The 72,089-nt window shown below is 33.2% G+C and overlaps 1 protein-coding gene across 1 annotated transcript; it reads right to left on the minus strand.

Annotated features, from left to right (window-relative positions):
• Positions 1-54,248: 54,248 nt before the first annotated feature.
• Positions 54,249-57,235, minus strand: LOC132308810 (protein CLMP1). Its single transcript, XM_059807048.1, has one exon. The coding sequence runs from the start codon at positions 56,906-56,908 to the stop codon at positions 54,563-54,565; it is 2,346 nt and encodes a 781-aa protein (XP_059663031.1). The 5' UTR covers positions 56,909-57,235; the 3' UTR covers positions 54,249-54,562.
• Between the last annotated feature and the right edge of the window lie 14,854 nt (positions 57,236-72,089).

The following is a 72,089-nucleotide window of genomic DNA, read 5'->3' on the forward strand; positions in this document are numbered from 1 at the left end:
TGACTATATGACTCTACTTTGATCATCTGACCAACAATAATATAATGAACTCTTGTAGTACACTAGAGGCCTTGCAGTAGATAGGGTCATTTCGTGACAACTTTGATTTCGAAACTAAATTTGAGGCACGTATCAACGCTTTATCTGAAAGTCTTTTGTTTGATCACCCATTACTTTGATTAGTCGGAAACAAGCTATTTTAAGTAGATCGTGAGCTTGTATTGTTACTAGGTCTTTCTTTTGATGTTTTAATTTAACTGTTCCAACTTTTTTGTTTTACACTAGTATTGCACAAATTTCCTTTAAATTGGTAGGATTGTCAGTGTAAGTCATTTTCTAGTTTCCATGCATAAATTAATTTGCAAATGGGAATTGCTAACCAAATACGAAAGTTGAGAATTTTACACTTGAGCATACTTGTAGTAGGAGTCTTCACTTGGTAAAAACTTGAACTGACAAGCATAAGAATGTTAGTTTGAGCAGTCACTTCTTGAAAAATAATGCCAAATGCTAGTTTTTGGATCCAATCTTCCCTCCTAGTTAGCAACCTGTGTAGACGGGGACAACATAGGTTAATGGCCTTTAGAGCATGTGCAGCGGGCTCGTGGAAGCCCAATTTCCGCGAGCCAAAGGCCTTTTGGGCGTACAGCGCCCTAGCTAAAAAAGTGGGGCCCAATTTCCCTCGCGGGCCGGCTCGCAGTATTCAGCAAGTCGGCCCGCGATCGCTAAATAATTTTTTTTTTTTTTTTTTGTTTTCTTTTGTTACAAAACGGCGCCGTTTTCAGTTGCCTATTTTGTTTTATTCTATTGCTTCTGGAACAGTGGCTGAACAGTGCCTTAAGGCACTGTTTGGCATATTAAAAATAGGTTATTTTGAGCTCTTTTTTTTTTAAAATAAAATTTATTAAATAAAAAATATATTGTTTAGGCACCGTTTGTCGGAAAAAAAATTTATTTGGGCCAAAAAAAAAATTCAAAAAGCTTTTTTTTTTTTTTTTTTTTTTTTTTGCTTTAAATTTTAAATGTGTACCACAAACAATGCACTTGGCCATTAAGGCACTGTTTGGCAGACACAAATAGTGCCTTAGCGGCTATAATTATTTTTAAAAAAATATATACTTTTTTTTTTTTTTTTTTAACTTTTGTAAAAAAAAAAATAATTAAAATTACAAATTCATCTACTTAATCCAATAGGATTTTGTAATCCTTATTTTCATATTTTTAATCTTAAAAAATCATTACATAATAAAAATTCTAATACACGAAATGTCATAACATCTTAAAAGTAAATAAAATGCAACATAAATTAAATATCTTCATCACCATAGCGGTTCCACAAATTTTTCATCAAATCATTCCAGCCTCAATCGCGTATTTGTCTCTCTGTTGCGAATTTGAAGTTGGCGAGAGAATATGTGTGCCACTAAAACCGATGGGCATCGACTTAAAATGGGAATCGGGATTGCATCCTCCGGTGGCGGAGTCCATCTTCCAACATATGCGTGACTCTCATCTTCAATGATCATATTGTGAAACATGATGCACTTTTTCATTATGAGGCGCAAATTATCTTTCTCCCAGTAACGCATTGGTCCTTGCGTTATTGCCCACTTGATTTGCAATACCCCAAAAGCCCGTTTCACATCTTTCTTGCATGCCTCTTGTCGCTGAACAAACAAATTTTTTTTTTTTTTCCAGTGGTTAGGTGAGGGATGGTCTGCATCAAAGTTGCCCACTTAAGGTATATACCATCAGATATGTAAAACCCCATTCTATAGTGATGTCCATTTACTACATAATTAACCGGAGGTAATTGGCCATTGATGATACCGTTGAATACTGGGGAATGATCCAACACATTTATATCATTGTGTGAACCCGGCATTCCAAAGAATGCATGTTAGATCCACAAATCTTGTAAGACAACTGCTTCCAATATGAGAGTATTCTTATCAGATCGTCCCCTATGTGTCCCGTGCCACTTCACTGGGCAATTCTTCTACTCTCAGTGCATATAGTCGATAGGACCAAGCATACCCGAAAATCCTCTCTGTTCCCCTTCTTCAAGCAGCCGTGCTATGTCAGCTTCGTTGGGTAGGCGCATTTACTCCTCTGCATACATAGCAACAATAGCATTACAAAATACCTTCAAGCATTTAATGGCAATGCTCTCGCCGATTTTAATATACTCATTATAGTGATCAGCTGTACAACCATATGCGATTATACGAATAGCAGTTGTCATCTTCTATATAGAAGACAACCCCAGACGACCAGTCGCATTATTTTTTTTTAACAAAGTAGTCATCATAAGCTTTGACATCATTAAGGATACGAAGAAAAAGTTCTCGTCGCATCCTGAATCGCCTGTGAAAGTACTCCGATGGATACGTGCAATTCTCGTCGAAGTAGTCTTTCATTAGCGGATAGTGACTTCCCTCTCGGTCACGATCGCTTCTTTTAACGGACTTGAAATACTTGCTTAACTGTCTCTGGCCTAACCGAATTCATAATCTCATAGAATTCGTCTTGATCCTGTTGAATCAACGCCCCAAAAGGATCATCTTCCGAAGAGGATGATGAAGAATTATAGTCTGCCAAAGGAAAAGCTTGTGATGACGAAGCCTTTGGAATTTTTAAATTGAAAAAAATGGATGATGATATTTTGCTACAATGGAGAGAGATGAATGTAGTGATGATTTTCAGATGAATAAATGAGTATTCATTATATAAGATGAAAAACATAGCCATTAAAAATATAGTCGTTAAGAATATAGCCGTTTAGGAAAAGTTAAAAAAAAAAAAATAAAAAATAATTAATTAATTTTAAAATTTTATTATTATTATTTTTTGGAGAGCGAAAATTCGGAGAGCCTGATAGAGTGCATGTTTATGGAGAGCAAAAGTTGCTGACGTGGCTCTTGAAATTTTTGACGTAACTCTTAGAAAAGTTGATGTGACATTTTTAGAGAGTCAAAATTCAGAGAGGCTGATACAGATGGCCTTACATGTGTCAGTACAACCTGCACAAATTGGGAGTAAGGACTCCATAAAGGGACATTACCCAGTTCTACCTCGGGAGTGAGAACTCAAGCGACCTAACCTTGGTATTTAACAAAGCGGTTGCTCTGAAGCTTGCACTCACAATAATCACACTAATGTTCAAGCGTTAAACTGCTAAACTAGGCAACAAACCTAGTGGTTTCAACTTTCAACTGCAGATTGAAGGAAGCAATTGAGCAGGGTAAGAAAGTGGTGGTTTTTTATCCTGCTTTGTAATTAACTTTTAGTATATGCTAGTGAGTAATGCTATCATACAAGTGTAATTAACTTTTAGTATTTAATTATTAGATTGAAAGATGTGTTAAATGATTCATTTGATTTTTTACAAAGCTCCTAAGCTTTCATTAATAACCACAGGATTTACCATTTAAATTCGTCAAGGTAGGTAATCTAACATGTAATAACAGCTTACAGACTACTGAAGTAAGATCAGTTTCTTCAGTAGGCAAATTATTTTCTTTCCTCGTAAGCTTTCATTAACAACCACAGGATTTACCATTTAAATTCTTCAAGGTAGGTAATCTAACATGTAATAACAGCTTACAGACTACTGAAGTAAGATCAGTTTCTTCAGTAGGCAAAGTATTTTCTTTCCTCGTGGTTGTGGAATGAATGGATAAAACCGAGAGGGTCATTGACTCATTGGTGTCCCAAACACTAAACCTCCTTTAGATGAAAGTCATCTACAAATTAGGCAAGTAAACAGATTGGATTTGGCTTGATCCGAATCCGATAAGAGTGGTTTTTGATCCGATCAGATGTCTCGACGGATTGTTTAGGATTAAATTCACATCTAATGAAGTAAAAATTTTAATAACAGCTTACAGACTATAGTCCCTCTTGAAACTCAATGTCTTTGTCATTGGTGTCCCAAACACTAACCCTCCTTTAGATGAAAGTCATCTACAAATTAGGCATGTAAACAGATTGGATTCGGACCAGATGAGGCTTGATCCGAATCTCGACGGATTGTTTAGGATTAAATTCATATCTGATTAAAGTAAAATATTTGAATGACCCGATCACAAAAGATATAAGGCTATCTCGCTACTCGTTAGGTTGGGTGGGCAAATCAGCAACTGGTAAACAAGGAGAATGGTATTATGGGCCCAGGTTGGGTGGGGTAAATCAGCCTGGCCCACCATGTGTGTGAGGTCTATTCTATTCATTTCTCCTGATCAGGCCCAAGCCTGTTAAGACCAAGACGGACTGAAAAATCAGCCCAAGGCCTGGCCTTGCAAATATAATAAAAGCTCGTTTGAGATTGTTTTTCAACCCCTCAAAAGTGTTTTTATTTGAAAAAAAAAAAAAAAAAAAATACTTGTTAGTACTATTTTTACACTCTTTAAATAAGTCCTAAAAAAGTTTCACTATGAAGTCCTACTTTTCATGAAAAATTTCAACAAAGTTTTATAACTTATACTATTCCTCTTTCACTCTTTTCATATATTATGTATGTTGTTTAACTAATTTTTTCCAAACAATTTTCTTAAAATTTTGATTGAAAATAAATCATTTAAGAAATAATATTTGTCTTAATTCACATTATATATGATATACAGAGTGTTAAGATAATTACCATGTCGCATAACTTTGCTAGCCACCAATCATAACCACAATCATGGTAATTAATTCTTAGCCTATTCCATCGACACACACACACACATATATAATTATTAGTAAAACACACATGTGATGCAGCTGAGTGAGTGGAAATGTGTGTATATGAAGTAAAATAATTGTAAATAATAAAAAACATATATATAAGAATAATTTTCTGTTATTATTTATTATATATAAATATATTATTTATTGAAATAAATAACATGGTAAAATTTTAAAATAATTTTTTTTAAAAAATAAATATAAAAATAATTTTGTATAGAATTCTTAGTTTAGGATTTATTAATATATTTTGATATAAAATTGTTTATTATGTATTCATTGAAATTAATTTTTTATTTTCATCTCTTATTAGATTTTCTTTTATTGAATTTCAGTATTTCCTACTATTATATTATTATTGGTATTTCTACTCTAATTAGATTTTATTTTACTGAATTAAATAAATAAGTTTTTTAATATTGTATATTTACTTCTCTAATTAAATTTCCAATTACTATATTATGTTATGGTCATCAAATTTCCAATTACATAAGGCAACATTAAACCATTTCTAATGCGCATAAGTGGCTTAGTGGCTAAGGGGACTCATAGAACGAGCCCAGTTCAGTTCTCACAGGCTAAGGGGACTCTTAGAACGAGCCCGGATGCCATTCCAGTTCAGTTCTCACAGAGTGCAAACACCCGACTTTAAATGATATGTGTAGTTTACGACATATTCAGAGTTTGCAAATCATTTAAAAGTCTAAAGTGGCAATGATTAAGAATTGACTCCCAACAAGTAAATAAAGTCTTTGAATACTGTTAGGTCTGAACTTATATCATAAAAAGCAGCTTAGCTTTACTTGACACATGCAACAGAGAAAAGCACTATGCCTTGCCAAACAACAATAAAAAGAAGTAATTTCACCAAAAATTAAACACATGGAGAATAAAAGAAATGAAAGCTCCTTATTGAAATACCCAACAAAACGAGAGCGATTTCTAAGAGAAGTCCGTAATTTAAAATTTAAACTGATTCAAACAAGGACATTAACATGCAAATGTTCCAAAAGACCCTTTGTTCCTTATACATGTGTGTTTTGTTTTCTCGGGTTAATGTTCTGAAAATAGCATTTGCTACAACCATTTGGCGCCAAAACAAGTCAATATGCCCACAAACTCCTTCATCTAGAAGTTTGACAAGGGACTTAGTATCACATGGACCGGGATTTGTTTCTTTTTATTTGTTTTACCTAACGAAGCACCAATTCAACGGTTGCAGGTAATCTTGTTTTTAGCTGCCCGGCGCATTCTCGAGCAGCTTCTGTCTTCTCCACTCGAAGTGGATTTTGACGGGGATCAATAATTATCTTCTCCACTGATGTGGCAATCTCAAGTATATGCAAAAGAAGATCAATTTCGCTGTTGCTACTCCCATCAAACCCAACCAATTCCACCACCTTAAGGCATTTATGATGACATTTAGTAGCCTCTTTTTCAGCATCTACTTGTGCACTTTGATCACTCCTTATTACCTGCAAGCACCACAAGAGAAGGCATTATTTGCAGATAAGGTTAAGAATATAACAAACTCTTAGACCCACAGATTTGTAGTTTTCAGTACCTGACCCTCTTTGGATCGAGATAAATCCATCTGCCATAGAGGAAGATAGTCACATAAAAATTTGTTTACATGCATAAAGAAGATTGCATAAAATAAATAAGAACAAACTACAAGATGAATTAGAAGCTAGAACAACAGTTATTTTTCACAAGAAGATTTGGTTGAAAACTAAATTGCATATTGTTCTGCACTATATACCAAAGGAGCTAGTTGTATTGAATAACAATATGAAAAATTCATTTTCTAGATAACGCTTTAAATGTTTTTCAAGGAATTCAACAAATAACCTTGATTTTACATTCCCACGGTGATTCAAATGCTTAACCGTCCCCCGCAATGACGTAGGTTTGAGTCATGAAATTAGCCTATCTAAGAAATTGGAGCAAGGCTGTCTACCATTCACCTCTCTCAAACCCTGTTAAATGCAGGAGGCTTTGGTACTGGGTACGCCCCTCCAACCTCTCCCACCTCCCTCAATTTTTTTTTTTTTTTTCTCTTTCAATTGTAATTCAAGTAATGCCACCGGGTTATGCAACAAACTATTGTCATCAAAGCCACTGTCAAACAAATCAACTGAATTACATAATGGTCATCAATATTCGTTCTAACATTAGGAACCATCCATAAAAGAAATCCATCGGAGTGTTAGACTTGGGATTGAAAAAAGGATTCAACACCACCACAATTTGGTTATTTTCAATATGCCTGCAGAAACTGTCCCCAGTTGTTTTGACTGGCATTGGAAGCTACAAAACACTTTAATGATAGCCACGCCCAGAACATAATTGTAGATTAGTAGCTGATGTTGCTTATAAAATAAAATTCCTTGATATACCAGAAGTTTGACTCTGTTATCAAATCTCAGTCACATTTTAATTCAATCTCTATTCAATTTCTATTATGAAAACAAAATTCAATTCAAGATGGGGGGATGATTCAAGTGCAAAATTCTCCATACAAACCTACTTTAAGCAGTCCAAGGAGATCAAGCATCCTTAAGACCATCACAAAATTTAAGTGTTCGAGTTAATTCATTAGGGAATGACCAAGGGAAGCGCGCCCAAGGAAACACCTACAAACAATAAGCTCCAAGCCATAAGAATCCCCTATACCCTCAAACTATCCACGAAGGCTACAAAATCTTCTACAATCCATCCCATTAACCCAACAAAAAAGAGAACGAAAAAATGGATGATTTTAACACCCAAATAGAAGATTCCTTCCGGATCTCCTATCTCGCTTACACCACAAGCCCCACCAAATACAAAGTAGAATGCTCTCACCCTATCCCCAACACCATCTTACTTCCTGTCTACTTTATCAATCCAGCATGCTAATTAGGAGGCACCATCCATCCTGGACTAGCGACCAGACTATACACCTGTTGCAAGCCTCAATTCAACGTGGAAGCTTGTGAGACCCAGCTAACTAAAAAAGGAAAGGAGCATGTCCCACACATCCCTAGCCACTGCACAAATGTAAGAGAAGATTATCAATCGACCCCTCATCCCTGTTACACATGCAATACCAATTTACCAAGATATGACGTCTCTTTCTCATGTTGTCAAACGTCAAAACCTTCCCCAAAACAACCGTCCATCCAAAAAAAAAAAAAAAAAAAAAAGCAACTTTGAAAGGATCTTTGGTATTCCAAAATGCCCTCCAAAGAATGGTAGACCCCAGAGTATTCAGAAGCCTCCTTTAAAAAGAGCACACCTCAAACCAACGTTACCAACCTTGCCTGGAATCTGCCCAAACCCATAAATCTGCTCCCTCTCCTACCACCCTCTGATGGTAAAATGCCACCAAAAGCTCAACAATGTCTTCCATCCTTTAATCTTGTAGATCTCACAAATTGCACATCGCAAGTCGCCCTTCCACTATCAAAGCAATAACAAACACCTACTGAAACATGACCATTAAGAGATATCCTGAACAAAACCAGATCCCCGCTCCCAAAACTCACATTAACCCAACTACGTTTGGAAATTTCCTTCCCCCAACCCAATAACACCACACCACAAATCAACTTCCAAACCCCCTACCATATTCCACCTAGGCTGTTGACCTCTTTAGAACTCTAACTTCCCCAATCCTTCCCAAATTTGCTCTAAAACCTTAATCCAAAGCCTATCCATCTCCACCCCCAAAATGCCACCGCCATTTGCCTAAGAGAGCCTTATTGAACTGATCAAGTCCTTAGGTTAAAATCTTCCTTTGATCCATGTAAGATTTTATAGGTTAGACATTAAAATTGGTCAGCAGGAAATTGAAGAGAAGATTATCAATCGACCCGTCATCCGTGTTACATTCAAGAGGTATTTTCATTCAAGGATTGGGGAGGTTGGAGTGAATGGTAGGCCTTAGTGATTTCTTTGAACAATGCATAACAAACAACCTATAGAGTATTCAAGTCCTTACGTTAAAATCAATCTTTTATGCATAAACCCTGTTACATGGGACTCATTGTGAGGTTAGATATTATTGTATGTTATGAGAAGAGTATGAAATTTTGGTATGAAGTTAAAGTTTTGCCACTAATTAGATAGGCAAGACAGCTAACATAAGTCCCTTGTGATCTTAACCTTTTTCTTGGATAATGATAAAAGACCTTTAGGAAGTATGTGCATGAATCCCTTGCTATTACAACCTTTTTCTTATATGGATCAAAGGAAGATTTTAACATGAGGACTTGATTAGTTCAATAAGGCTCTCTTAGGCAAATGGCGCTGGCGTTTTGGGGGTGGAGATGGATAGGCTTTGGATGAAGGTTTTAGAGCAAATTTGGGAAGGATTGGGGAGGTTGGAGTTCTAAGGAGGTCAACAGCCTAGGTGGAGTAGGGTAAGGGGGTTGGAAGTTGATTTGTGGTGAGGTGGTGTTCGGTTGGGGGAAGGAAATTGCCAAACATAGTTAAGTCCGGGTGAGTTCTGGGAGACGGGATCTGGTTTTGTTCAGGATATCTATTAATGGTCATGTTTCAGTAGGTGTTTGTTATTGCTTTGATAGTGGAAGGGCAACTTGGGATGCCACCGGGTTATGCAACAAACTATTGTCATCAAAACCACTGTCATGTTTTCAATAAGGCTCAATCAAGGTACCTTTTAAGTCACTAGACCAAAGGAAGATTTTAACCTAAGAACTTGAATACTCTATAGGTTGTTTGTTATACATTGTTCAGAGAAAAAGGTTGCAAAGCATAAGCGGTTGCTGAATAAGGCCTAACTAAATTTGTTTACAATTTTTCAAAGATCTTGAATCACATGCAAATGCACGTGCTCTTTGCTAGTATAAACAAACACACGACACTCTTGGAAATAACATTATGAACATATATCTTAGTGTCCAACCTATAAAGGAACAAAACATGCTATAATGACAAGATAGGATAGTAATATCATATATAATATAACATATTCTTTTTATATTTGAACCGACTTGTCTTCACTTATGTAACTTTAGTATAGAATTTTTAAATTAACTAAAGTTTTATGATTGTCTCACTCAATAGTCAATAGATATATAAATCAAAATATATATTTATATTAGCTGTGTTCACACCATTTCAGTGTCCTACTTTGTAGAATTTGGCATGTTGTTGTATCCATGTTGTATTGTGTTCATGTTTCTGTCCTGTGTCCATGCTTCTTAGTTTGAAATGTTAGATTTGTATCCAATCTGCCTTTCAAATCGTATAAGCACAAAACCACAAAGTTTTCAAAATTAAGGATGTATTTGGAATGACATTTTTTAGGAATGCATTACTTTCAATTGTTATCTTTTCATCTTCAACTTGTTCTTTAAATTCTTTACCACAAAATAATAATAATAATAAAAATCTTGCTCTTTAAATCATTTGGATCAAAAAAATATTTTTTAGTAAGAAAGCAAGTTCAATTTGTTCTTCTTTTAAGTTGTAGATGTGAATTTACTTATAGAGGCGAGGGTGGCAGGGTGATGGTCCCTTTCACCTCCTCAGCCTCTTCAACAAATATTGTATCATGCTTCTCTTCGCTTTCATCTCTCCCTCTCTTCTTCTTATCTCTTTACATTCAAAGTCTATTTATATTCATACACATGATATATAAAAGAAACAAATAAATAGAACTTCCATCAGCAAACACACCTTAAACTACAAAGGAAGGATACTTACGTGCAGAGAAAACAAAGACAAATTAGGAGCTGCCTTAATCACAGAAGTGAAACTAAGAAGGCTGTCACTAGGATATGCTGAGATAACCAATTCCACTTGTTTGAGATTACATAGCTCGTGGAAATGCATGGGGTACGCATGAAAGTCCTAACCAAAAGCAAGCACAAGTTGATAATATTTACAACACCTATAACCACAAACACACACACACTAAAAAAACAAGGAAAAAAAAAAGAAAAAGAAAAAGAAAAAAGAAGAAGATAAAATAAAATAAAAACATACCGTTATAACTCTATTGTGCATTCTAAGCTAATGAGGCAATTTTAACTTCAGCTTTTTTATTTGAGGGATATAGCTGGAATGCTTGCAAGATCCAGAAAGAAAGGACAAACAGAATTGTCCCCCAATAAATAGCTTAGAGAGAAGAGGGACGTTTTTAATAGGCACACTTATATCCTGTCCCATGTAGGTGAATGAAACAAGATTTATTGCAGAAATTTCCAGATTTTCCAAAGAGTGGCAGTGAGCTATCTCTAAGCACTTCAATTTGAGTGATGGGCCACCAATTTTTACATTACCTAGACATGTTGTACCCACAATGCATAATTGTTCAAGAAACGCACAGTTGGATAGGAAATTCTCAAGCACCTCCTCCATGATATTAACACCAACCAAACGAAGGGCTTTTAAGGAAGAAAAACCAGCTGCAGAACCAATAGTCCGTGATACATGATGACCGTGTGAAGTTATAAAAGATAATTTGAAGTTTTCCATGCTTGGAAAATCGTAAAATTGATATTGATGCCGGCTATCGAGGGAAATGCCAGCCAACACGTCCAATTCAAACCTTTGAACACCTTTTTCCATTGCAAACTTAATCGAATCATTGATATCGCGAGGGTAGTCATGATGGAAATCAAAAGAAATCCTCATTTCGTCTATAAAGGTGCCAAGATGCAATTTCTAGACTCCATTCACCCAACTTACATACTTAGTATGTATTTCTTCAATAATAGATAATAAAGTTCTATAATCTGCAGGAACTCTTAGTAATATCTTTGACCGAAAGTTCAAACTACCAGTTATATATCTCCATAGATATCTCCATCTGCGTGAGAGAATACTAGTACATGCTGCTTCCTTAAGCGTCAAAGGAGACATGATGGCAATGAGGATCCCGTCTGGCAATCCACTAATTACATCCTTCTTCATATGCTGCTCTTTTCTCTAATCAAGATCCAAATAATCATAAACAAAAGAAAATGAAACCATCATCCTCAAAAATAAAATAATGGAAACCACTACTCTTCTAAAAATTCAAAGGACCACCGCCATCACGATTGGGAAAAAACAAACAAATTAACAAAACTAACAAAAGTTCCAATGAGTATTTATTCATAAAAAAAATAAAAAATACTACTTTGTCAAATTTAATAACCACCACACTACAATAACCAAAAGAAGATGATAAGAGTTTTGGGTTGTGTAGGTGAGCAATGAATTTTCTTTTGGTATGTAACACAAACGCCCATTGTTAGGGCTCAAATCTCAATTTCCCATGTGGGAGGAGGAGCTTATACCAGTGGAGTTAAAAGTTTGATATTTACAAATGAAATTTGAAATATCAAAACAATAAAAAATTTTGAGAATAGTTGATTTACAGCGGGATTTTGCAATAGAACTTGTGTTGCTTGAAAGGAGAGGTGCACGGTGCCAACTCAATCATTAAAGAGGAAAACATTAAACCATGTTCACACGAACAAACTCAAACTATTAATTGACTTAAATTTCACTATGCCAAGAAGAAATGGGGATTATAAGTTCTCAAAACTCACCTTTCTGTTTGACAAATGGGGATTACAAGTTCTCAACATCCCAATCCCAGCTCCTGTCTTTCTCTGGCTTTTTGTTCGGCTTCAAGAGACAAACCCTAACCCCTTTATATACATACCTGTTCGGCATTTAGTTTGCACCAATCCCTGAATAGTTACAGGGTGCTGTCCCAAGAAATAAAATTACTAGTCAGAAAATTTGTTTCGACAGTGCTGCCCTGGACTCTTGGCATATCCAGCAGCTCCTCTCCCTTTAATTTGTATGGATAAATAAAATAAAATAAGAGAGCAATTATTAGACGCTCCAACTCTATACCTTTTAAATTGAATGACAAAAATAATCTTGAATTATTTTATTACCTTATACTAACTCCGTTCCATTTGACTTGTTATGAGTCATAGTTTCTGAAACCGACATCTAAAATGAGACAGAGGGAATATATGTTTGGTATAGTAGAAAAGAATAATTAGTTAGGTGGAAAAAGAAAAGAAAGGAAAAGAGAGGAGATCATAGTGTTAATTGTTTGTCCATATCCTTTTTCACAGAGTTTCTCTTTTATAAAAATAAGGACAAATTTGATATTAACAAAATTTCATTAAAAATATTAATTTTTTCTTCTCTTTCCTTTCATTTGCCCCCATTTTTGGAAGGATTACAAAAGCTACCATTCATGCCTCATTCTATCCCTCCAAATCCTTCATTTTCCTTTCATTTTCATTCAACATTTCTTATCCAACACATTTTTTTCTTTTTTTCTTCTATTACCATTCTTTTCTTTTCCTTTCCTTTCCATTCTACCAAACAAACTTTTTCACTTTCTTCTCTCTACGACTCTCTCAACTCACTCTTCATCTAATCTCTCTCTTGTTTCTCTTTCGTTCCTTTATCTTCTCTCTCGCTGCCTTCTATCCTCTTCTGCTGGCATATGAATTGTCCTCTACTTATTAAAGACAAATGTCAACTTAAAATGAAAAAAGAGAGATTAATTCAAACAGTATAAAAGAAAATGTGAAAAAGAATCATTGATGATAAAGATGAGGGCAACAAGACAAACATGGCCTAATAAAAATTTCAAATGTTACAATTATAAACTGTGTAGTGTTTGTATTATCTCTAAAGTAATTTTTTTCTTTGATAGCTTCTTTGTGTGGGGGGGTTGGGTTTTCCCAACTTGGATAATTTCTTTTCTTGATAGAAATGGACACTAATGTTCTTTTCTCTCCTCTTTGCTTTTTTCTTTTTCTTCTTCTTCTTTTTTTTTTTTTTTTTTTTTAATTTGTTTATCTTAAATTAATAATTAGTTTTACTTAAAAAAATATTATGAAGCCTTATTCTAAATATAAAAATAGAAATGAATATAAACAATTATATATTTGAATTTAATAATCCATCATTTTACTTCATAAGGGTAGTTTTAATATGCATAATTACTTTCTTTTCACTTTCTTGCTATTCAAACTAACAACTAATATTTTTTTACAATTTTTTTGGATAAATTTTCATCCTAACCAGAATGTATGTTAGAAAATCTCTTTTCTTTTCATTCACTTTCACTTTTCATTCACTTTTATATTTCTTTTCTTTTCTTACTTACTTCCATCTAACCAAACGGAGCCTTAAGGATAAATTGCAGAAAAATACTCTGCTAAAAATTCCAAAATACCCTTAAGGAAATTTTAGGTATTTTTTATTTTTAATAAATAAAACCAAAAAATTAAAATAATTTGTTTTTGAAGTTTATATATATATATATATACATGTCATTATTATTTATTTATTATTTATTTATTTTTTAATTTTTTTTTTGTTTAAAGGACATTTTAGATATTTTAGTCTTCAAATGGAATAATTATCCTTATTTGCTTAATATAAAAAATAAAGGGATTTTTTATTAATTATTATAAGGGAGAATTTTCACATTATGTATATAGTAAGTTTTTTTTTTTTTTTTTCGCACTTTAGCCATTTAATTTTTTAAATAATTTGAATTTCACAGCTCAATTTTGACCCATACTTTAAAATCATAAGTCAAAATTCATTAAAAAAATTTTGACGAAAATACTCAATACGAGAAACTGAAATTTTCAAACTTTAAGAAAATTTTAAAAAAATTTCTTTCCTTTCTTTTCTAACTCTTTACACTTAACCAACCAGAGCCTAAACCACGCATCATTTGATAATCAACGACAATATATAATTATGGTACATAAGGAATTGTAATTGCACAAGGACATATTTGTAAATGTAATGCTATAAAATCATGACACGGAGTCCTAGAGAGAGATTTAGATGGAGGGTATTCGAGGGTCGGGTTGGCTCACCGTGCCATAATTCGGGGTAGAAAAAACATGAATATTATTATTTTATTAGTAAGTTTATGTTGAAAGAATATAGAAAATATGTCTGAGATATATGACCTTAATTTTTGGTGTGATGTACGCATATTGTTAACAAAATTTATCAACTAATTAAATGAAAGCAAATAAACATGTATAAGTATTAAAGTTCAATTTAGATTAGCTTGATTTTTATGAAATTTAAACCATGACTTCAACTAATCGGAATGTATAAGTTCAAATTAGAATTCACGATTTTAACAAATTTATGTGTATAAATTCAAAAGTGACTAATGCTATGTCTGATTGGAAGAAATGATCGAGGAAAGATAAGGATAAAAGAAACTTCCCGTTGAAAAAAAGAGAGAGGCAGAAGGAAGTAGTACGCAAAGATGAAGAATTGGGTGGAATAATGCATGAAAAAAATAGAAAAACTAATCTATAAATATAAGATATCACTTTTAACCTTCAATTATTTACAAAATTATAAAAATTTTGAACTTTTTTTCCCTTCCTTTCAACCAAACAAAGTGAGGTGTCTTGATCATCCTTTCAATTATCGATTCCTTCCAACCACCCTATTCCTTCAAACAGCATTTCCATTCTAAACAAACAATGTATCCATTGATTAAGAATTGACTTTTATGACATGTAACTTAAGATCTTGTTAGGTCTCGGACTTCAACCACAAAACACAAAGCTTACCTTAAAAAAAAGCTTCAACCATACAAAGAAGTTTAGCTTTACTTTCGGTTGTAATCCCTGCAGATACATTTCCAAGCCTTTGAAATGATGAATAACGTGACAAGAATAAGTAAATAATCACTAGAAATTGTTATTCTACCTGCTAGTAGACACGGGACTGGGATTAATAGTTTTTTTTCTTTTTCAATAACTAAAGAATCTCTAATTTAACGGCTGCAGGTAATCTTGTTTCTATTTGCCCGGCACGATTTCTAGCAGTTTCCATATCCTTGGATGGATCTAATGCAGTAAAGGGATCAATAATTATCTTCTCTAGCGACGTGGCAATCTCAAGTACGTGAAAAACAAGATCAATTTCACTGCTACTCCCAACAAACCCAAGCAATTCCACCACCTTAAGGTATTGATGATGACATTTAGTTGCCTATTTTTCAGCATCTATTTGTGCACTTTGATCATCCCTTCTTACCTGCCAAGCACCACAAGAGAAGGCATTCATTTACAAACAAGAATGAGAATATATAACAAACTTTTAGACAAGTACAGATTTGTAATTTTCAGTACCTCCCCAAATTCCAGATATTTGTTGGATAGATGTGCCGGAAGATGCTGCCATAGAGGAAGATAGTAGGATAAAAACTTGTTTACACAAAGAAGATTTGTAAAGCAACTGTTCTTCTAAAAACAGTTGCCATAGTCTGATAAAAAACTTGTTTACACAAGATTTTACACAAAATAAATAAGAAAAAAACAACAAATGAATTAGAAGCTAGAACAACGGTTGGTTAACAGGAGAAGATTTGGTTGAAAACTAAATTGCACATTGTTCTGCACTAGATGTAAAAGGAGACAGTTGTATCTACTAGCAATAAGAAGTTTTCTTTTTCTCAATAATTTTGTAAAAGTTTTCTAAGGAATTTTACAAATGACCTTGTTCTTAAATTCCCATATTGATTCAAGTGCTTACCGTTCCACTTAATGACGTGGGTTTGAGTCCCAAATAGGAGCAAGGCTGCCTACCATCCACCTCTCTCAAACCCTGCTAAATGCAGGAGCCTTGTGTACTAGTTACGGTCTCCCCCCACCCCAGTTCAACGGTGATTACCGGATTATGCAACAAACTATTGTCATCAAAAGATATGTCACAAACAGATCAACTAAATTACATAATGTTCATCAATATTGGTTACAACATCAGTCAGGAATCATCCATAAAAAAAATTCCATCAGGAAACACCATCGCAGTATGGTTATTTTCAGTATGCCGACAGAAAATGTCCCCGGTTGCTTGAACTATCATTAGAAGCTACCGAACACTCTAATAATAGTCATTTCCATAACATAATTGTAGATTAGTAGCTGAGGTTGCTTAATTCCTCAGGAAATGACCAAGGGGAGCGCAACCAAGGACCACAAAACAATAAGCTCCATGCCAAAAGAATCCCCTATATCCTCAAACTATCCACAAAGGCAACAAAATCCTGTACAATCTATCCCATTAACCAACAAAAAAAAAGAACAGTTAATGTATGATTTTAATACCCAAAAATAAGATTCATTCCTGTCAAAGGATCTCTTATCTCTTTTACACCACAAGACCCACCAAATACAAAGTGGAATCACTCTCAATGCATCAAGGGCTAGCGACCAGACTATACACCCGTTCCAAGCCTCAATTTAACGTGGAATTTGGCGAGACAAAGCTAACCAAAGAAGGAAAGGAACATATCCCACACATCCCTAGCCACCACACAGTGTAAGAATATTATCAATCTGACTCCTCATCCCTCTTGCACATGTAATACCAATTTACCAAGATTTGATGCCTCTTTCTCAGGTGTCGACTGTCAAAATCCTCCCCAAAACAACTGTCCATCCAAAAAAAACAACTTTGAGGGGAGCTTTGGTACGTCAAACTGCCATCCAAGGAATGGTAGACCCCAGAGTATTCAAAAGCCTTCGGTAAAAAGAGCACACCTTGAACCTACCTTGACTGGAATATGGCCAAACCCATCCATCTACCCCGTCCCTTACCACCGTCTGATGGTACAATGCCACCATGAACTTAACAATGTCTTCCATCCTTCAATCCTGAAGAGATCTCACAAATTGCACATTCCAAGTCGCCCTTCCACTATCAAAGCGATAACAAAAAGCTAGCGAGACATGGCCATTAAGAGATATCCCGAACAACCTCGGGAAAACACTTGCTATTGGCCTATGTCCACACACCATGGACCAGACCGAAGCCTAATCTGCCTACCAAACCACCCTGAACCGGATATGTTCAGAAAAGTCATCCCCTATTCCGAATCAACTTCCAAACCCCTACTCCACCTGGGCTGTTCACCTCCTTAGAACTCCAACCTTCCCAGTCCTTCCCAACTTTGCTCTGAATAACCTCCCTTCAAAGCCTATCCCTCTCCACCCCAAACCACCACAGTCATTCACCTAAGAGAACCTTATTCAACCGACCAAGTCCTTGGGTTAAATCTTCCTTTGATCCATATAACAAAAAAGTTGCAACAGGAAGGGATTCTTGCACACACTTCCAAAAGGTTGTTTATCATCACCCCAGAAAAAGGATAAAAACACAAGGGGCTACGTTAGCCGTTTTACCTATGCAATTAGTGGCCAAACGTCAACCTTCAATGAGTCCACCTTCAGTGATATCCAACCCCACAATGAGTCCCAATGACAGGATTTATCTTAGTAATAACGCTACAGTGCTCCTTACCAAAAATATATATATAGAACTTTTCAAACCCAACACTAAAATTAATAAAACTGCAATAAGGTAGCTCGGAGCCATCATCCATGGTGCAATCGTAAAAGAGCTGTTAGCTTGGGACCACTGTTTTAAGGCTAAGAATAACCACTTTGACACTTTATTTTATTAATGTGAAAGGTTAGATTTGCATCCAATCTGCATTTCAAACAGCATAAGCATAAAACCACAAAGTTCTCAAAATTAAGGGTGTATTTAGAAATGGCATTTTTTAGGAATGCATTACTTTCAATTGTTATCTTCTTCATCTTCAATTTGTTCTTTAAATTTAATTTGGGTCAAAAACAAAAATCAGTAAGAAATCAAGTCCGATTTGTTTCCTCTTTTAAGTTGTAGATGGGAATTTACTTGCAGAGGCGAGAGTGGCAGGGTCCTGGTCCCTTTTACCTCCTCAGCATCTTCAACAAATATCTTATATTTTATTATGTCTCTCTCTGCTTTCACCTTTCCCTCTCTTCTTTTTATCTCTCAACATATATCTAAAGTTATTTAAATATAAAAATAAATAAATATAAAACTACAAAGTAAGGATACTTACCCGCACAGAAAACTTAGACAAATTGGGAGCCACCTTAATCACAGAAGTGAAACTAAGAAGGTTGTCATCAGCATGTTCCATGACTATGAATTCCACTTGCTTGAGATTACGGAACTCACGACAGTAATTGGGGAACGAATGAAAGTCCTAACAAAAAGAATGCACGAGTTGATAATGAAGTTTCAACCACCACAACCGGAAAATAAAAAAATAAAAAGAAAGAACGAAAGAAAAGCATACAATTATGCAATGGTTATGTATTCTAACCTGAAAAAGCAATAAGCTGAGATTTTCTATTTGAGGAATATAGCTGGAATGCTTGCGAGATCCAGAAACAAAGGATTTACAGTATTCCCCCCCCCCCCTCCCCCCCCCCAATACATAGCTTAGGGAGAAGAGGAACATTTTTAAAATTCAAACTTATATCATCTCCGAGGTAGGTGAATGAAACAAGATTTTTTGCAGAAATTTCAAGATTTTCCAAATGCTGGCAGTTGGATATCCCTTAGCATTTCAATTTGAGTGATGAGCCAGAAATTTTTAGACTCTTCGTTAGAGATGTTGACTTCACAATGTCTAAATCTTTAAGAAACAGACAGTTGGATAGGAAATTCTCAAGCAACTCCTGCGTGATACTAACACCACCCAAACGAAGGGTTGTTAGGGAACAAAAGCCAGCAGAACCAACAGTCCGTGACACATGATCACCTTGTTTAGTCCTAAATAAGAATTTGAACTTTTCCATGTTTGGAAAATTGTAAGATTGACTATGAAAGCCAATTGGTATCACATTCAATTCAAACCTTTGAACACCATTATCCATTGCAAACTTAATCCAATTATCAATATCACGAGGGTAACGCCCATTGAAATCAAAAGAAATGATCATTTGGTCTATACAGGTGCCAAGATGCAATTTCAATACATCATTCACCCAATTTACATACTTGGTAGGCTCAAGTTTACGAGCTTGTAATGTATATGAACGAAAGTCGAAACTAGTAGTTCTATATCTCCATAAATATCTCCATCTGCGTGAGAGAATACAAGTACATGCTGCTTCCTTAAGTCTCAAATGAGACAGGATGGAAATGAGGATGTCGTCTGGCAATCCACTAGTTCTATCATTCTTCATATGCTGCTCTTTTCTCTGAAATGAACATCCAAATAATCATATAAACACAAATCATCAACAAAAATAATGGAAACCACCATGCATGCATCACAATTGGAAAAAACCAAACAACGAAAGTTCAATGAGTATTTATTCATAAATAATAAATAAATAAATAAAAACATTTTTTTTATAAAAGTTATAATTACTCAAAAATTAAATAACCGCCACACTAATAATAATCAAAACAACATCATAAGAGTTTTGGGTTGTGCATGTAAGCAATGAATTTTGTTTTGGTATGTAAGAAAATTTCCCATTGTTAGGACCCAAACCCTCAACTTCCCGTATGGGAGTAGGAGTTCATACCTAGTGGAGTTAAAAAGCTTGATAGTTACTAATGAAATTTGAACTACAAAAAGTAAGAAAAAATATAATTCTTGAAACAATGAACGAAAATTACAAATTATGAAGCCCCAACCTCAGCCTCTTTCTCTCTGTTCGGCTTTCAGTGTTCTCTCTCACTCAAACCACAAACCCTAATAGTACCGTAAGATAAAAACGAGTCAAAAAATTTCCAACTTGCTCTGTTCCATGAGTCTCACAAGCCACTAAACAGATATTAAAATAAAAAAAGAACCAATAGTTCAAAAGTAATAAAATCAGCAAATTGTAACAGAAACGTATATATATATATATCACGCAGAGATTAAGTAGTAAGTACTAACTACTACCTCAAAAGCGTTGTGATTGAGATCCATCGGCAACGGCAATACAAGGAGAATCTAGGGCTTGGTTTAGTGTTGGGTTGGAGAGAATGATTGAAGGATTGGATGAGAAGGGAATAAAAGAAGGTTTTTTAGTTTAATTTAATTTATATTTATTATTTATATATTTAAGGGAGGGGAATGAAAAAATAATAATAATAATAAGGAAGCCATAAGGATGCCATCTACTATCTTTTTTAATTTTTTATCCGTTTAAAATTGAGAAAAGGTGAGAGAGAAAGCAAAATAATAATTAACAAGTTTATATTTTTTATTTTTATTTTAAAAGATAGAAGAAATACAATTGAATCACAAGACTCTTGATTATTTTTAATTTACCTTGATTGCCTTAAATAAATAAACATTATTGTGAATCCATTAATTCAAAACAAATGATAAATTTAAAAATTCATTCATTATAATGTAATTAAAAATATTAAAAATCAAATGATAGGCTTAAGTCACGTAGGTAAAACAGTCTACAGTGACCCACACTTACACCGATATTGCAACTCTAGCTTGTTATAGTTAGTGACGGACCCACAAATTTAGACCAGACAACAACTTTGGACAATAATAATATATTTATAGTTAGATATCATAAGACATTGAGTAAAGACATTTTTTTATACTTTTATAAGAAAAAATAAAGACATTTTTAAATTTTCACAAATTTTATAAATAAAAGTTTTCAAGAGAGCTTTTAATGAGCCCGTGCCTGGTTATAGCAACTCTTGTACACTATAAAAGTATAAAAGATTCCCAATTAAATTCTCTCTAATTCAAGAGTTATTTGGATAATGAACTTGGTTGTTATTCGAAGGATGTTAGTGCAACCTCAAAACATAGAACTCAAGTATCCAAAGCTCAATCACAAGTCAATCTTGGTTTAATTTTGCTACTTTACATAACTTTGCTTACTTCATACATATATATATATATATATATTGCAATTCACTTTGATAAACTTTCCAATCAAACATATAAACATTATTAAAATAAACTTCAATAAAGCACCATAATCCACAAAGGACCTAATCTTTGATTCCCAAAAGTAGATGGTGTCTCCACGAATCAAAATGGGGTGTGAGTGAGTACAAATCTTACGAACATAAAAATAATAATAATAAGTAAAAAATTATGAGAAACTTTGATTTCTTCTGTGACTATAAGAAACGTTAAATTTATTTAAAATCATGATAATACGTTAAATTTATTTCTTCTGTGACTATAAGAACCGTTATATATATATATATATATATATATATATATATATAGATATATATATATATATTTGCATATTTGATGGAGCTAAGGTAATGAAGATTAATAACAAGGGTCTTGGATTGCATAAGTAGTGAAGCTGGGTTCACTCTAAAAGTTAATAGCATTTTGTATCTAGGTTATATATTATTATGTTATGGCCATCAAATTACCAATTACATTATTGAATGTTCAGCCATTTCTTTCTTAATAACTTTTTAATCTCGTAAATTTCGATAGTCCTTTCTGAATAATTCTTCAATCTTATAAATTTCGAGCAACGTCTCTTGGTCAAAACAAATGAAAAAAGTCTGGTTGCGTTTGGATTTAGAAGTATATTAGTTGTAAGAAAAATGATCTTTAGACCTACTAATTAAGCCTATTTATTAAAGTGAAACAATTATGGCATTGATGCTCTGAAGTGAGACCCGTTTTAGGCCATCAACGACCTAATTATTTCAATTTAACAAATAGACCTAACTAGTATCATGACTCTAGTGGTAACTATATTTATTAGCCTCCCAATCTATAATGATTAAGAATATTTATTAGCCTCCCAATCTATAGAATAAACCACGTATCCAATGATGAAGAATTGACTATAACATATAAATAAAGTCTCGAATCCTGTGAGGTCTCGAACTTCAATCATAAACATGAAGCCTACGTTAAAAAGAAGCGTCAACCCTTAAACAATAAAAAGCAGTTTAGTTTTAAGGGCTAGAAATGAACCAAGGTCGAATAGCTCGAGCTCAGCACGACAAGAGCTCGGTTCTTATTCGTTTTCCAAGGTTGTAATCCCTGTCGATACATTTCCAAGCCTTTTAGATGATGAATAACATGAGTAGAATAAGTAAATAATCACTAGAAATTAGTACTACATAATCACTAATTCAATTGTTGTAGGGAATCTTGTTTTTAACTGTCTGGCACGGTCTCTTGCAGCTTCCATCTTTTTGAAATTTGCCAGTGGACGGGGATCAATAATTATCTTCCCCAGTGATGTACCAATCTCAACTAAGTGCAAAAGAAGACCAATTTCATTGTTGTAACTCCCATCAAACCCAACGAATTCCACCACCTTAAGGCATTGATGATGACATTTAGTCGCCTTTTTTTCAGCATCTATTTGGTTATCCCCTGTTACCTACAAGCACCAAAAGAGAAGGCACTATTTGTAGACAAGTTAAGAAGATAACAAACTCTTAGACCACATATTTGTAATTTTCAGTACCTGATCCCTGCCTAGAAGAGGTTGATATATCACCTGCCATAGAGGAAGATAGTCAGATAAAACATTTTTGAAGGAATTCAACAAATTGCCTCAGGAATCAACCCCCACAATAACTAGGAGCAAGGCTGCATAGTGCCTACCATCCACCTCTCTTAAACCATGCTAAATGCAAGAGCCTTGTGTACTGGGTACGGCCTCTCTTTTTTTCTTTCTCCCCATTCAATGTTGATTCAAGTAATGCCACCGTAACATGCAACAAACTATTGTCATCAAAAGCAATGTCATAACCAGAGCACACTGTATTACATAATGGTCATCAATATTGGTTATAACATCAGGAACCATCCATAAAAGCTATATCCATCAGGAAACACAAACACAATTTGTTTATTTTCAATGTGCCCACAGAAAAGGTCCCCAGTTGCTTTAACTAGCATTGGAAGCTAGAAAACACTCTGATAATAGTCACTCCCAGGACATAATTAGTAGCTGAGGTTGCTTAATTCCTCGGGGAATGACCAAGGGGAGCACGTCCAAAGAAACATATACAAAACAATAAGCTTCAAGCCAAAAAAAATCCCTAGCTATATCCTCAATCTATCCACACGGGCTACAAAATACAATACGATCCATCCCATTAACCCAACAAAGTTAACCAAAAAAGGAAAGGAACTTATTCCACACATCCCTAGCCACCACAAAATGTAAGAGAAGATTATTAATCGACTCATCATCCCTTTTGCACATGCAATACCATTGGCCATCCAAAAAATAAGCAACTTTGGGGGGAGCTTTGGTTACACTAAATTGCCATCCTAGGAACGTTAGACCCCAAAGTATTCAGAAGCCCCTGATAAACAATAACAAAAAAAGCACACCTCAAACCTACCTTGCCTCAAATCTGCCCCCTCCCCTACCATCCTCTGATGGTACAATGTTGCCATAAGCTCAACAAAATCTCTTCCATCCTTCAATCCTGAAGAGATCTCAAAACTACACATTCCAAGTCGCCCTTCCACTATTAAAGCGATAACAAACAGCTACCGAGACATGACCATTATGAGATATCCTGAACGACCTCGGGAAGACGCTTGCTATTGGCCTATCACCACACCATGGATCAGACCAAAATGTAATTTGCCTCCCAAATCTCACCCTGAACTGGGTATGTTTGGAAAACTCATTCCCCTTTCCAAATCAACTTCCAAACTCCTACTCCACCTGGGCTGTTCACCTCCTTAGAACTCCAACCTCCGCAATCCTTCCCAAATTTGCTCTGAATTACCTTCTATTGAAGCCAAGATAACATAAAATAATATTTGGAAAGTTATGATGGACTTGTTGAAAAGTAATGTTGCTCTTTATTAAAGAAAGATAAAGTGGGAGACATTCATTTATGAAGGTAGCCACATATTCTTCAAGCATGCAACTCTGGGTTTGTAATGATGTATAGATTTGACAACTGTATTAATTTGCATCCCTTTATCTTTGGGATATGTATTATCTAAGAAGTCGATATATATTGTAATGATGTAAAGGAAATATATATAGGAAGTGAATTCATTTGTTACATGGTATCAAAGCGTTAAAGCTCACTCGAGCAAACCTTCACCTTTGTTCTTTATCTTTACCCAGCTGCCACACTTTCTCTTTTCTTTCGTTCCTCATCTCTTTACCCAACAATGACAACTTCGTCAACAGCCCTTTTCATCATCTTCTTCTTCTGGCCTTTTTTTAATTTCCTTTAGTTTGTCAGCACCTATTCTCTCTGATATCTCAACCATAGTCTCTGTTAAACTCACAGAGACAAATTTCTTACTGTGGCAAGCTCAAATCAAGCCATTTCTTATTGGACAAAATTATTGGCGACTTATTGATGGCTCTTATGTATGTCCTGCTCAATACCTATCCACTACAAATAACACAGAAGAAACTCTCAACCCTGCATATGTTACTTGGGTTCAAACCGATCAAACTTTTGTCAGTATGTTTAACGCAACCCTATCTGAATCTGTTCTTTCTCAAGTTGTCGGTCTCTTCACTTCCCGTGATGTCTGGGAATGTCTTCAACAAAAATTTTCTCAACAATCTCTTGCCAACACCACCCACCTTTGGTTCCAACTCTTAGATATCTTAAAAGGAGCCAAAACAATCTCTAAATATCTCCAACATGCCAAGTCACTAGCTGATGCTCTTGCTGCCATCAACCAACCAATCTCCAATAATGACCTTGTTACCTCCGTACTTCGTGGTTTAGGCCCTAATTATACCATGATCATCACAGCTCTACTCAATTTCCCTTCACTTCCTCTCTTTTCAGATTTACATGCTCGTCTTCTTTCATTTGAAAATCACATTTCCACTGCTATACCTTCTATTTCTATAACTCAATCTGCCTTCATCTCTACGATGAACAATAATGGAACTTTCTCTACTAATAGAAATTCTAATAATGGTGGTCGTGGTAGCTACAACAATGGTGGCTACAGTAACAATCGTATCCATAACAATGGTCAATGGTGGCTACAACAACAATCGTGGTTGTGGTCGGTTTAATAATCGTGGTCGTAGTAGTCATGGTGGCCGTGGACCTAATAGTGGTGGCCATCCTCCTTATTCCGATGCTGGCCTTCTTGGCTCTTCTCATGTTATGACATTTAATACTCGAGTGCATTGCCAAATTTGCAACAGTCCTAGCCATACAACAGTTACCTGCTAGCTATAATTCTCCTGAATCCCTTTTTTTGCACTTTGTTGGTATGCAGATTTCTCAACCAGTTGATCCTAACTGGTACCCAGACACCAATGTAACCAATCACATGACAGGTGATGCTCGTTCTATGACTCAAAAATCTGAATATGGCGGTCTTGATTAAGTTCATTTGGGTAATGGTGATTCCCTTCCAATTGCGCACACTGGTGGTCTTTCTCTATCATCTGGCCCTTACTCTTTCTGTCTCTCAAATGTTCTTCATGTTCCACACATGCATAAAAATCTATTGTCAGTCTCTCAGTTTACTCGTGATAACTCTTTTAGCTTTACTTTCTTTCCATGGGGTTTTGTCATCAAAGACTTACAAACAGGTTTTTGTCATGCTCTTTTGGCTTCTCGTGATTCGTCTACACTTTGGCATCATAGACTTGGACATCCATCGTCTAAAATTCTGCAGTTTTAAATATGAATATATTATTAGGCTTTTCATCTACTTCTTTGCATTCCACCTTTTGTAAGGATTATGCTATGGGAAAGTCTACTCGGCTTCCTTTTTCAATAAAAGAATCCCCTGTCACAACACCTTTCCACTTAATTCATTCAGATGTATGGATGTCTCCTGTTTCTTCTATTTTTGGCTTCCGTTATTATGTTTTGTTTACTGATGACTATACTCGTTACTCATGGATTTTTCCTATGTGGCGTAAGTCTGAAGTCTTCCTTCACTTTGTTCATTTACTAGCTCTTATTGATAATCAATTCAAACAATCTGTTAAGTGTTTTCAAAGTGATGGAGGTTGTGAATATGATAATGATTATTTTTCTGAGTTATGTGCGAAAAAAGGCATACATCATTGTTTTTCCTATCCACATACACCCAACAAAATGGTCTTGCCGAAAGAAAACACCGTCACATAGCAGATATGGGCTGCACTTTACTCATTGCATTCCATCTGCCCTCTCACTTTTGGGTAGAAGTGATGTGCACCACTGTCTATTTAATTAACCGTTTACCTACCCCATTGCTTGGTTGGTCCTCTCCTCTTACATCCCTTTTTGGTGTTTCCCCTGATTATTTAGCTCTTCGAGCCTTTGGCTGTGCATGTTACCCATTTATTGGTGATTATACTTCTCACAAACTACAACCTCGATCAGTGGAATGTGTCTTTCTGGGGTACAGCTCACGCTACCAAGGATACCGATGTCTTAATTCATCTAATGGCCGTATGTATATCTCTCGCCATGTTGTCTTTGATGAAACCAAATTCCCTTAGGCCTTGCTTAACTCAACTTCCACATCATTTTCCACCAGTACGTCGTCTAATTTAGTATTTGTGCCTGTTGTGTCTCCTCTACCAATGGCTTCACTTTTGCCCTCTACTATGGCAACATCCCCACTTCTATCACCACCGCAATCTCCCACTCCACCTGTGGTGCCTATCCCAGAAGATACAAACCTGTCCTCTCCATCCGTAGTTTCTACTCCATTACCTTCACCACTCCCTCCATTTAACACTCACTCCATGGTGACTCGTTCGAAAGATGGAATTTTTAAACCAAAAGAGAAACTTTCATTTGCGGCTACACGCCATCCTCTACCCCAAGTGTTTGTTGCTTAAGTCGTTTCCTCCGATATCGAGCCCCCCAGTTACTCACAAGCCGTTTGATTTCTTGAATGGCGGAACGCCATGACTGATGAATTTAATGCTCTTTTAAAGAATAACACTTGGTCTCTTGTTCCACCTGCCTCTGATCTTAACATTGTGGATTGCAAATGGGTGTTCAATATTAAACAGCGTTCGGATGGCAGCCTTGAGCGTTATAAAGCCCTTCTCGTTGCTAAAGGCTTTCATCAACAACCTGGTCTTGACTATGATGAAACCTTTAGTCCAGTTGTAAAACCCACTACCATTTGTATGATACTTAGCCTCGCTGTCTCCTTTGGTTGGCCGATCCATCAACTGGATGTTAAAAATGCTTTTCTCCATGGTTCTTTATCCGAGGTTGTTTACATAACTCAACTTCCTAGCTTTGTTGATCCTTGTCGTCCTACTATGTTTGCAAGCTCCATAAGGCTATTTACGGGCTTAAGCAAGCCCCTCGAGCATGGTTTCAATGATTCAGCTCCTCTATTATTTTATTTGGTTTTGTTCAGAGTAAGGTTGATCCTTCAATGTTCACCTTTCATCGTGACTCAATGATTATGGTCCTCTTATTTTATGTTGATGACACTGTCCTTACTGGTAATATGCCCTCTCTCCTTCACTCTTTCACTCACACGCTGGGTCACGAGTTTGAAATCAAAGCTCTTGGTGCCCTTCATTATTTCTTGGGCTTGGAAGTTTCTCCTTACTCCACTGGATTACATCTTTCTCAAACTAAGTATACCTTGGATCTTCTTCGTCGCAGCAATATGATTGATTGTAAACCTTGTTCCACACCCATGGTTGCCCGCACTCAACTTTCTCTCACCATGGGTTCATTACTTTCTGACCCCTCAGAGTATCGTCATCTTGTTGGAGCTCTTCAATATCTTACTCTAACTAGACTGATATTTATTTTGCTGTTCACCATGTTTCTCAATTTATGAGTCAGCCAAGAGATTCTCACCTTGCTACAGTTAAATGTATTCTTCGTTATCTAAGAGGATCCCTTGGTAACGGCATCCTATTGCGCCGTTCTCCTTCTCCTCCACGTCTTTTTACATTCTCTGATGCTAATTGGGCAGGTGGCCTTGACAGTCGTCATTCAACCACTGGTTATTATATTTTCTTAGGTCCCAATTTGGTTTCTTGATGTGCCAAGAAACAACCTACTATCTCTCGATCTAGTGCTGAAGCTGAGTATCGTGCTCTAGCATATACTTGTGCTGAAACTATATGGATTCAACATCTGTTACATGATCTTCGCATTTCTCTTCTCTCTCCAGCACTAATTTATTGTGATAACCTCAGTACGACATATATGGCTGCTAATCCAGTTTTTCATGCTCGTACCAAACACATCGAACTTGATTATCATTTTGTCCGCAAACGTGTTGCCTCTGGCAGTCATTGCATTCATTTTGTCTCCTCTGCTAATCAATTAGCCGATGTTTTTACCAAAGGTCTTCCCAAGAAGCGTTTCTTACTCTTATGCTCCAAACTCATCTCCTCCGTGACGCCGAGTTTGCAGGGGAGTATTAAAGCCAAGATAACATAAAATAATATTTGGAAAGTTATGATGGACTTTGTTGAAAAGTAATGCTGCTCTTTATTAAAGAAAGATAAAAGTGGGAGACATTCATTTATGAAGGCAGCCACCTATTCTTCAAGCATGCAACTTTGGGTTTGTAATGATGTATAGATTTGACGACTGCATTGATTTGTATCCCTTTATCTTTGGGATATGTATTGTCTAAGAAGTCTATATATATTGTAATGATGTAAAGGAAATATATACAGAAAGTGAATTCATTTGTTACACCTTCCTCCAAAGCCCCTCCCTCTCCCCCAAAACTGCCACAACTGCTCACCTAAGAGAGCCTTATTGAACCGATCAAGTCCTTAGGGTTAAAATCTTCCTTTGATCCATATAAGAAAAAAGTTGTTACAGCAAGGGATTCATGCACATACTTCTAAAAGGCACTTCATTGTCATCCAAGAAAAAAGTTAAAATCACAAGGGGCTTATGTTAGTTGTCTTACCCATCCAATTAGTGGCAAATCTTCAACTTCATATCAAAATTTCACACTCTTCTAATAACATACAACAATATCCAACCCCACAATTAGTCCAATTTACAGGTTTTATCATAGTAAAAACATTACAGAACTACTTACCAAAAAATTATAGAACTTTTCAGACCCAACACTAACAACTGCAATACAGTAACTCGGAGCTATTATCCTTGGTGCAATGGTAAAAGGCCAGGCAGTTAGTTTATGACCACTGCTTTAAGGCTAAGAATACCCACTTTATTTATTAATGTGAAAGGTTTGATTTGCATCCAATCTGCCTTTCAAACCGCATAAGCACAAAACCACAAAGTTCTCAAAACTGTATTTGGAATGCAATTTTTTAGGAATGCCTTGCTTTCAATTGTTATCTTCTTCATCTTCAACTTGCTCTTTAAATTTAATTTGGGTCATTTTTTTTTTTTTTTTCAATAAGAAATCAAGTCCAATTTGTTTCCTATTTTAAGTTGTAGATGGGAATTTACTTGCAGAAGTGAAGTGGCAGGGTGATGGCCCCTTTCACCTCCTCAGCCTCTCTGCTTTCACCTCTCCCTCTCTTATTCTAATCTCTCTACATTTAAAGTCTATTTAAATCCATACACACGATTCATAAAAATAAATAAACAAAACTTCCATCAGCAAACACACCTAAAACTACAAAGGAAGAGTATTTACCTTCATAGAAAACTTGCTTGAGATTAACTAACTCATGGCAATACTTGGGGAACCAACGAAATCCCTAACAAAAAGAAACCACAAATTGATAATGATTTCACAACAACGACAGACAAAAAAAAAAAAAAAAAAAAACATACAATCACGCAATGATTGTGTATTCTAACCTTAAAAGGCAATAACTTGAGCTTTTCTATTTGAGGAATATAGCTGGAATGCTTGAGAGATCCCAAAACAAAGGATTTATAATATTCTCCCCCAATAGATAGCTCAGAGAGAAGAGGAACATTTTTAACTGTCACACTTGTATCGTCTCTATCATAAGTGAATGAAACAAGATTTGTTGCAGAAATTTCCATATTTTCCAAATACCGGCAGTGAGATATCTCTAAGCACTTCAATTTGAGTCATAATGCCTAATTGTTCAAGAAATGGACAACTGGATAGGAAACTCTCAAGCACCTCCTGCGTGATAATAACACCTTTACCAACCAAACGAAGGGCTGTTAGGGAACAAACTCCAGCAGAACCGATACTCGGTGACATATATTTCAACTTTTCCATGCCTGGGAATTCGTATTTAAAACAGCAGATAGTCCACAGTTCCAATTGAAATCTCCGAACACCCTTTTTCCATTGCAAACTTAATCCAATCATCGATATCACTAGGGTATTGCCCATTCAAAGTAAAAGAAATCCTCATGTTGTCTATACAGGAGCCAAGATGCAATTTCAAGACTTCATTCACACAACGTACATACTTTTCTTCAAAATATATATCACTTTCTGCACGAAATCCTAGTAATGATTTTGAATCCAAGTTGAAACAAGCAGTTCTATATCTCCATAAATATCTCCATCGGCATGAGAGAATACAAGTACATGCTGTTTCCTTAAGTGTCAAACGAGAGAGGATGGTAATGAGGATGTCGTCTGGCAATCCACTTATTGTTGGGAAACGTGCTAGTTTTTTAAAAACTTTTCTAGAGAGAGAAAATATATTCCTTTTTCCTTTTTTAAAAAATCACACCCCAAAATATACATAGACCATGTATATTTATAGGCAACAAAAAGATAAAGAAAAGGAAATAACAAATCATTCTCAATCTGTAATTCACATGTCTCAAATCTAATATGATTCCAATATCAAGTTGGGCTATGAGTGAGAATCCATTGGGCCTATTATTTTATTGGCTATAATGAATTAATAATTGGCTCGGTCCATGGACCCAATTCAATTAATTCATAAATTAATTTCTACTCCACTAAAAGAAATTAATTGAACTCCAATTAAATAATAAATAACTTCTAAGTCAATATCGCACTTTGACCCCTCTATGCATAATTAGTTATCGGATAAATAAAGCCATCAATCCGACTACTTAATTAATATATTTATTTTGATACCTTTGATTATTTCTGACTCGATCACTATAAAACATTTGTTTGACAAATATAATAATTTAAATAAATAAATATATAATAAATCATTTTGTCTAAAAACACACGAAGGCCTTCGAATTTACTTTGTGATCAACCATAATCAATACAAAATAAATACAAGTAGCAATGATGCAAATATTGAAAATATAGCCCTCTAACCGAAGAATCCGCCGAACAAATCAAAGTAATTATTAATTAATACAAGAGTCTATACTTTTTTCATGCTTAAGAGTCAAATGCCATGACGGTGATAGGGAGCAATTGCATACGATGGCTCTCGCAATATATCTCAACCTAACGCGGATCCAGTTCAAATCTTAATTAATTATGAGTCTATCCATAATTACCGACTATGAACAATTTATTATTACTATTTATATACCATGCATTGTTCGCCATCACATACATATATATAAATATCTTTTGTAATCAAATGGACACTATCAATTCTATAATGAATCGAAACATAATACATTGAATTTATCAATTGTATAAAGCATAAATATTTCAGAAACGTTAGGAACATATGTCATTATAATCCAAATAGGAATTTGCTATGCCAGGGCATATGAATCCCAACAGCTCCCACTTGCCCTCATAGCTAATTCAAATTGCATCTAACTCCAATGTTATCAAGGTGATGATCAAAATTATTGATCGATAACACCTTTGTTAATGGATCAACAAAGTTGTGTTTAAATGCAATGATCTATCCATGAGCATATTTTCTTGTCGGATAATATCATGTAGGACATGATACTTTCCTCTCAGTGTACCTTGTTCCTCTATGGAACCTTGGGTCATTTGTTTGGACTACTTCTGCACTATTATCGCAATATAACTCGATAGGCAGGCTAGTATGCTCCACAACCTCTAAATCAGTGAGATCAAACCCAAAGGCTTCCTTTGCCGCCTTTAAGGCTGCAATGTACTCCACCTGCAGGTTTAAGTCAGCAGTTGAAATCTGCTTAATAATCTACTAACTGATTTCCCTTCCATTGAGTGAACATACACTAAGTCATGAACCTCATAGTATCTACTTCTGATTGAAAATAAGAACTAGCATACCTGACTAGGACCATATCATCACATCCATAAATGAGTACGATATCATTGGTTTTCCTTAGGTACTTAACGATATTTTTCACAATAGACCAGTTATCAAGTCCAGGATTGGACTTATATCTACTGACTATCCCTACTATGTAGCAGATGTCCTGTTTGGTATATACTATAGCATATATGAGACTCCTATATGCCAAAGCATATAGTTCCAGTCTCATTTGCTCAATCTCTTCTGTCAGTCTTGTAAAACTACCTACTGGAGAGAGCAATCCATGTCAATCAAGTAAGAACTCATACTTTGAGTTATGCATACCAAACCTGGTCAAAACTTTATCAATGTAGGATTATTAAGATAAGCCTATTTTCCTTTTAACCTGATCTTGCAAAAGCTTGATCCTAAGAATATAGCTTACATCTTGAAAATCCTTCATTTAAAAGTAATTGAACAACTACCTTTTTATCGATGACAAAACTTCCACATCATTCTAAATGAGTAGGATGTCATCAATTTATATATAGAATCAGAAAAATAATGACATTCCCTTGTACACTCATGATTTATTCACTAAGAAATCTTCTGGTATCTTTTTGTAGATTAACTTGCCTTCCATAGGAATCACCCTACTAGAAAGTTCTAGAAGATCCCAGAATTTATTATAATACATAGATTCCAACTCTGATTTCATAGTAACTCGCCAAAACGATCTGTATCTATATCGGTTCACGCTTCCGTGTAGCTTATTGGATCCAACTCATGTTTAACAGGGGTGTCCATAACGGTCTCACCTAAAAACATGATTCTGTCGGATTGGATGATAACCCTCCAACTACATCAATGTACCGATGCAGGAATCTATGTACAAGATGATGCTAACGCATCAATAGGGAATTCATCTATTATTCTAAATCTCTATACTAAGTGTGTTCATATGTGGTACATCTAGTACTTTTATCATATTCTCTAACACTATGCTACTAGGTATGTGATTCATAATATGATTCTCCTATAGATAAACAGTGAGTGTAAACAATCAACTTTTATCATTGAGATCATAAAATAATCCGTCCTAGTGATATTTTAGAGTAGCTATCAAATCTATCATGCATATGATCTGTTTCCAACTTACTTGTCCATATCAAGCGCACATGTGCAAGACTACCCCATATGTGCATGTGATTCAAACGAAGATTTAGTCAAAAACACAGCTCAACGGTATCCTTGAGACAGACTAAGATGGAATGCAATTCATAATGTGCATTGATATCGTCAAAGCTAAACTCTAAAATGAAAGAGATAATATATAGATCTAACCATGTTAAACGGAATTCTGTTATTCCTTTTTGACACCTAAATCCATTTAGCATCAATTGTGGAAAACCTGGTACACCATACCCTCATTGACCATATAGTCTTTGCACTATCCCAAGAAATACTCATATCCACGATCAGATCGGATTGTTTTGATAAGTTTACCTAATCTGTGCTCCACATCAGTCTTGACCCTTTCAGAATGTACCAAAAGTTTAAGACTCATGTCGCATCAGATAAATTTATCCAAAACGTGAGTAAACTTGCTTGGATGTTCATAAGACTACACGTGTCTGTGTGTACCGACTCCAATTGTCCTTTATGCCTATTTCATCTGGCTGATTAAGCCCTTAGAGTTATCTATCCTTCAAAACAGGATTCACAAGTTTGGATTAGGCCCCTCTGCCTCACTAGGTAATAAACCTTCTTTGACCAATCTTTTAATCTCATTTTGATTGATTACAACCCAATAATAGACACTAAAAATACAATGAGTCAGGAATAACAATTTTTCTTTTAACATTCAATCTAGAATATGCAACATTAGTTTCTACATCCTGCAAATCTTAAGAGTTTGTGATTATAGTACATTAACCATCTTTCAATGCACCAAAAGCAATCGCATATCTATTCAATTTTATAAAACCAGTTTTACTAAATAACAATCCAGTTTTTATAAACCACAAGTGAAACAAGAATTAGATAACGTCTTACTTCTGTACATAAAGATAGTTCTCTAATACTAATATCCTCATACTCTTTAATTTCAGATGTAATACTCCCACTGACTTAACTACAACCTTGTCATCGGGTCAAGTACAAATATATTCCATATCATCAAGGCTTCTGGATTCCTGAAATCCTTGTAACGAATTGCAAACATGTTTAGTGGCTCCAGAATCTATCCATCAGGAATTAATAGATATAACCACATAACATGGCTCAATGATTAAATATATATTTTCCTATGCCACGTCATTGCTTAGACAGTTCATCCTTGAGTGTCATAGTTATCGACAAAAGAAACAGTTTTCTTCGCCCTTAACATACACTGCCTTATTCTCTTTAACCTTTTTGAATACCCATGTTTTGTGCTAGTCTAGTCCTATTCTCATCCTTCTTCTTTACTTTGCCCTTCCACTTGGGCCTAGAAGAAGATAGTATGACTAGGTTAGATTAATAGGAACGCCTATACTTTTGATTATCCCTTCATCTGTTACCAATTCTATAAGAATATCAGCGAGTGTAAAACTCAAACTGATTCCTTATTTAGTTCACTCTAAAAACCGAACCAGTTTGGTAACAAGACAATAATCATGTCAATTTGAAACTTACCATTTAAGTTAGCCATATTGACCTCCAGTTCAATTTTTAAATAATAAACAATCATTTTTCAAAATCCAATATCAAAACTGGAGTTCCTCAGGCTATCTTGATAATATTTAAATTTGACACAGTACTTAGGCATATACTCTATCTAATCTTACCAAAACATCTCATTAAGTATCTTAAAGTAAATAAATTAGGTATAGGAGTATAGGATACATTTTGTACCCTTACGTTGTGAATAAAATATCTAAGTTCATTTTCCAGTCATTATAAATGAGGTCCAGTTACATTGAATATGTAAGCAAGCAAATAAACTGGATTATACATAATTAATCTGAATATAAATGTATTCATACAATATGCAATGTGAATTATTAATACTGTCATGCATATTTAAAATTAAAATGAGTTTGTTAACCACATAATATAATAAATCTCAATCGAACAAAAGATCATTATCATTATTGGTGAACAATCCCTTTTAATTAATGCGGGTCCCTCAACTTTGTAGCATAATAAATCAACCAATCAATATGTCAATAACTTATCTTGTTGGAGGAGTTCATTATTACTATTGTTGAGATTCATTTATTATTAGGCGAGCACTTCCATTAAAATAGTATGTGGGTCCCTTAACCACTGCATGAAGAATCGGATAACCAATACGCCAATAACTTATTCGGTTGGCGAAGTTCATTATTGCTATTGGCGGGCAAATCCCATCATCTCCATATCTCTTAAGACAATGCCTTGTCTATCTATATGAAATGATTCTCGATTATGTTTAGCCTTTCTAAAATCACCTAGTATAGACCACTCCGTTGGGGAGCTAACACTATTGATTTTAGATTGAGTGTATAACGTTATTAAAGCTCTAATGAAAATTAAAACATTAAATATCTTGTCATTATAATCTAGACTCTTTAAATCATGCGTAGGGCCTTATTTTTAAAGATCTAATTACAATGAATATTTAATATTTTAATTTTCATGAGACAACTATTCTTATAATATTAAGACTCTTCAAATCATGCGTGGGGCCTTATTTTTGAAGATCTAATTACAATGGTTTTAATAACTAATGCTATGGGGCAATGTATAAAAGTCCCCGCTCCCACTTAATTTTTAATCATTTATAATTACGGTTTTCATTTTATTCATTTACATGATATAATGCATGCAAAACGTCTTGATTTTAATCTAATTAAATTTAGAAAATATTTGGACTTTAAACGATTCACTAATATTTAATTTGAGGCACACTTTAAAAATAATTTACAAAAAATAATTTTTCGTTTCCCAATAAATACCCTCAAATTAATTAGCAATCAAATCCAATTTATCTTCATAATTTAATTAATATAAATCAAGTCATTTAATTAAATATCATGGATCCAATGCATGAACAATAATTAATTAACAATTATCTATTCCATGCATCAGATAAATAAATAAATAACAGACAGAAGCAATTTAAATGGCCAATGGATTCAGCTTTTAACATTTATATGCTCTAAGTAATGCGCGAGGGTCTATCATAGGCTTTTATACACCTGCAAGAGGCTGTAACTTAATCCTACGCGCCACCGGACACAATTGGACGCCTCAAAACTCATCTGATGCACCTGCACGCGCTTTTGGAGGTTACCAGTGCGTATCACGCGCTCCCACGCACTGGGAGAAGGTTGGAGAGTCTGTCACGCGCCTTCACGCGTGTGGGAGCACTTCCACGCGCCTGCACGTGGGCGTGGAAGAAGTTGCCTTGTGCTGGCGCGTGCTTCTCACGCACCAGCAATCTGTTGACTCTTCCTTTGTCCGGTGTGTGTTCCTCACGCGCCGGAATCCTTGTCCTCACGCGCCAGCAAGCCACTTCGTAAAGCCTCCTCCGACGTTTCTTCTTGCCGCCAGCGATGCTCCGGCCACCGGAAAAACGCCAAAAAATTCCAGAAAAATATGAAAAAATCCCAGAAAATTAAATTAAACCTCAAAAAATTCCAGAAAAATTCCAGAAAATTACTGAAGCATAATTTAACCCTTTCGGACCTTCTTGAAGCTTCATAGTATCCTTTGATGAAGATTACATGGCTTTAAAAATATTTACAATTTGAAATACAATAGAAAAAATTAAATTACATCATTGAACTTTCAAACGGCTAAATCAAAGCCTTACTTACATTCATCCAAAGATAAAATTACATTCAATATGCCTATAAACTTCATCCATGGCCCAAACACACATCATCATCCATTCACAATTATACATACATCATTATATATCAATATATAAAATCATACATCAACATACATCAATAAAAATATATATGAATATAATTTTGGATCCATGATCTACGATTTTCAGAAAATCATGATCTCTAGTAATGAATCAAACCATGTTCTGATACCACTGTTGGGAAACGTGTTAGTTTCAAAAACTTTTCGAGGGATTTTAATTCATAGATCTTGATTCATTACATAGAGACAAGTTTTATGCAAAAATAGAAATATGATGTATCATTCAATTAATGGATTGAATACTTACATCAAAAGTCTGAGTAAACCTTTAAAACTTTCCTCTAAAGTAAATGTTCTCACTTATTGTAGATCCCTTAGCAAGATGCCTTCTCCTTGGATCTCCATCTTCTTGGTAATTATTTTGCCTTTAGGAATCACTCATAAGCCTCCATGAATGACCTTGGAAAACTAGGCTTGTGGGAGCCTCCATTAGATGAGAACATAAACCCTAATTTTCTAGAGAGAGAAAATATATTCCTTTTTCCTTTTTCAAAAAATCACACCCCAAAATATACATAGACCATGTATATTTATAGGCAACAAAAAGATAAAGAAAAGGAAACAACAAATCATTCTCAATCTCTAATTCACATGTCTCAAATCTAATATGATTCCAATATTAAGTTGGGCTATGAGTGAGAATCCATTGGGCCTATTATTTTATTGGCTATAATGAATTAATAATTGGCCCGGTCCATGGACCCAATTCAATTAATTCATAAATTAATTTCTACTCCACTAAAAGAAATTAATTGAACTCCAATTAAATAATAAATAACCTCTAAGTCAATATCGCACTTTGACCCCTCTATGCATAATTAGTTATCGGATAAATAAAACCATCAATCCAACTACTTAATTAATATATTTATTTTGATACCTTTGATTATTTCTGACTCGATCACTATAAAACATTTGTTTGACAAATATAATAATTTAAATAAATAAATATATAATAAATCATTTTGTCTAAAAACACACGAAAGCCTTCGAATTTACTTTGTGATCAACCATAATCAATACAAAATAAATACAAGTAACAATGATGCAAATATTGAAAATACAACCCTCTAACTATTAATTACATAACTACCCAAAGTGTTGGTCTAAGAATCCCGAAGAATCCGCCGAACAAATCAAAGTAATTATTAATTAATACAAGAGTCTATACTTTTCTCATACTTAAGAGTCAAATGCCATGACGGTGATAGGGAGCATACGACGGCTCTCGTAATATATCTCAACCTAACGCGGATCCAGTTCAAGTCTTAATTAATTATGAGTCCATCCATAATTACCAACTATGAACAATTTATGATTACTATTTATATACCATGCATTGTTCGCCATCACATACATATATATAAATATCTTTTGTAATCAAATGGACACTATCAATTCTATAATGAATCTAAACATAATACATTGAATTCACCAATTGTATAAAACATAAATATTTCAAAAACGTTAGGAACATATGTCACTATAATCCAAATAAGAATTTGCTATGCCAGGGCATATAAATCCCAACACTTATTCCATCCTTCCTATTCCTATTCCTATTGCTATTCCTCTTATCCAAATATTCATATAACACAAGAAAAAGAAACCATCAGCAACAAAAATTAATAGAAACCACTACTCTACTAAAAGTTTTTAGGACCACCATACATACATCACAATTGGAAAAAAAAAACAGACAGACAATAGTTCTAGTTTTATTCATGAAAACAAAACATGTTTTTTTTAAAATAAAAAAAAAAAAAAGTACTACCATGTTAAAAAAAAATATTCCCATTCGAGAGGTTAATTATATGCTGACAACAGCTAATTTATGTTAGAAATTAGAATCATGATATTCCCTATTTGTCATAGTGGCCATTGCTTAGTCTAACTTGAGTTGGAAAAAGAAACCATCATTAACAAAAATTAATAGAAACCACTACTCTACTAAAAGTTTTAAGGACCACCATACATACATCACAATTGGAAAAAAAAAAAAAACAGACAGACAATAGTTCTAGTTTTATTCATGAAAACAAAACATGTTTTTTTTTAAAAAAGAACACAGCTAATTTATGTTAGAAATTAGAATCATGATATTCCCTATTTGTTATAGTGGCCATTGCTTAGTCTAACTTGAGTTATTTTATGGTTGCAGGCCAATCACCATTGGATATGATAAGAACTAAGATTTCGAATTATCTATTTTTTTTTTCTTTTTTAAATCAATGGTCTTAATTGCTTCACCTTAAAAAATATGATAGACGTTTAAAACAATTTTATTTCTAATGGGATTTGGAATAGAACTCACCTTCTTCTTCTTCTTCTGGTGGTTAAAAGAAGAGGTACAGTGTCCCATCTTCCTCCTTTTAAGGAAGATGTCGATGGCCCTCCTTATTGTAGATAATTAATGTTACTACAAATACCGCAAAACCAACAACACAATCACAAAATAAAACCTATGTGAATGATATTTTACGAAGATTACACGTCATCAAGCTCCAACCTCCGTCTCTGCCGCCTTGTTCAGCTTCATTGTTCTGTTTCACTGCACCCCAAACCCTAACACGTTGTATATGGTTACGAACTTACGACAACAACTAACTCTCCTAACCCAATTCCAATTCTCTCTGTTCTCTTAAAAATATAAGAATCAAAACACAGCTTTTTAAGAATCAAAACACGGCTTTCACACCAAATAGAATGTCTTTTTAAGAATCAAAACAGAGTATATTTACTGGAGTTTGGAGTTTTAAGGAAACTTTTTAAAAACTCTCTTTAGAAAGAAAATAAGAATTCTTTTTAAAATTAATTAAAAATTGCATAGAAATTAAAATTTGTTTTTTAAAAGAAAAAAATTATCTGAATAAAATACAAGAGTATAATTAAAATTAAAAAAAAAACTCTCACAAAATTAAAATTAATTAAAATTTTTTATAGAAATCTTTTATCTTTTTAATAATTCATAAATATATAAATAGATATGTATAATTATTAGTAGTATATATATCTGTCAGCCTGGCCCACCATGTGGGTCAATTTATTGTTCGATTACATTTCTCCTAATTGGGTTCAAGCAGGCCTTAAAAATCAGCCCATCGCCCAGGCCCGACCTTCCAAATATAATTAGACCGGATCTAAGTCACACAAGTGGAAATGAAAGTAAAAGTGCGCTCGGAATGTGTTTGAGAGCAAAAGTGCGAAAACGACAAAATGAGCTCATAAATAGTGGGAATAAGAGCAAGAGTGTACTTGAAATATGAGAGTGACACCTATTGAAAAGAATTATGTGACATAAGACCAGACATTCTTAAAATGTAAAGAGGGTGCAAAAGAATTGTGGGGTCAGGCTCTTAACGTTATGATCTTGACTACCAATTGGCATGTATGTCATATAAATCCCATTCAAGAGTGGCTCAAAATTGCAATAACAATGAGGTTTGGTGGCCTCATATTCATCTTAGTGATGAATAAGTGAAGGATCTTCAAGAGTTGCAATATATAAGCACAAATGAGCAAAAAAATTCTGGTAAACTTATAAAAAGTATAAATGATCCAAATTAATTCTCTTTAATAAATGAGCAGAGTTCTTTCAAGAACCATTTGAATAATGAACTTGGTTGCTATTAGAAGATTGTTAAGGCAACCTCAAAACATAGAACTCAAATATCCAAGTTCATTGATCAGAAGTCATGTCCTTTTGGGGTGTTTTTCGTTCAGTTATTATATTTTTTCAGTTTTTAGTTGGCATTCTCACAAATTTCAGGCATGTATACATTATCAACTATTGATGATTCCTATATTTATGCACCCTAAAAAAAATTAAAAACTGTTGAATATTTTAGTATTATGTATAACATTTTGAACCCCATGAGTGTATAAATAAATATAATCTAATAATTGTTGATTATACATACATACATACATACATACATATATATATATATAGACACACATACACACACACACACACACACACACACACACACACATATATATATATACCATTAAAAAAAACCAAGTAAATAACTACAGTTGGTGTGATATGCCAAGGTTTGGTGGGTAAATCAGCCTGGCCCACTATGTGTGTCATGTATGTTCTTTACATTTTTCCATGTCTGGGCCAAGCCTGTCAGGACAAAGACGGCCGAAAAACCAGCCCAAAGGCCCATGACAGGCCTTGCAAATATAATTAGGTTAAGTGCCAAAAAAAACCCCTCTACTATTCATATAGTGCAAAAAGGTCCCTATGCGGTATAAAACCCCCTTATACTATCAATTTGTTGCAAATAGGTCCCTGTGTGGTATAAAATGACGATAATACCCTTATTTCAGTTAAATAAATTATTAACTATAAATACTAACCATGTAAAATGACCATTTTGTCCAAATTGTGTTTGTTTGGGATCATAATAACATAAACCAATTTGTGTCAATTGCCAATGGAAGGGACCCACGTGTCACTTTTTTCTGATAACACATGGTATGAGTCTATTAGAGCTTAAGATATTTCAAAGAATTATACTTAGAAAGAATATAAAAATTGCATTTATATACTGTATTATAGTTATATAATACAGTGTTTATGAGTTATGAACTTATGACTCACAGTAGTGTTTTTGTGTCTCTTGGTCTCTGTGTTTTCTATATATAGAGAGAGAGAGAGTCTGTTCCTCTCTCCTCCACTTTAATGGCGTGAGACTGTACCACTTTGTGTATATACTATATATGTTGATAAGAATAAAAATAATAGGCAGTATAAATGTGGATAATGAGCAAACTCAAATTCAAATGAGATAAGGGTCAGGGATTTATCCTCCCTAAAATCTCGGTGGAATCAAATGAGATAAGGGTAAGAGATTTATCCTTTTGAGATAAGGGTAAGGGATTTATTTTCCCCAAAATCACGGTGGAATCATAAAAAATCTCTGGTTACTATATGTAACGACAGTTACCATCTCCTATAAGAAAGTAAATAATCGACTTGAAAGGGACGCCAAAAATTCCATATTTAATCCTTTTATCAGATATTCAATCGTGAGGTACTAACTTGACCGTCGGAGTGTTCCCGGCCGGCACCACACCGGTCATCACTTCTCTCTTGTCTTGCAGGAAACACCCTCAGCCGTGCAGATTTTTGCATCAACAGTTGACGCCGTCTGTGGGAAACGTATTTTAATCTCCTCAAGAAAGCATAATCAGAATGCAATCCGATCTTAATGTCGGGGGCAAAACCAAGATAAGTAAACTTTCCATGGTATTTGCAAATCCTGATTGTCGTTATTTCATATGAGGATAGCTTTGAAATATATGCACAGGATATGATATATTTGTGGCTTTCACATCATGAATGTGTAAGTCACCGACTAGAATCACTTTTATATTTGTTCGACCAAGATGGTACTTAATGTACACTATAGTATGCCGAGGATCAAACTCGTTGGGCCTAGCTTGGTTGTGAATAAATATTGTGGTGGGTTCTGGTGTAATTTACATGTGAAAGGGAAAGTAGTAATATTGGTTAATGGTAGACTTATGAGACTAAGTAAGATATATCTATATCTATACAGATCAGTGCTTTTACCTTTGTGTTTACACTAACTAGCCACATCATAATCAATGCTTTTAATTTGCTTATTTTTATATAATTACATATAGCTATTCCATTAGCTAATATTAGCCATCTTTAAAGGATTTTAGTAGTCTACTAAAAAGATGATTTCTCATCATCTTTATAAGCAATGATCAAAAGTCCGAACAATGCTACGAACGGAAAAAGAAGATGCTCTAAGACGAAAAAAAAAAAAAGGAGGATTTCGTGTTGCTGTAGCCGTTGATTTTTGTTAGGATTTTGTGTTTTGCCCTGTAGATCAGCAAACATCTAGTGTAGAATTAAAGGGAGAGGTTTTGTTAGAATTTAATCTTTTTGCTTTGGCTTTATCTCTTCCCCTAGTTGACCTTTGATTTAGAATTTCATGAAAGGCCAACTTGATACCTTTTTCATTACAAGAAAAGGTTATCTACCAGCACTACACATTATCAAAATATTTTGTGATATGTATCACAGGTCAAAAAGTATCTTATTGGAATTCAAACTTCTCTCAAACCAAATTATATGTATACAAAAGTCAAGTAGAAGTCTGAAACCATGTGAAGTCTGAAACCCATAAAAGCCTAGTTGGCATAAAAACCAAACACGTACTCTCTCTATATACTTATTAGTATTTTTTCACTCCATTCAGGCATATCAACTTCCAAATATATATGCCCAATTTGAATTAATTTATCAAATTGATCTCTATTTATAATGGCAGTATATTTTTTATTTTTGGTTGGAGAAATTTACTGTAAAAATGTCCAATTATATCAATATCACTCTTCCTCCTTTGAGCAAAAAAATCACCATGAGAAGGTGCCGGAACCTAATTGCACCAGTGACCAAAGATATATAACTTCCAATTATTTCACCATTATCTTTTATTCTTAGAGAATGAGAATTAGAAGTGAGAACAGTGAGCTACATTTTGATGCGGCCATGTATCGAGCTACATCATTCCTGTCTTTATCATTAATTTTGCTTCAACACACTTGGCATTTTCCTTCAAATATATGTGTGCACTGTTTTGATCGTGGCAGGGATCGCGCCTCCCAAGCATTATTGTTATTTTTGTTAAGGACAAAATTAAAAGTGATCAAAAGAAGAGTCATTCCTGAAGTTTTATTGGTTCTTGGAGCAACATTCCAGAATCTAGCAGCCTATGGAAGGAACAACTTGGCAATGTGCTTTGGTTCACTTTTTCCACTCTTCTTCACTGGGAGAAGATTCAAAGGAACTATACTCAATCTGTTGTTGTGGTTGTTGAAAATAAACTTGATTTTAGTATTTAGTATTTTCAAGTATTTTTGTATCCATGATGCATGTGTTAATTTAGCATGTTAGTGGGTAGTAAATTGTCTTAGTGGGAGTTAAGGTTATGTAAAATAAAGAGTCATGAGAGTTAAGCCTAACAAATACTATGTTAGTGGGAGTTATGCATATTGAAGATTATGTTAGTGGGAGATAGGAGAGTTATGGACATTTAAATGTAATGGTTACACATACATATATGAAGCTTAAATAAACCCATGCATTGTACTCATTTTCTATCAAGTGAAATAAAAAGTATTTTCCTCCATTTCTATTCTCTTCCAAATAGTGTAGTGTTGTGTGTGTAACTAGGCCACTATTTCCAACAAAGTGGTATCAGAGCCAGATTTCATGTTCAAAGCCAGATTTCATGTTCAGAGCCTAGACGATCCTGAAGGCCAGACGAAGTTGATCCTAGAAGGTTCAACATTTGAGAAAAACATGTTTCTCCTTGATGATGATGAAGGGGAGAAAATGTATTTTCTTAGTGAAAAGATGATGTTCTCTAATTACAAGAGATTGAGAATCATCATGACTTCATACCTCAAAGCATGCGATTTGTGGGATGTTGTTGGAGAAGAGCCAAAGAATGGCATGTCCAACAAGCTTCATGAAAAGAAAGAAGATAAGGCATTGGTAGTGTTGCAAAAGGCAATACATCAAGAAATTTGGGAGTATTTTGGAGAGTCCAAAACTCCAAGTTGTATTTGGAAGATGCTCGAAACCATCGTTTCCAATCATAGAGGTGAATCACTACCCATGGAGTATTGGGTACAATGCTTTGAGAATGATGAGTTTACGAAAGATGATTATGAAAGTCTTGAAGGCAAAGTTATGGAAAATGAAGAAGTGTATCATGCAAAAGAAGTTGAAGATTTTGGAGATTCAAAAGTTGAAGGAGAATTTGAAATGGTGAATAAGGAAGAGGTAAGAAAATGTGTTAAAGAAGAGATTGAAAAAGTGAAGGAGGATGAAGTGAAAATAGAAGATTTAGAAGAAGGAAGTGCTAAAGAAGAGGCAAAAGTTCAAGTTGGTGAATTAACATCTTCAGGTATGGTTACAAATTCCACCTTGAAAGAAGTTATATTTGACTTATTTGATGAAATTATTATTTCTTCATATTCATCAAATAATGCTTATTTTGTGGAGAATGATGAACTTCTCTTAAAGAAAGTTGTTCCAAAGAAGTATGGCATTGAAGCCCAGGATGATAAGAAATTCTCATATTATTTTTTTAAAAATAGTTTGGAGAATTTTGTAATTGATACAGGTTGGGTGAATATGGAATTATTTTTTGACTCTAAAGAAGAAGTATATGTGAAGTTGAAGATCCATAAAAAATTTAAGAAGAAAAAAGATCGATGGTGTGCTTGTATAAAGAGGATGATATATGATTATATGAAGACATCAAACAAGCATTTGAAGAAGTTTCACAAGCCCTACACATCAATGGAAATGGCCAAGAAGATTGAAGCTATTGAAGGAGGTGGAATTGAAGATCAACTATCGAACTTTTGATCAAGCCCCCAAGATTAATAAGAAGGTTTTTTAAGTTACAAAATCAAGTTTAAAGGGGGGTGTTGAAAATAAATTTGATTTTAGTATTTAGTATTTTCAAGTATTTTTGTATCCATAATGCCTGTGTTAATTTAGTATGTTAGTGGGTAGTAAATTGTCTTAGTGGGAGTTAAGGTTATGTAAAATAAAGAGTCATGAGAGTTAAGCCTAACAAATACTATGTTAGTGGGAGTTATGCATACTGAAGATTATGTTAGTGGGAGATAGGAGAGTTATGGACATTTAAATGTAATGGTTACACATACATATGTGAAGCCTATATAAACCCATGCATTGTACTCATTTTCTATCAAGTGAAATAAAAAGTATTTTCCTCCATTTCTATTCTCTTCCAAATAGTATAGTGTTGTGTGTATAACTAGGCCACTATTTCCAACAGTGGTGTGGCTTTTTGTGGTGTAGACCTTAACACATAGCTACAAGACCAACCTTACCATGCTCACCATCTCAAGACTCTAGCCAATGCGATAGTGGCATGCGCATACAATGGTCATACATTTGTTTGAAATTACTTGGAGCACGTGTATAAATTTAAACAAGAGAACATCATGCACATTAGAAACCAGAGCGAGTACTTGAGGGCATTTGAGAATGGCAAAATTTCAACAGTATTTCTTAAAGTTATTTCTGCCAAAGATTTTGTCAACCAATACTACAATAAGTACGAATCGTTTAAGAGCAGATTTGGATGATTCGACTCCATATTCCAAAAAGGTTCTTCAAATTTTTCTGAAACTATTCTTGACATGTCAGAAGATGGGAGTCTAAAAACTAAAAGAGAGAGTTGTTTGGCCCCTCCTTATGACTGTTTGAAATCCCAAGCTACTAAAGACATTGGTAGTTGAGCATTCAAGGCTTCTTGGGTCTATATCATCGCTGCAGCCACTTCCACCATTTGTCTTCTACTCTGCCTAATAATGAAGAGGACAGGTAGAATTGGGCAATATTTGATTAATGAAGAAACTAGAATTTCAGAGAGAGCTCCAACTTCTGGTGACAGTTGCTGGCATTTAACTAATATCTTCAAACAACCCCTAATAAAGTCGTGCACTGAGTAAAGCTCAAAACTACTACTCTCCGTATTATAATGGCCTGAGCTGAGTGAAGCTCGTAATTGACATTCCCTGTATTAAAATGGAACAAAATCAAAGCGCCCCGTACTATAAGGGCTCGAGCTAAATGAAATACGTAATTGTCATTCCCCGTATTAAAATGGGTTGCAATCAACGTGCCCCGTATTATAAAGGTTCAGGCTAAGTGGAGCTCGTAATTTTCATTCTCCGTATTAAAAGAGATCAAAATCAATGTGCTCCATATTAAAGGGCGAGCTGAGTGAAGCTCGTAAAATATACGTCCCTTTTTAAAAGGTAACCACATGAAGCTTAAGAAAGCCTACTCCCTCAGCTCATGAGGTTTGGGCAAATCTGCTTCCTTATTAAAGGAATAAGAAAGGTCAACCAAAAAGAGGTCGCCCAACAAGGGTTCACCTAAAAAGAGATTAATTTCTGCCAAAGAGAGGTAAGTTAAAAAGCACTTTGACATTCTCGATGTTTGACAAGCAAACACGAGAATGGGGGGCAACTGATAAGGATAAAAATAATAGGCAGTATGAATGTGGATAATGAGCAAACTCAAATTCAAATGAGATAAGGGTCAGGGATTTATCCCCCAAAAATCTCGGTGGAATCAAATGAGATAAGGGTAAGAGATTTATCCTTCTGAGATAAGGGTAAAGGATTTATTTTTCCCAAAATCACGGTGGAATCATAAAAAATCTCTGGTTACCATATGTAACGACAGTTACCATCTCCTATAAGAAAGTAAATAATTAACTTGAAAGGGACGCCAAAAATTTCATATTTAATCCTTTATCAAATATTCAATCGTGAGGTACTAACTTGACCGTCGGAGTGCTTCCGGCCGGCACCACACCGGTCGTCACTTCTCTCTTGTCTTGCAGGAAAAACCCTCGGCTCCAGACCGTGCAGATTTTTGCATCAACATATGTAACCGTATGTGATCCTTAATCTTTGCATGATTCACCAAACTCCTTCAAAAGAAGTCCTAAATCAAACGAGATGATTTTAAAATGGAATACAATTGAATTTCATCATGAAAAGGTTCACCAGGTTCTACCTAACCATGTTCCAATCTAACTTCAAATCTTAGTGTTGATACCGGCTCTGAAGGAACGAGAGTGAGATGCGCTTTCATATTCAGGTTGAACATAGTTTACTCCTTTAATCAGGAATTGCACGACGCAAATCATGAATAGCAGGAATTTGGTGTGGTGCAATTTGATGAGATACGTTGTGAAGGGTTTCTTCGCCAAGCCATAGGAAGACTCGAATAGCGTGGTGCGTGAGGTTGGGTTTCGAATTTAGAATGATGGGGAGAGATAGGAGATTCTGAGTTTCTAATTCTTCTGCCACTGTGGGCAACTTTCTCTGAGCTTGAATATGATGATCCAAAGCTTTTAATAGGGTATATGTATATATGCACACACACATTTTATATATATACACATACATATAAATGGGGTATAGGGGGGTATATGAACATATAGGTGAGGGGCAAAATGGAAATCAAAAGGACAAAATAGGGTTTTCATATTTAGTTTTTGTCAAAAGTGGTTAGAAGGACTTATTTGCACCTTTTTTGAATTTTATGAATTAATATGCACATTTTCAAAAAGTAAGGACTAATTCTACACAAACTCTATATATCAGGAGTTTTTTTTTTTACATTTAACCCAATATATATAATTAGACCAGACATTCTCGAGGACTTAACTCTTTGGAGAGGGATGCAAGAAACTGTGTGGTCAAACTAACATTATGATCATCAGTTTCAAATTCGAGCATCTGAGTAATCTATTTATGCGGCTTATCTACACGGGTTAGTTATAGTCAAGCTAAGTTTTGAACTTGCATGGTGTACTTGATTTGTGGCCGTGTGGGGTATTACATGTATTATAACTAAAGTCTATAACCACATCACCAATTGCTACACTTATTTTGGATACTTCAAATTCTTGTTGTGCATTTATTTTTTCATTCTACACTTTATTATTATATTATTTTTTTAGCTTTTTTTTTTTTTTTTCCTCCCTACGGTTTTATTCTCAACAACTATAATGCTAACAAACAGTTATAGTTGTTTGTTCCGATTATATGTTTAGATTAAAGATTGAAAATATATATATATATATATATATATTAAAAAATAATAATATTACATATACAAAAGAAAAAGCGCATAACTTCCTACAAATAAAATAAAATAATACAACTCAGGGAAAAAAAATACATTAATACTTCCACACATGAAAAAAAATAAAATAAAATAAAATAAAAATAGTAAACATTACAATTAATTACCCCTTTTTGCGTATCGTGCCATAATTTTATTTTGTTGATCATCGATTCATACTTTCATCGCCGATGTTGCAGCATCTTTTAAATTTTTTTCCATCATTGTCTTTCTCAAAGAACTTGCTCCCGCTCAATCTCCATCTTCTTAATTTCTTTTTGTACCTCAATCTCCTTTCATTTCTTTTTGCAGTTCAAACTCCAATCGCCGTGTCTGTTCTTGCTCCATGCCTAAATCGAATTTCGATTTCATTTTTAAAGTACGAGATTTGAGTGCTAAGTTGATCATCAACTTATATTGCTCAGCAAATCCTTGAAACGAAATTCAAAACCCAAACAAAGTTGGCGGCACGCATTTCCGGTCGCTTTAGAAAAATTCACAATTGAGCGGATAATGCTGATTTCAGGAGACATCTGATGAAATATTTGTGGAATCAATTTGGTGATGAATATGTTTAATTTTGGTATAATTGAATAAAATGTAATTTTTATATTATTATGCAAATTAACTAAATCATTACGTGATGAAGATGTTTAAATTTATTAATCGAATAAAATGTTATTTTTTATATTATTATGCAAATTAATTAAATTATTATGTAATAAATAAATAAATTAAATTAATAAGTCAAAAAGTACAAAAAAAAAATTTTTAAATAATTAATTAAATTCTTATACAAATTAAATTACTCTTTTTATTTATTTAGAAAAAAAAAAATGACTCTTTTTTTAATTAATTAAATTATGACTATCTTTAGATTAATTAATTAATACAATACACATACAATAATTATTTTACATATCATCATACAATATCGCTTTTTCATTTATATCATTATCACACACAATGACCCACAGCTTTAGAAGTTACTCCATTCCCCACGTATGATGTGGGGGCCACTTGTGTGTAATGTGCACGTTAAAGGCTTTCATTCCGGTATCAAATATTGTACACATTTGTCTTGCGTTGGGATTGCTCTAAGGTAAATTAGTCTCACCCATAAGGTGTGAGGATACCTACGTTGTGAAAAAAATAAAATAAGAACATACTCTTTGGAGTGATTAGTAAACTAAAAAACAATGAAATCTTGAGCTTCCAAAAGGCATGTGGAGATGGAGCCTCTGTCACCAAATTTGCCATGAATCAATGACCCCCAATCCTTTCAAGAGCATGAAGACTTGGGCCCACATTGATTCATCAATGAAGTAGAGAGGTACCCATACCAGCATTCATGTATTTATGGAAGCAATAGCTTTTTGATGTTTGGTGGCCTGAAATTCATCTTAATGGTGAATAAGTGAAGTTCGTCTAGAAATTGCAATATAACCAAGTTGAGCAAAAATTTCTTGTAAACTATAAGACTATAGACGATCCAAATCAATTCTCTCTAATAAATGAGCAGAGTTCTTTCAAGAACTATATGAATAAATGAACTTGGTTGTTATTAGAAGGATGTTAGTGCAATCTCAAAGCATAGAACTTAATTATTCAAGTTCAATCATAAGTCATTCTTGGTTGAATTTTATTGAAACTACATAAGTTCAATTATTCAACTCAATTACACGACTTTGCTTGCTTCATGTGCCTCCCCCTGCAATTCACTTTGGTAAACTCTCTAATCCAACATATTAGCATGATTAAAGGAACTTCAATCAAGCACCATAATCCATAAAGGACCTACACTTTGATTCCCCAAATGTCCTTTTTGTGTGTGTTCCCTGGCCCCAAACGCAATGCAACAAGAGAAGCTGCCCATCCATCAAAAAGCAACCACAACCATTCAAACAAATCAAATCACTGTCACCTTTTCATACTTCTTGATGGCCCAAATGCAACACAGATGCATCAAATCTAACAAAAACAATTCGTTCATCATGGCTTTCAGCCTTCTGAAAGACACAGGAAGCATCCCAAGCCCCCATCAAAAGATAGAGTTGCAAGATATGTTCATACACATACATATCCACTATCATTAGAAAGAAGAAAACAAATAAATACAACAAACTGATAAGGTGGGTAAGCAATAATAGCATTCATGAAAACATATACTAATGACAATGACCATCAACAAACAATCTTCAGTAGCCTTCTGGACATATATCTTTGGCCTCCCTTCATTCCTCCTTAAATGGCTCTTGGAATTAATCAGCTTCTTGGAATATCACTGTAGGTTAAAGTTATGATGTCCTTTTCACCATCTGCTTGGTTGACACTAGCTGAGACTTTTGGTGGGTATTGGAAAATGGAACCCCCTATCACCTTCAAGTCATACCATCATTTAGTAAATGACTCCAATACACCTATAATCAATCTAATAATAAGAATCAACGTTCAATCTTTCTTTCTTTCTTTTTTTTCTTTTTTTTTTTTTTAATCCAATCAAAAAACAACCAACAATCTTCAAAGAAGAGATCAATTTCCACTAACTAGGTTGATGACTTTTTTGTGAAGGGAAATGTAGATCAGAGTCACTCTGTGCATCTTCTCTTAGTGCCAACAGCAGATGCGTTTGTATTGTTTAATTGACCGTCATAAGCTAACAAGACTGCTGATAATAGATGGTCGATGATCCATCAAACTAATATCTGTATCCAAGAATTCAAAACAATAAACAACATAGCAACATCAAAATCCAAATTTAAATTAGTCTTCAGCATTGCTTAGATACCTTTTGTTATTACCCAAATGAGTTCATTAGCTATAGAAACCAACTCTTTTGGCTTGGACTCACCAACAAACTTGGAACTTAACACCCATCAACACCAAATCCAAATTTAACACCCATCAACACCAGATCTAACATAAAAGAAACATTCTACACCAAAATCAACACCCATCTCAACCACAAATTGCACAGATTTGAGAGAATTAGAACGGAAGCAAGATGGAACTTACCTAAGCCAGATGTGTAGCTGTTGGTTGAGCTTTGCAGAGCTGGAGCTATGAGATTTTGGCAGACCTGTGAGAGAGAGGATGTGAGAAAAAGAATAATATTCACTATTGTTTCAAATGGTTCGGTGCAGAGCCGCAGAGAGAGAACATGGAGGTAATACTCACTGCTGTGTTCCCTTGCTGTCGCCGGAGGTGGAGCTGTGAGGCCTTCAGTGGTCAAAATTGTTATGTTCTTTCTGTGAGAGAAATGGTGTTCTTCTGCACAAGTAATAAGGATATCAGATAGGGCACTGTGACGGGCAATAATGCTCTCTCCACCTCCACGTATTAAAATCATTTGAAAGAAACTTTTTTAAGATTTTATTTTTCTACCATGTGTTGTGGGTTGTTTTGGACCAAAACGAAACAAAAAGTTTCACCAAAACATGCTTTTGTTGTCATTTCTATGTTTTGCAACAAAACAAAGCATCCCCAAACAAGCCCTACAAACACTTACTTTGTTAAAGCATAAGGCTTTCCAAGTGCCGTCTTATACCGGAGGTCTATCTTCAGGTCAAACCCGAATTACAGAAATCAAGGCCACCAATTAGGAAAACAAATGTTGCAGGCAACATAATTCATTACATGATCAATTGTGCATTAGAATTGATTAACACCATCTAGAAACCGATGATTAAACAATTCAAACACAAGTATTTTACAGAAAAGATCAGTGATACAGATCAATACAAGTGATACATAATGGTCAAGTGTTTCTAATCAATCGAATATATTGATAAAGCTTAATAATCAGTTTATTTACCAATGTATATATACATGATTTATACATAGACATTCATGCCCAAGAAACATCTTGAGGTGAGACGAACCTGATTAAAGTAAAGGTTTGAGCCATAATTGCCGGTGCGTTCTTGACTCGCTTGATTGTGATTTGGGAAGAGTTATCGAGATTATCAATCACAAGTCACGACGGTTTTGTATCCACCCAACAATAGCTGAATCACTGTGTGGCTTCAATCTAGCCAGTACCACCTGTCATCAATATGTTCTTCGCCATAGCTGCAACTGACTGAACGATACCGAGATTATATATATAATTTGTATAAGCCTTTTATCCCGAATTATTGGGATGGAAAATTTGAGAGAGAGAGACAGAGAGAGAGAGAGTATTTTATACTATAGTTAAGAGGATCGACCCTCACTCTTCCTCTTACTTCCTTACCCAAACAGATCACCTGCAAACATATCACTCGTGTTCTTTCCCTGTAGCCAAACGAAACAAAATAAATGCGACCATAACATCTAACATCATCCCACGACAATGACCGGCGGCAAAACCCATTAATGATTATGAGCAGATCCCAATTTACTAACACAAGCTAAGTAACTAGCAGCAGAAATAAAACCATGCTACCATGACATTAGATCTCTTTAAAGGTTCTTTTTAAGTTCTGGAGACACATGAGCAGCTCTGGTTAAGGTCACTTTACACACAAGCTATTGAAAGCCACCAATCTTTAAAGAAATGCACCAGTATGAAACTAGCATTTGGAAAATGCATAAGGTTGTTTCTTCCACAGATTTGATTGGGAGTATACCAGGTACAATGTTTCAGAGGAATCTTTCACGATTAAACTACAAGATCCAATAATATTTAGAAGAGTACCTTTTCAGACATGTTCTAAACCTGTGTTGACAATATATTCATGGTCTCCTTTATATATGTATGTTTGCACTTTTTTTTTTTTTTTTTTTTTTTGACAAGTATATGTATGTTTGCACATTTACCAATCAGTAGTGAAAAGTTCCAAGGATTACAGCCAAATTCTAGAGATCAGTTTGATGAAATAAGAAGCTGAGAACAAACTATTGAGATACAACCACTGATATACCTCTTTATATTGAAATATACCACATCCCATTTGGATCATGAATGCATCAATAAACCAAATTGCATTTAGCCATAAATCAGACCATAAGCACTTCATATTGGTCAAGCAAAAGACTCATCAGTATAGTAAAAACAATGTGATGACAGTTACCAGGGGAAAATGAAACCTGTAACCTTCTGAGTGAGTACACAGCAGCACAATGTTGGCACCTAATTTTGTTTCTAAGAAGAGGGAAAATGAAAAATAAAACAAAAAACCCTACTTTGGGAAAAACGCACCTTTTTCTCCAGCTCAAACTCATCAATGAGGACAAAATACAATAGTAATCAATTAAAGACACCATGTCATCCAATACATCAATCCTCTGATACTGGCTTGACATCAGTCTCAGTATCTGCTTCATTAGCCATATCAGTACTTAGATTCTCAACCTTTCTCGTATCCCCTTCCACAGCATCCCCGTTAGAGAAATGATTCTTCAAAACAGTTGAAATGTCAGCCTCAGAAGCTCCGGCAAGCTTAAATCGCTCAACAGCAGCAGCTAGGTTCTTCCTCCAACCGCTCAATCCTAGCTTACATTCAACTTGGGAACGCTCAAAAAGCATGTTACCCCAGAATAAATGTATCTGTGATCTCATCACGGCTGCTTGTTCTGCAGCTTCATCAGCTGAAATCTCTCCTTGACCACCAATTGTAGAGGACTCGCCTTCAGTACCGCTTCCTTGTTTCTTCTTTCTTTTTAGCAATTCTTCCCTCTTGCTTGCACTTGGATCTTTTAACTCATTAGCTCTCTGCTCCTCTAGCTTTTCCCACATCTCAGTTGCAGCTCTCATTTTCTCCTCTGCACTGTCAAAAAGTTTAATCGTTTCGGTAGGATCCCATTTTGAAAGATCATCTTTTTTAGCAAGTACAAATGACCACTGAAGCTTTGCCATTTCAAATTGCTGCTGCCCCAATGCCAGTAACCCCTCATAAAAGTCCGGTTTAATCAAAAGAGCCTCCTCATACTTCTCTCTGGCCAGAGAATATTTTTCCTTTACCCAGCCATAAGCCGATTGAAGTTGCGTTGCGACTAACTCCTTTGCTGCAGAGTCATCTACCGGAATACGTTTTCTTGCTGCGCACATATGAACATTGCCCCAATTGAAGAAAGCCAATGCAGCCACCTCCTGGAACTTTAAGGCGGCTTTGTCAAAAAGGCTTTGAGCGTCTTCACTGGTCACAGTCTCTTCAAGGGCTTCAGAACACAGTTCCATTCCAAGTTCATGCAGATCAATATGGGCATCTGGGTCAATACCAACATGAGTCCGGAACAATTGAGCAAACTCGAATAACCAATCATCCATCTCCACTTCCTTGCACTCAGGATCTTCTCCAGCTCCTGATTTCTCCTTTGGAGATTCTTTCTCTGTCTTATCAATCTCAGCACCCGCAGTTTCCAATAAAGAGTCACCAACTGAAGTATGGGATCCACTGTCATCTACCTTGACCTCCTCGTTCTCAAGAGGAATCTCTTCCTCTTCTTCCAATAAAAGTGGCTCCTGCTCAGGACTCACCTCAACAATATGCAATCTCAACATCCCAATTGAGTCGGACTTATCTGTTTCAGGTTCTTTTGGCATAAGGCTGTCGACATAGGACTCTGCCAATCTGAGTTCACCAGTACACGTTATAGTCACCAAGTCACCATCACTATCCTTGTACTTGATCAAAACTGATTTTGATGACGGAAAGCGTTTGCTAACCATCTCCCTCAACACCCTAAAACCACAATTTACTGGCATCTGAGAAAGCCTTATGTCATGATCATAAACAAGCTTCAATGGTCTCCATCGAACTACAGTTGTAGAAGCGTGGCTGTGAATGGGCAATGATACTGATGAAGATGATGGATGTTCCCTTTGGTTATCCTTACTTGGATTGGCATTGGGTCTGGAAGAGCCATTTGAAGGCTTCAAAACAACTTTTGGCAATTGGGTTCTGACCTCATGGCGATTTTCAGTGGGTAGAATTGGTTTGGGCTTATCTGGTTCATTATTAGGCGATCCAATTGATCCCACAGCTGAGGCCGCTGCCTTCTTTGGCACCGGCCGAGCTGGTAAACACGGTCCAAGGCCAGCGATTGGGGCACCACGTACGGCAGATGCCCCAAGGGCTGCTGGCGACGGGCGGCTCTGAAGGTCCTGCTGAGCCTCCTGGCGAGGCCCGAGTGCAGTTCTTAATCGCCCAGAAATCTCCAGTGCATCCCCATGATTCGGATCAGCACTCAACAGTGCTTGCACATCTTGCATCGCCATTTCATACTTTCCTATTGCCTCAAATGCCCGAGCCCTCCGAAGAAGGGCCCGAACAAACTGGGGCTGAACCTGAAGCGCCATAGTACACTCAGCAATCACAGTTTCATAGTCTATGGGCTTCATTTGCATCAAACAAGCCGCCCTATTGCTATGGAACACCGCCCGGTCTGGGTGGATTTTGGGGGTGAGTTTAAGGGCACTATCATATTGTTCAAGTGCACCACCATAGTCTTTGGCTTGAAACCTTCTGTTTCCTTCTTCTTTGAGCTCATGAGCTCTTTTCAGGAAAATGGATGATGAGTCCAAATCAACACCACCGTTAGCATTTCGGATTGGATTGTTATCTCCCGAAACTTGGTTTTGGTTAACACCGCCCTTCTTTTTTCTACCACCAGATTTCCCCATATAATTATCTCACCCCCACTAAAAATTACAACCTTGAACTAACAAATAGCAATCTTAAAGTTTGATCAAATAAAGTTTGTTTGGGTGAATTTGAGATTCTTTCAAACAAACAATGAACCAGATTGATAGAGAAAAGGGCTACTTACAAATAACAAATTCACTCCTTTGATGTTGTTTGATTGGACAGTGAAGACCCAGAAGCTGGATTGGATTTACTGGGTCTCTCTGTCTTCAGGAAATGTTTTGAGAGCAGAGTCGAGAGAGAGAGGGGGGGAAAGTGGAGGGATGTGGAAGCAAAAGATAGGGTTTTTGGAAAGCGTATGAAACCCTAGATAGGATGTTTAGTCTATATTAGATTCAACATCAAGTTTGACCCCACACTTTGTCATGAAGCATTTGATCTATAAAGACAGCATACATCACCGTCCATCTAATCCTTATAATAGAAAATCATTAACGATTCAACATCATGGATGGCTCACGAAAACCTATCTGAACCACTGAATCCTACCCTCTATTTTTGAAAATCATTAACGATTCAACGTATCTCAACCAGTGCAACTTATAGACCAGAAAACACTTTTAAGAAATAATTATATCATATTCATTTTTTTTTTAAAAACAAATGTAGTGTATTACATGTTTTTTTTTTTTTTTTTTTTTTTTAACCATTTACAAGACTCATTACAAATAAGTTACTTGAAAGTAAAGAATGAAAGGATAATTTCACCTTTCATAAAAAATTTGAATAAATTTAGGAAAATTCAGCATTGAACAAGTTTATTGAAACAGAAAAAACATGAAAAGATAAAGTTTGGACTGAAATTGGAGTATTTGTTAAAAAAGAATTTAAAAAATAGTCATTTTGTAAATTCATTAAAAATTAGTATGGCTTCAATATTCTTTATTTATTTGGATGGATTTCGTACAGATTTGGTTATGATTTCGAAAATATGGCCCAAATTTTTATTTCTTACATGTGACTTGCGAATTACAAGACTCATTTAACTTGTTCCAATAATTAAATTATTATTTTTTATAATGGATGAAATTGGATTTTGATAGTAATTTCAATTATAATGATTAGAGTGTGAAAGTACAATTTTGTTTTTCTCTTTTTCTTTGTTTTCGATTTACAGGTCACGAAATCAAGTATAAGAATTTTGTACAGAAAAAAGTATATTTATGCAGTTCATAGAGAACCATGTCAGTTCTGGAAGATCCAACTTTGGATTGGACAAGTGAGTACAAATTAAATAAAATTTAAAAATAGTTTTCATATTCTAATTAATTTGGATGAATTTAATAAAGGTTTTGGTGTAATTTAAATAAATTCAAGAAGAGGTGATCAAAGATTAATTTTTTTCCAAAATTTAGCCAAAATTGGAAGAATAATTTTAAATAAAATTTGAAATAAATTTCCAATTTGACTAATGATTCATGCCATTAGAACCTTTAATGAGGATAATACGCATTACTCTAATCCTTTCTCTAACAAAACAGACTTCTGCACCACCCTTAATTAAGTGCTCATTAAGCAGTGAATTGATGTGTTGAAAATTGTTGATATATTATAATATCTAGACTTCATAGAATTTAGTTTATGGACAAAGAGTTTCAAAAAATTCCACATATCTTACTTGACATAACCTTCTATTCTACTCTTTTAGATTTCGTTTCAAATATGTTATTTGATTTAATTAAATTTGTTAGGGACATTTTTGTTATAAAATAATAATAATAAGTAATATAATTTTAGACATTTTTCATATATATATATATATATATGAAACTTGAATCTCCCCGATAATTTTTCTCCTTGAGTGTTTGGAAACTATCAAGTTTGATGTATTGCATTATGCTGTTCTCATCACTCACCCGTGTGTGATATAGAAGGTTAAATAAAGTTAGAGCTCCAAGATATATTGATATGTAACCTGATCATTTATGTAATTACTTCTCTGCGTAATTAAATCAAAACAAAAATAGTGATTTGAAATATTCTTAACCATTGAATAATTTGAAAATATTTAAAAAAAAAAAAACTAGAAGAGTGAAAGTTTCAAGGGTATTTTTTATTTATTTTTTATTATTTTTTGATATTTAATAATCAAAATAACTTAGACATTTTGTGTTTAAAAATATTTACTTACTTATTTAATACCTAATTCATTTATGACCTATTATATTAATGAGTTATTGACCTATTACTAACTATTACTAGCTTGTACATTCATAATTAGTTCAAAATTTGCCTAATTGTCATCCCTAAATGAAACTAGCTGTGTAGCCTTGAATTTTAGGTACGGCTTTATACAAATGCTCAATATAATTAAATTTACTTTTAACAAGTTGAATTTTAAAAAATAAATAAATTTAATTGAGTTAAAAAATTACAACGCACGGTATGTCAAAATATCGTGAAGCCTTTTGCAAACACCCCAGTGGAGTACTCGTGAGTGGCTCGTACCCAAACAGGCCTTTTTTCCAAATGTCAGCAACCATACTTGAAACTTGGTAGAAGACAAGAGGTTGATAAAAACACAGGTTGATAGAAAACAGTTTGTGTCAACCTCAACAATCATGACACGCATCTAAGAGCCCCTAAAACCAAAATAGTCCAAAACCTCTACCACCTATCATTGTTATACACATACACTACTAAAAAGTAAGACACCTGCCAATTGAAACTGTACCAAACACCACCCCAATACCAAACAGTATAGTAGCTACGTGTTCTGTGTTGATCAAATCGTGTCTCTCAACGGCCTCCAAGTGAAAGTGGACTAATTCTTAATGTCTCTCACATGTTGCTTGTGGGCAATCATGTTCAATTTATTGAGTGGGCGGTGCAAGTAATATATTTAATTTTAAAGGACAATTTAGTAATTTTAAAAAACAAATATATGTATATATATTTTTTGATGAGTTTTAAAAAACAAATATATTCAAATTTTAAAAGATAATAGAAATTTTAAAAGCAAATAACAAAATAATTTGTTTTTGCTCGAGTGGTTAGGTTGTTTCGCGGGGAGTTTGTTTGTATTTGAGATTTATATTCTCTCCTTTTCTGTACCATCTAACCCTATATATATATATATATATATATATATATATATATATATATATATATCTATACTATTATTAAATGTGCAAAGTGTTTCAGTATTTCAGTATTTATTTATTTATATAAAAAAAATATTTATTAATTGATATAAAAATAGTTTTTGTAAAAATAGTTTCTATAAAACTTTAAAAATTACCTAATAATATCAATCACTTTCTATATAAAACTCTTATTTTTAGTTATTTTTTATGAATAATTATAATTTCTATAAAATTCTAAAAATTACCTAATAAAATCAATCACATTCTATATAAAACTCTTATTTTTAGTTATTTTTTATAGATAATTATCACAATATAACCGGCCCGGCCCAATTATGATTATGTCATTATCATAAAAGGACACATGTCATCATCATATTCATCCAAGAAGCCTATAAATGGAGGCATGGAGGAAGGAGGAAGGAGTACAGAAATTGAGAATTCTAGAAATCCAGAATTCCAGAGTAAAATATAGAAACTCTGCCAAAGAGTTTCAGTATTTCAATATTTATTTATTTATATAAAAAATATTTATTAATTGAGTTGAATTTTGAGTAAAATATAAAAGCTTTGTCAAGAGTTTTCAGTATTTATTTATTTATATAAAAAAATATTTATTAATTGATATAAAAAGAGTTTTTATCTATATTATTATTAGATGTGTAAAGAGTTTCATTATTTATTTATATAAAAAAATATTTATTAAATGATATGAAAAGAGTTTTTACTAAAAAAAAAAAAAAAAATTTCTATAAAACAGTAAAATCTACATAATAAAATTTAAATTAACCTATTTATCTATTTATTATTATCCATTTTTAATAAAAGAAAATCTAATTAGACAAAATTTACTAATATAAAAAATATTTATTAATTGATATATAAAATAAAATAATTTTTATAAAACTGTACCACAAATTAGCTTTTATTACGAGTATCTTAATAAAGTTAAAACTAATTAGACTAGTATATATTTAAAAAAAATAAAATAATTTCAATAAACTCTATTACAAATTACCTATTTTATTATCAATAAAACTCTATTAACAAAGATATATTTAAAGAGTTTGTATAAAACTCTAACACAAATTACCAATTTATCAAGTTATCATGAGTTTTTTAATAAAATGAAACCTAATTAGACAAATATTATTAATATAAAAAATTATTTATTAACTGGAGGTTTTTAAAACACAAATTACCTATTTATCTATTTATTTTGAGTTTTTTTTACTAAAAGTAAATCTAATTAGACAAGAATTATTAAAATAAAAAAATATTTATTAATTGATATAAAAAGAGTTTTTAAAAGAGTTTATATTAAACTCTAACACAAATTACCTATTTATTTATTTATTACAAGTTTTTTAATAAAAGAAAATCTAATTTACCTAATAAAACCAATCACATTCTATATAAAACTCTTATTTTTAGTTTTTTTTTATGAATAATTATAGTTTTTATAAAAATCTAAAAATTACCTAATAAAATCAATCATATTCTATATAAAACTCTTATTTTTAGTTATTTTTTATGAATAATTATCACAATATAACCCGGCCCGGCCCAGTTAAGATTATGTCATTATCAGAAAATGATACATGTCATTATCCTTTTCATCCAAGAAGCTTATAAATAGAGGCATGGAGGAAGGAAGAAGGGGTACAGAAATTGAGAATTCTAGAAATTTAGAATTCCAGAGTAAAATACAGAAGTTCTGCCAAAGAGTTTCAGTATTTATTTATTTATATAAAAAAATATTTATTAATTGATATAAAAAGAGTTGAATTCCAGAGTAAAATGCAGAAACTTTGTTAAAGAGTTTGAGTATTTCAATATGTGATACCCCTCGGATCCGAGACACGGGTTGATCAGGCCTAGGCCCAAACCCGAGGGAATATCAAACAATTAAAGTATTTTAAAGCGAACACAGATGACAAAATGAAACAAAAGTGATGGAATAAAACTGAAAGTAACATTAATTATAAAATCCTCCATGTATAACTAAAAATTGAAAATCCAATCCTCCAAAACTTCAAGGTTACAACTTGGGAATCCACTGATGGACCCCTAACCAAAAGTTCAACTGAAACTGAAAACTGAAAATAGATAATGCTAGAAACATCGAGAGAAGTCCTACGTATTCAGACGAAAGTGAGACTGTCCTCGACAAGCACGATCAAGCTCTAAGGCTGGAACCGTCCTGTACCTGAAAAGAATAATAAAGGAGTGGGTCAGACCCACGAGCAAGTTCTAATCTAACTGCAATCCATACAGTGACCCAATACGCAGATACACCGTAGACACCTCACAATATCTATCTAGTCCATACGTATAAATATATCCACACTAAGGGATATTCACTAGTTTATAATAGGGGTCTCAACCTGAATAGAAGGTAACATGCGAATACGCACCCAAAGGTGGGCATGAGTACCTAGACCTAACAGGGTACACCTCAACCTATTATAACCAGCTACGCATCCACTGCATATACGCACCCTAACCAACGAGTCTGAGACTCAAGCTCAACTCGTGGTACCATAACCATATATATAAAGTCCGTCCAAATCCAGGGTATGCAGTTCAACTATTTATTAAACTGTCATACAAAAAACCAACTAGTTAGTCATTCAACTTATTCAGTTGATATGACTTAACTACCATCCGTTAATCCAGGAAGTCATCCAACTTGTTTACAGCTGATCTGACTCAGTCACAATTAGGATTCGATATCTTTCAATCCATTCCATTAATCCATTAGGTTAGGTTTATGCGTTTTGAGCTAAACCGTCCCTAGTATGTCACCGTCCCATACCGGTACATACCATCCTCCATATCCATGTAAATTACAACATATATAACAGTTCAATAATTTACAGACCAAAACTACCATCCAAACAATTACAGAAAAATATTTAAAGTTTCAGCAATTTAAATCCAAGCATTTAACCATAAAGTTGCAGGAGACGATTTAACAAATCAACATCTAACACCCAGAGCATGCATAGACCAAATTTAATACGTCAGGGACTCCATCATGCATGTGAATAGGTTAAATAATCCTATTATTAACCAATAAATTGCTAAAACAACTCAGAAGATTGTTTAAATATTTCAGCAGATTAAATCCAAGCATTAACCATATAGTTGCAGTAAACAATTTAATAATTCAGCAACTAGCCTCCTAAGCATGCATAGATCAAAATTAATAATTAAAGGACCTTATCATGCACTTGAATGCATTCTAAAACAAGTTTTATAAACACATTATGTTCCATCAAATTGCTGAATTTTATTTCAACAATTAATTCGACTTCCATTTGTTAAATGCCTTAATTTTTACACTGTTTGTCCCTACAACTTAGAATTAAACTTTACTCAATTTAGGGTCTTAATAACACTCAAAATTCATTCCTTGATCCCTCTGTAAAGTTCCAAATTCATTCCAACAGTCTCCATGCTCCAACAGTGAACATAGTATGTAGAAAATAAAAAAAAATCGTAAAAGAAATTAAAAATAACAAGGGAGCCTGCTCCAGAATTTGGAGCAGGCTCTTTTCCAGCCTAGAGCCGGCTCTAGGACTTCCTAGAGCCGGCTCCACTTTGTTGTGGGAGCCGGCTCCCACTTCCATGGAGCCGGCTCTCACCTCCTGTGTGAGCCTTCGTCCCCGGTGCGTGTTTCAGCTCTTGTGCTCCTTCTCCGGCTTATTCCTAACCCTCTGTTAGTTTTTAAAACCAAACTTAGGACTCGTAATTTAGTCTAGAAGCATTCCCCATGATTGTTTACAATAGTTTGAAAGCAATTACAGAGTTTAATCAGGCCATTTAAACTAGCGTTGTTGAAGAACGGCACTGAAACTAAATTGCAAGATCAGTTTTATCCCAACCCCTCTGTTCTTTCTCCAATTTAAATTTGAAGTCTTAACTTACGTCTAGTATCCAGTCAGACCTTGGTTGATTTCAGTAAGATTGAAAATAAAAATTAGAACAGTGGGACGTTATGCCAAAACCGAGTCAAGAAAACATACGCGCTATAATTATTTTGTAAATAAATTTTGCACAGATAAAACGATCAAACAAATTATATATCAAACATGCATGGTTCAGTTTAACGCCAATTAATCTCCTAGAGACTGTCTAGGTGCACAGAACACAAGCCAAAGGGAAGGAGAAAGAGAAGAACTTGCCTGTGATTTCAATCTTGAAATCCCTGTGTCGTTTCTAAGTTTTTCGGCAATTCTGAACGCCGCCAAGCTTCCTATAACTCAGTCTCTAATCCTTACTCAACCTCCTTGGTCCTCTCTGTACACTTCCTCTTAAGCGTCACTCTGTTTTCCCCACAACTGCTCTCTGTTTCCCTCTCTGTATCTTGGGTACGTGAATAGGGTTTTGTTTTTCCAACCCTTGATACAGAGTAACCATATATATATAGGCGTAGAAACATAAACCCTAATCCATGTTTAATCAGAGACAGAGCCCTAATTCTAAACCTAGTCGGCCCATGAAACTACTTTTGTTACGGCGTGAAATTTCCAACCCCAAAGTTAACTGTAACTTAAAGCAGTTAACTGTAACTTAAAGCAGAATTAAATGAAAAAACAATTACATAATTAAATCCACTTAACTAATTAATTTCAATTAAAAACCCAATTAAATAATTAAAAACACTTAATTCAAACTAAAACACATGACACATAGGTAAACAACAATTAAACCAAATAATCACATAAAACAATTTAAGTCAAAGTTCAAATAACCAATTAAATAAAAATGCGATAAAGATAATAAAATAAAGTTTTAAATATGTTAAAAAAAATGCCGAGACTATCATTTTTAAAATTAGGGGTATTACACAATATTTATTTATTTATATAAAAAAATATTTATTAATTGATATAAAAAGAGTTTTTAACTATACTATTATTAGATGTGTAAAGAGTTTCAGTATTTATTTATTAATGTAAAAAAATATTTATTAAATAATATGATAAAACACTAAAATCTACATAATAAAATTTAAATTAACCTATTTATCTATTTATTATTATCAATTTTTTAATAAAATAAATCTAATTAGACAAGAATTATTAATATAAAAAATATTTATTAATTGATATATAAAAGAAAATAATTTTTATATAACTCTACTATGAGTTTCTTAATAAAATTAAATCTAATTAGACAAGTATATATTTAAAGAAAATAAAATAATTTCTATAAAACTCTATTACAAATTATCTATTTTATTTTCAATAAAACTCTATCAACAGAGTTTCTATAAAATTCTAACACAAATTACCTGTTTATCTATTTATTATGAGTTTTTTAATAAAAAGAAACCTAATTTAAACAAGTATTATTAATATAAAAAATTATTTATTAATTGATACAAAAAGAGGTTTTAAAAGAGTTTTTAAAAAACTCTAACACAAATTTCCTATTTATCTATTTATTATTAGTTTTTTAATGAAACTAAATGTAATTAGACAATAATTATTAAAATAAAAAATATTTATTAATTGATATAAAAAGAGTTTTTAAAATAGTTTATATTAAACTCTAACACAAATTACCTATTTATTTATTATAAGTTTTTTAATAAAATAAAATGTAAGTAGACAAGAATTATTAATACAAAAAATATTTTTAATTGATATAAAAAATAAAATAATTTTTCTAAAATTCTACCACAAATTACCTTTTATTATGAGTTTTTTTTAATAGAAGCTAATCTAATTAGATAGGAATTATTAAAATATAAATATATTTATTAATTCGTTTAAAAATATTTTCTATAATACTCTAACACGTATTACAAATTACAATTTTTTAATAAAAGAAAATCTAATTTTCAGAGTAAAATTACAGAAGTTCTTGTAATACCCCTAATTTTCAAAAAGATAGTCTCGGTATTTTGATTAATTGTTTTCTTTTTATTAATTGTTTTATTTAATGTTTTAATTGGTTTAATTGTAATTAGTTGTTTGGTTGACCTGTTTATTGACTTTAATTATTTAATTATTTTACTTAGTTTAATTTTATTTGCTTAATTGTGTTCTTTAATTCTTTGTTAATTGTTTTATTTCGTTTTTGGGTTAATTGGTAATTAAAAGTTTAATTTTATTTGCTTAATTGTGTTCTTTAATTCTTTGTTAATTGTTTTATTTAGTTTTTGGTTAATTGGTAATTAAAATAAATTAAAGTTACTTGTTTTCCTAAATTCACGTTACTGTAGGATTGGTGGTAAGTATCAGACATGCTTATTCACTTAGATGGTGTTATGGGCCGATTAGGTTTCACATTAGGGCTTCAATGAGCTTTAGGTTTTTTGTAACCTTATAAATAGACGTAATAAGGTTACCTAGGGTTTTACATACAAATAAAAAACACAAAGAAAAGAAAACCAACACACGTTTGTGGAAGTAGCAGAGAGAGAAACAGAGGTGGTTTATAACAATTGTGTTCACCGGAGGTCTTAGAAGACGGCGTAGAGATTTTGAACAAAGATCTCAAAGGCAAGTTCTATACCTAACTTATTTCCTTAGACTTGTGTTCTTTACATCTTTAATACAATTCCAGGAGTAAATAAAATGTTGGAAGTAATTTGGTTTGCATGTTTTGATTGGAACTAAATTGTATATTTGCATAAACTGTTGTTGTTCTGTTTTGATTCTTCTCTGCTTACCTCTTGTTTTATTGGAAGTAAATTATTGTGGGATGGTTTTAAAACTCTCTGGAACACTAGAAACCAATTTTAAAGTAGTAGCAACCTTGGCAATGGAGGACAAAAGTTTTGAAAACCGGCGGGGATCACACAGGTAAACGGAGAAGAGAGAACAGAGGAAGCTGGAGGTGGAGGCAGCTCCACACAAGGGTGGAGCCGGCTCCAAGGGGCTGTGGAGGCGGCTCCACGTAGTGTGGAGCCGGATCCACACAAGGGGGAGGCGGCTCCACCCCCTTCTGTTACGTTTTGTGCTAGTTTTTGCTTTTGGGTTGTTTTTATGATGATTTTTGGTGTTTTCAGAGGCTGTAATCAAGATACTAAATGTACCTAGGGTCTTGTTAAAGCTTCAAAGAGTGTGGGAATGAGCAATAAACCACTTGGGGTTTATAGGTTGCATAATAAACAGTTTATAACAAAGCTGCAAATTGTTAAGGGATACGATAATTCAAGTTGTTCTAACAGTTCTGTCTGTAAAAGGGATTATATAAATCTAATCATGTAGCAGTGGAAGAAGTTGAGCATGTTAAAATATATATATACATGTTATTTATGCTTGTTGTGGACTTCTTGATGATTCAATTTTAGCATATATTGTATAAACTGTTGAACTGTTGTTAGAAGCTTGTTAGTTTGTCTATGGTTATCAAGCTTGCTGATATAATACTGGATGTGTACATTTAACATGACTTTTCACTTATATGGATTCTGAGAATAATTGGATAATTGAGTATACTGCTATGTTATCAATTGCTGGACTGTGGTAGTGTAGGGGAAAATTAACTTATTAAAATACTCAACTCTAATATGCTAATTCTGGAACAGTTGAGGAGTAAATTTAATATTTTTATTCTCAATGGTTGAATTTATGGATTGGATGATATTTACATGCATGTTCTGTATTATCATTTGCTGAATGGATAGATGGTGTGTACCGGTATGGGACGATGACATACTAGGGGGATTAGTTCAAAACCGCTAAGTCCTACCTACTCTGGGAACCAAGGAATGGATTAACTAAAATTTATATCCTATTAATTCATAGTGTCATGGCAACGTATTGTTGAGTGGCACTACTACGGATTCTGGATGGATTTTAAATATATTATTATGGTACCTCGATATGAGCTTGAGTCTCAGGATCGACGGTTAGGGAGCGTATATGCATTGGGATGCATAACTGGATACGACGGTTAGAGGTGTACCCTGTCTAGGTTTAGGTACACATGCCCACTTCGTGTGCGTTTTAGCATGTTGCCTCTATTCAGGTTGAGACCAACCTGTAGTCCAGTGAGAGTCCTTTAGTGTGACTATATATATATTTACGGACTATTAGCTATTGTTGAATTGGTTAGGATGTACATGCGTATCGAGTCTCTGTTTGGATTGTAATAGGATAGAACTTATTCGTGGGCCTGACCCACTTCTATTTTTCAGGTACACGACAGTTCCAGACTTAGACGTGTTCGTGCTAAGTAGAGGTTTTATTCACTCTACCAACGATGTAGGACTTCTCTTCGAAGCTTACTTCTGGATGTCTTGTCAGTTATTTTTTTCTTATTACTGCTTGGTTTATTATTAGGGGTCCACTAGAGATGAATTCTCGAGTTGTACCCTTAGAGGTTTTGGAGTTGGATTATTGAATCTTTATTATTTGAGGATTTTGTTTTTGTTTCTTTCCGCCTTAAATTTTATTTTTTAAATTCATTTTGTCATCTGTGTTCGTTATAACATATTAATTGTTTGATATTTCCCTCGAGTTTGGGCCTGGGCCTGATCAACCTGTGTTTCGGATCCGAGGGGTATCACAGTTCTACCAAAGTGTTTCAGTATTTATTTAATTATATAAAAAAATATTTATTAATTAATATAAAAAAAGATTTTATCCATACTACTATTAAATGTGCAAAGAGTTTCAGTATTTAATTATCTATTTATAAAAAAATATATTTATTAATTGATATGAAAAGTATTTTTTTTAAAAAAAAAAAAAAAAAAAAAAAAACTCTATCAAACTCCAAAATCTATCTAATAAAATTTAAATTAACCTATTTATCTATTTATTATTATGAATTTTTTAATAAAAGAAAATTGAATTAGACAATAATTATTAATATAAAAAATACTTATTAATTGATATATAAAATAAAATAATTTTTCTAAAACTCTACCACAAATTAACTTTTATTATGAGTTTCTTAATAAAATTAAATTTAATTATAGAAGGATATATTTAAATAAAATAAAATATTAAATGTGCAAAGAGTTTCAGTATTTTAGTATTTATTTATTTATATAAAAAATATTTATTAATTGATATGAAAAGAGTTTTTATATAAAAAAAGTAAATAAAAGAAAAAAAAAACTCTATGGAACACTAAAATCTACCTAATAAAATTCAAATTAACCTATTTATCTATTTATTATTATGAATTTTTTAATAAAAGTAAATCTAAAGTTTCAGTATTTATTTAAAAAATATTTATTAAATGTGGAATGAGTTTCAGTATTTCAGTATTTATTTATTTATATAAAAAATATTTATTAATTGATATGAAAAACTCTAAAATCTACCTAATAAAATTCAAATTAACCTATTTATTATTATGAATTTTTTAATAAAAGAAAACCTAATTTTCTGAGTAAAATACAGAAGTTGTGCCAAGGTGTTTATGTATTTATATAAAAAAATATTTATTAATTGATATAAAAAAGTCTTTATCTATAGTATTATTACATGTGCAAAGAGTTTCCGTATTTAACTATCTATTTTTATAAAAAAATATTTATTAATTGATATGCAAAGAGTTTTTATAAACAAAAAAAATGTCAATCAAACTCTAAAATCTATCTAATAAAATTTAAGTTAACCTATTTATCTATTTATTATTATGAATTTTTTAATAAAAGAAAATCTAATTAGACTAGAATTATTAATATAGAAAATGTTTATTAAATGATATATAAAATAAAATAATTTTTCTAAAACTCTACCATAAATTAACTTTTATTATGAGTTTCTTAATAAATTTAAATCTAATTAAACAAGGATATATTTAAAGAAAATAAAATAATTTTTATAAAACTCTATCACAAATCACAAATTTTATTTTCAATAAAACTCTATCACAATAGACAAAGATATAATATTTAAAGAGTTTCTATAAAATTTTAACTCAAATTTTCTATTTATATATTTATTAAGTGTTTTTTAATAAAAGGAGATCTAATTAGACAAGTATTATTAATATAAATAATTATTTATTAATTGATCTAAAAAGAGTTTCTATAAAACTATATCACAAATTACCTATTTATCTATTTATTATGAGTTTTTTTAATAAAAGAAAATCTAATTAGACAAGCATTATTACGATAAAAAAATATTTATTAATTAACATAAAAAGAGGTTTGAAAAGAGTTTCTATAAAACTCTAACATAAATTACCTATTTATCTATTTATTATGAGTTTTTTAATAAAAGGAAATCTAATTAATTAGACAAGAGTTATTAATATAAAAAAGTATTTATTAATTGATACAAAAAGTGTTTTTTAAAGAATTTCTATTAAACTGTAACACAAATTACCTATTTATTTATTTATTATAAATAGATTTGTAGAAAATAAAATAATTTCTATAAAACTCTACCAGAAATTATCTATTTTATTTTCTTTAAAACTCTATCACATATAACTTGTTTTTATCTATTTATTGTGAGTTTTTTGATAAAGGAAATCTAATTAGACAACAATATATTTAAAGAAAATAAAATATATTTTTAAAAGTGTTTATATAAAATTCTAATAAAAATTACCTATTTATGTATTTATTATGAATTTTTTAATAAAATATAATATAACTAGACAAGAATTATTAATATAAAAAAATTTAATAATTGGTATAAAAATAAAATAATTTTTCTAAAACTTTACCACAAATTATCTTTTATTATGAGTTTTTTAATAAAAAAAATATATAATTAGACAAGGATATATATATTTAAAGAAAATAAATAATTTATATAAAATTCTACCACAAAGAAAATAAATAATTTTATTTGCAATGAAACTCTATATTTAAATAGTTTTTACAAAACTCTAACACAAATTACCAAAACTTTACCACAAATTAAGTATTTTATTTTCTTTAAAACTCTATCACATATAACCTGTATTTATGTATTTATTATAAGTTTTATAATAAAATAAAATCTAATTAAATAAGGATCTATTTAAAGAAAATAAAACAATTTATATAACTCTATCACATTAAACAAGGATATATTTAAAGAAAATATATAATAATATAATAATACATATAAATAAAATATAAATGTTAAAGAATTTGAACATTTCAGTATTTATTTTTAATATAAAAAATATTTATTAATTAATAGAAAAAGAGAACTCTATCACATATAAGTATATAACCCTTGTATTTATCTATTTTTTATGAGTTTTTTAATAACAGAAAATCTAATTTTACAAAGATATATCTAAATAAAATAAAATAATTTCTATAAAATTCTACCACAAATTACATATTTAAAGAAAATAAAATATAACCTAGAGTCTTTCAAAAACCACAAACTCCATATAATAAATTTTTATATCAATTTCAATCTAATGTATAATTAGTATAATTGAATTTCTATTTTAAAATTTAATTAAAAATTAATATAATTGAATTTCTATTGTAAATTAAAAATTATACTAAATTTCAAATTATCTAATAAAATTCAAATTACAAATTACCTAATAAAATTCAAATTACCTAAAAAAATTTGTTACTTTGCAAAATCAAATATTTCACTATTAAAATAAAAAATTATTATTTAATAAAAAATAAAATATACATATTTCAGTATTAATATAAAAACATAAAAAAATTTATTAATTTACGAAACTTAAACTCTATTACCAATTTCAAAATATTTCAGTATTTATTTATTAATATAAAATAAATTTTTATTAATCAATATGAAAACAAAAATTTTATAAGTTACAAAATATTCACCACGTGCATCGCACGTGCCTTTTCCTAGTATATATATATTTATATATCCATGACATGTATTAATATGGAATACATTTTAAGCGCCAGTACCTTTAACATCAAATCCAACTCTTTATCTTAATTTGAATGTTTAGAATCCATTTCAAGTCAAACCTTGTCCACGTAATTCATATTGGATCCATAAAATTCATGAACAATCCAAATAAACAATAAACCGGAAAATGAAATTCAATTCCCATAAAAAAATTCAGATTTTTTTTTTTTAAAAAAAAAATTATAAAAACTAGATTATATACAATCCATTTTAGAAATTTAGGTTTAAACTTAGGA

The sequence above is a fragment of the Cornus florida genome, unplaced genomic scaffold (genome assembly GCF_030987335.1).
Source record: "Cornus florida cultivar Cherokee Brave unplaced genomic scaffold, ASM3098733v1 CherokeeBrave_3.0.0_Hap2_Chr01, whole genome shotgun sequence".
NCBI classification, from domain to species: Eukaryota; Viridiplantae; Streptophyta; class Magnoliopsida; order Cornales; family Cornaceae; genus Cornus; species Cornus florida.

What these genes read in the sequence shown, in the direction of transcription:
- LOC132308810 (XM_059807048.1), bottom strand. Translation starts at nt 56,908, where the DNA reads ATGGGGAAATCTGGTGGTAGAAAAAAGAAGGGCGGTGTTAACCAAAAC.